At 37.6% G+C, this 72,089-nt stretch overlaps 1 protein-coding gene and 1 long non-coding RNA gene across 2 annotated transcripts; one reads left to right on the top strand and one right to left on the bottom strand.

The window, feature by feature from the left end:
- The first annotated feature begins 30,484 nt into the window (after nt 1-30,484).
- Nucleotides 30,485-35,912, top strand: LOC129875167 (uncharacterized). Its single transcript, XR_008763083.1, has 3 exons — nt 30,485-30,890; nt 35,298-35,445; nt 35,589-35,912. It is a non-coding gene; the product is annotated as an uncharacterized LOC129875167 (long non-coding RNA).
- Nucleotides 35,913-36,087: 175 nt separating this feature from the next.
- LOC129873503 (probable metal-nicotianamine transporter YSL7) lies at nt 36,088-38,597 on the bottom strand. Its single transcript, XM_055948613.1, has 3 exons — nt 37,904-38,597; nt 37,708-37,805; nt 36,088-37,628 (listed from the first exon to the last, which is right to left on the bottom strand). Exons 1-3 carry the CDS (start codon nt 38,402-38,404, stop codon nt 36,260-36,262), a joined length of 1,968 nt encoding a protein of 655 aa, XP_055804588.1. The 5' UTR covers nt 38,405-38,597; the 3' UTR covers nt 36,088-36,259.
- Between the last annotated feature and the right edge of the window lie 33,492 nt (nt 38,598-72,089).

Here is a 72,089-nt window from a genome sequence, read left to right as displayed (position 1 = left end):
AGGTGTATATATGTATATTACGATGCCTACGAAATCATATTTTCAGTTCTACACTTGGAAAACTAAGAGAAGCTTAAAGAGAAAATGCTAGGGAACAGACCCATTTTTGAATTAAACTGTTGTTAGTAATACAAGTATAACTCCTTGTGTAAGGCTTCGTTTCAAGTGATTCAAGATGTTTTGGAAATATATTTCATAGGTCTATAACTTTAATTGAGACTCTAAAACCTAGTTTTTCTTTTCTCTACTCGAAAAAGGGTGGTGAAGCATGGGGGAGCTGTTGCCCAGGTTTCTCTTTAGAAATTCTACAAGGACTACTGTTGGTATTTTGGGCATATCGTTTTGTACAAAATTGTTGTAGGGTTAATTCGAAATTGTATGCAATCCTAAGACACATGTATATACCTTTCATTAGGACACAAATCCTATTTCCCTTAATTACCCCTTCGAAACTAACCGACAATACAAGACAGTAGGCTGTCCAAAATTCGTGTTTTGATAATTTTGGTGAGTTTGACGAGTTTAGGGTAAGGTAAGGTTTCTCCTCTTAATTTGGAGTTTATGGTATTGTTAAGAAGTTCATTATATGTGGTTAAAGTAGCTGGAAATTCGAAAACATCATAGAGATGCTTGACGTTCGAAATAAACTAAATTGCAATCGCTATAGTTGAATTATCGTCGAAGTAAAGTGTTGTGCTTGTTGTGTACTACTGCAGGTGTGGGGGGGTTTGTTGCAGGGCCTAAATGGGTTCTAAAAGGGGTGTGGGTGCTTCTTGTAACATCCACATGACCCCTCGTTTCGTATAAATAAAGGCTTTGCGAAATAAAGACTAGAAACCCTATTTTGGTGTCATAATTTTTAGCAAGTTGTTTGGAGCTTGTGTTGCGTGATGTCGCAAGGTTTTATATGTATATGCTGCAGGGTGTTTTTGTTGGTTGGCTGTAGTGATTTGGGATGTAATTGGAAATTCGGATAGGGCACTTTATAGGGGAGGTGCTGCCCAATTTTCGTTAATGCCTTAACTAATTAAAGAACTAGTTGAGGAGACGAACAAGGAAATAGGTTCCATGAATACTAAGGTGCAACCTAAGATGCTGGAAAGTTAAGAGTGGTTGATATTCGTATTACTTTCACGTTTAATAGGTTCAAAGGACGACGAGGCGAATGGGATAAAGAGTAAATCATAAGAGGTATGTAAAGTTATTCCTTCTTTTGGCATGTTTTGGTATAAATATGTAAAGCCTATTTGTTCTTTCTTTTGGGCATGTGTTAGATCTAAGTGACAAGTGATATGTGTATGAAGATTGGGGTAACTCTATTCATGAGCTCTGAACATGGTTCATGATTCATAATTCGTGTTCACAGATGAATGTTAAGACTCTTAAAGTATTTAAGCTTCCATTCCTCAAGTATTCTATATACTGAGAAGTAGTGTATGTAAAGTTATTCTTCCTCTCTTTTGGCATAACTTAGATGTAAGTATTTTGTATATGAAGTTTGAAGTTATTCCACTCTTAAAACTCTGAGGGTGAGTTAAGACTCTTGTTCACTTCCTACTGATTAGAACTCCTATAACAAATTGAGTCATTACTTTTCAAGTCTCCCATGTGATGGGAAGTGGTGCATGTAAAGCTTGTCTTTTCCTACATCTAGAAAGACTAGACTAAAGGTTCTATATGACATGGATTTGGATATAGCCCCATTTATAGATTCTGGATGTAACTCATTACTTGTACCCATTTTTGAATGACAAGGGCCTTGAAGTAGTTGAACTATGACCCTTGAGCTTCCTATAGGTTGAATAGTGTTGGGATGTGTAAGCTCCTATACCTAGGGGCTCTTGAACATGATTTATGATGATATCTAAGGGATGTTTTATATGTTACAGAGTTTTGCGTGCACGAATATGCATTATGATATATATATATGGATCAGGCCGTCGTACCTCGGCATTATCATATGACATATGGATCGGGCCGTCGTTCCTCGGTAGATGCTTGCTGTATACATGAATCGGGTTTTACATTCCATAGTGCTAACAATGTGCATATGCCTATCATGATAGATGATGTGTTTGTAACACCAAGTCCCCGAGCGGGCCGGATACGGTACATGATAATGGTATACATAACTTTATTTTATGAGACGCAGGTACAGTACCCTATTAAATGCTATACTTGGTTTCTTGCATCTCTGTTTCAGTTGTTATCTCAGTTATGTATGATTATATACTCAGTATATGTATCGTACTGACCCTCCTTTCTCTGGGAGGCTACGTTTCATGCCCGCAGGTATAGATGTTCATTTCAGAGATCCGCCAGCTTAGGATTTCTGCTCAGCTATGTTGGAAGTGTTCTACTATTTCGGAGCCTAGCTTTTGGGTACTGGTCCTGTGATGTATATATTTGTTTATGCAGGGGTACGGCGGGGGCCCTGTCCTACCATATGTTGTCATTCCTATTCTTAGAGGCCTGTAGACATATGTGCGTGGGTTGTTTAGGATTTTATTTCGGTTATGCATATGCGATATGTTGTAAAAGCTATTATGTTGTGAAAGCCTTGTCAGCTGGCTTTCCCTTTCATGACATGATGCAAATGAAAGAGGCTGCACGTGTATGAATATTTTATCACCCACTGGGTTCATATGTTTGGTTCCTATATCTAGAAGGCTATATGAACATGAAAACGTTTTGACCTATTGAGGTTTTTGTGAGAAGTATCACGTTATACGTAGTTCAATTTGACTATAGTCGATAGATAGGTGCATGGGGGTCCAGGTCGGACCCTAGTCGCGGCCTATGGGGTTGGGTCGTGACACTACCAAACTACTAGAATCGCCCGCTGCGAAATTCCCCTGGATAGCCAACTGACTTAGCTCTCTTAGGCTAACTTCTGCCAAACCCTCTGTTAGGCTGACGCCTTCTATGTCACTCTTCTACCCCTTGGGCATATGCTTGTACCCGGGCGATATCTATACCTGGCTGAGAAGCCATGGCCATACATCTATCAGCCAAATAAAAATCCAAGCCCATAACGTATCGATGCACCCTATCTGCTATATCAACTACAACTGTAGGGGCATGCCTTGTCAATGAGTCAAACTCGAGGCTATAGTCTCGAACACTCCTTCCACTCTGCTTCAACTGCAAGAATCTATCCACCCTGGATCGTCTCATTTATGGAGGTAGGAAGTTACTGAGAAAGGCTTCTATAAATTTATCCCATTCTGCTATAGGAGCACCCTCGCCCCTCGATAACTCCCAAGACTCGTGCCAGTTAGAGGTTATGTCATGTAGCCGATAGGAGGCCAATTCAACTGACTCAGTCTCCGAAGCCCTAATGATTTGTAGTGTATGCTGCATTTGTCGAATGAATTCCTGTGGATCCTTGGTAGTCCTTGATCTATAAAACTCTAGAGGGTTACAAGCTAGGAAGTCACGGACCCTCAAGCTATCTTGTCTATTGGCATCATCTGGGCCACGCCTCCGGGCCTATCCGACTATTAGCCCAATCAATAGCTACACGGCATCTCTCATAGCTCTATCCTCTGCCCCTTGCTACGGGACGGGAGGCTCCTATACTGGAGGTTCAGGATCTGCAACTGCTGCTGCCCCAAGCTCCTCTGGAGGTGGCGGCGTAGTAGAGCTGACTAGACTGGGCACGGGCCCTAGTAACCCTCGGGGTCTGACTAGTTTCCCCCGTGCTGACTTTCCCCTCTGGGCCATGGTCGCTTTCCTTGGAGGCATTACTGTAAACATATAGATTGGTTAGTAGAGAGTCATCCTAAAAATATAGCTCTATCGCACGATCTAAGATAAGAAGAAGATAATATCCTAAATGTCCTATAGCCTCCTATTTATAGATGTGGTGTACAACACACCGATAAAAAAACCTCTACCAGACACGGTTTGTGGACACTCCAAGAAAAGAACTGCACTTATACCACTTCTATCACGACCCAACCCTGTAGGCCGTGATGGGTGCCTGAACTGGACACCCCTGTCTACCCTGGTCAACTATACATAGTCTGTCCCCTGGTTATACTCACAATACATCAATAGATAAGAAAACATATAAGCCAACAAGGCTATTGTAACATATGGAGTTATTCCGTGATACACATATACGCGAGCCGACAAGGTCGCCACAACACCGGGAATGCCCTAAATTATAAGTCATATCAGCACAGCTGTACACTCACGCATATGCAACTCATATACAGTTCATATACAGTTCATATACAACTCATATACAACTTATATACACCCACACTTACATACGTACAACCCACATCCGTATCCACAGACCTCTAAGAGTAAGAAAACAGTAACATACGGCGAGACAGGGCCTCCACCGTACCCATGAACAAAACTAATATATACATCAGAACTTAGTATCCAAAATTTAGCTCCAACACAATGGAGCGCTCGTAGACCACTGAGTGGGACTCCTACGCTAGCAGATCCTCAATCTGTGTACCTATACCTGCAGGCATGAAACGCAACCCCCCGAAGATAAGGGGTCATTATGACATATGTACTGAGTATGTAAACTGTAATATAACAAAACCGGAAGTATATCCAAAACAGAGGAGCAAGAGAATAATTTATCAAATCAGAAACATGTACCTGTACTCTGTGAATCATAAAAACATGCATGCTCAAATTTTCAATATAGCCGGCCCCGTCAGGGGTCCAGTAAATCATATATGTAGTATCAGTATCAGGCCCCATGCCATCATCACCTTATTACAACACATCATCAAAGTATCAGTATCAGGCCCCATGCCATCGTCACCTTATTACAACACATCCTCATCATATATATACATACGGATGCTGGCCCTCTAGCGAGAGACTCGGTGGACAATGCAGATAATTGCACGAATCTGATAACCGGCCCGGGACTCAGAGAAAAAGTGTTACAGTATACACGAGTGGAGTAGTGAGAAACAAAACACATTTTAAATCATTATCTGAGACTCAACTATATAAGAGGACTAAGTTATTATCTAAGAATTTGAGTAACAGTATAGTCATTCTCGCTGCCCTCTAAATGCCATTAGGGGCTACATTAATTACATCTCAAGGTTCCTAGACATATACCAAAGTAAGACTATTTATTTAAGAATTCCAGAGTATTTGTCTCCGAATAGTGTTATGACTAGGAGTCTGTATATTCATTAAGTCCTCAGTGTATAAAAGATTCAAGGAAATTAGCTTAACTATCATACAAGCTTTAACATTCAGAACTGAATAAGGAGCATTCAAGAATGGAATTACTTTAGACGTTATGTTACTGTTTACTTAGCTTTACGACATGCTAAAAGAAAAGAAGGGATAGGCTTCACATACCTCTTATGGACTTCCCTTAATCGTGTTTACGTCGTCGTCCTCGAAACCTATTTAACACGGAAGTAAGGCAAATATTAACAACCCTTAGACTTTTCAGCAACTTAGGCTACCCACTAATATTCATAGCATTCATCCCCTCGCTTGCCTTCTCATCTAGTTTCTTAACTAGTTAAGGTGTTAACGAAAATCGGACAGCACCTCCCCTATAATGTTCCCTATCCAAATTCCCAACCATGTCCTTAACACCTGCAGCCAACCAACAATACAACCTGCAGCCCATACATATGCACATTATGACAACATTACACAATATAAACCCCCCAACGATTCACTCGAAACTATGAGACCAAAACTAAAGTTTTTAATCTTTCTTTCGCGAATTCTTTAATTGTACAGTGAAGGGTCGTGTGGCTGCAACTAGCAGCCCCCCCCCATGCCCTTATTAACATACATTCCAGTACCACAATACCTCACCACACGACCAGCAGTCACACACCACAAGTGCAACACTGCAATAACTGAGTCATTGCCTTTAAGTCTTCTATGTGATGAAAACTAGTACATGTAAAGACTATCTCTTCTTTCCTTTGGAATGGCTTAATTTTAAGTGAAATGATAAATGATATAGATTTGGAGAAAATTCCAATTATGAGCTCTGAGTATAATTCGTGACTTGTAGTCACTTCTGACCATTAAAAGCCTGAAAGTAGTCAAATTATTATTCTCGAGCCTGCTATATAATGAATTGTAAGTGGAGATACAAGCTCCTTTTCTTGAAGGCTCTGAAATGATCAATGTCTCTGATTGCATAACTGTGTCTCTGATTGCATAACTGTGTCTCTGATTGCATAACCGTGTCTCTGATTGCATAAACCATGTTTCTAATTGCATAAGCTATGTAGCATTGTCTTGATGCATGTCTGTGAATCCTGATGCCCCAATTGATGTAACCCCTAATGACATCTAAAGGGCACTTCGGATGAGTACCTTCCTGGTCTTCAGGTGATGGTTCACTTGAGTGTTTCATTGAGTCTCAGAGGATGACTTAGTTGCATATAGTTTCTCATTACTCTACTCGTGCATGCTGTAACCCTTCTTTCTTTGCATCCCACGATGGGCCGAAATTATGTCGGGCACAACTTTACTACTTCTTTCACCGCGTCCCAGGCCGGATGTGTATAGTTCCACACATGAGGAGACGATGTCATACGTGAGGTGTTATATGTTATGATGATATAATTATTCACCGAGTCCCTCCTTAGAGGGCTGGGTACAGTCTGTATATTATAATGGTATGCTATAGACGTACACCACTCTATTAACCGAGTCCCTCACTAAAGGGGCCGGATACTTTATGTAGGCTGCATATGAGATTAGAGTGATACATTTGCGACCCCAAGCCCCGTAGTGAACTGGATGTAATGCGATGACATACATGATAAGATTATATCGTATATGATGATATGATACCGTATACAATGATATGATACCGTATATGATGATATAATACCATATACGATGATATGATACCGTACACGATGATATGATGAAATAAAATATATGATGATACGATGACATGTGAATATGAGAAAATGCTTATGACACCGAGTTCACTAGAGGGCCGGGCACAGCATATGATGAGTGTATGATTTACGTGGCCTAAGGTGCAGGTACAGTAATTCATTAAGTTGTTATACTTTTCCCCTGCATCCTTATTTTAGTTATGGCCTCAATTACGATGTGTTATGCTTTACATACTCAGTACATATATCGTACTGATCCCCCTTTTCTCGGGGGGGCGGCGTTTCATGCCCGCAGGTACAGATGTTTATTCTAGAGATCCGTCAGCTTAGGATTTCCTCTTAGCTATATCAGAAGTGCTTCATTGTTCTGGAGCCTAATTTTTTATACTGGTCACTTAATGTATATATTTGTACATTCAAGGGTACGGCGGGGGTCCTGTCTCGCCATATGTTGCTGTTACTATTCCTAGAGGTCTATAGATATATGGATGTGGGTTGTTTGTGAGTTCGTTTCTATTGTGCCTAAACGGCATGTTGTGAATGTTGTTTTGTTATAGCAGCCTTACCGGCTTGCATGCCCTTATGTGTTATGAGATAAGTGAAGGAGGTCATACGTACACTAAAATTTTTTAACTCATTGGGGTTTTGTGTGAGTAGTATCACCTTGTTCATGGTTCAATTTGACTACAACTGATAGGTGGATATACGGGGGTCCAGGTCGGACCCCAGTCGCGGCCTACGGGGTTGGGTCGTGACACTAGGCATGGCCAACACCCAAAACCTTTGTTGGTCCTGAGATAACCCTTTACACTGGTTTACTACTCTAAGCGAAAGATTGAACACTTTTGCGGAATATTTAAAAGGAAAGTAAACATCAAAATGTACTAAGAACTTAAATCACTTCAACATACTTTATGCAAGAGTCTGAAAACCAAAATGAATAATAATAATTCTATTTAGAAAATCAAAAGATCAAGACTCAACTAACTTGTCTATGAATCCTCTATTGAATGAAGATAGGTGTTGGAAAAAGACCCATGGCTACCTGAATACTATATTAAAACAGTCTACAAAATACTGATAAAGTGAATGAACTGGAGCCCTCCAAAGGCAGGGAGATCTCACCAAAATATTGATAAGAGGAGATCCTAGTAGTGTGCCTATTGTCGATCATGAACACATGTATCTGCATCATTTAAAAATGAAGCGCTGAATGGCTTCAATACATGGAATGTACGATTTGTAAAATAATGAAATGAAACAACAACCTAACTTAATAAACTAAACTTTAACCAACTTAGAAGTAAATCATGCATGCGTATTGAAAGACAATCAAGCTTTACAAATAAACATACGCAATAATGTAAATTAAAAATAATATAGTTTACTTTTCTTGAGTTTTTTCTAACCGATAACCATAACTATAATCCTTCTTGTGATATAATGTATTTTCTATGTCTCCAGAGTCATCCAAACTATGTCAAGGTAACAGATCAAATATCTAAGCCCTTACCAAGGGCTTTTGTCATCACCCAATTTCTTAGGTCATGATGGCACCCACTACGACCCACAAGTAAGCAAGCCAACCTATATCCCGAAACTGCGAGTAATGGAATTTCAAGGTAGAAGACTAGCAATACAATCTAAAATAGTAAATACATAATAGGAGCATACAGGAATGGACAGAAGAAACTAAATAAATACAAACAAAAAGATCCCCCCCCCCAGAACGTGGAAGACACATGTACAGAGCTACTAGTAAAAAGAGTACAAGTTCCAAAAGTGGACCACGGAAACAGAGTTGTCTCAAAAAGCAAAAGACAGTCAAAATGTATATACGGAGGGAGACAGGTAAATTCAGGACGCAATATGCTCACCCTCACCTCCGATCACGACCGCAACTGGATCTAACCAATGTCGGCAGCTAGTACTCAAGCCTGCATCACGAAAACATATGCAGAGTGTAGTATGGGTACCAAAAGAATAGGTACCCAGTAGGCATCATAGGCCGACTAAGCAAAACTAAACTAAAATGCGAGAAGATAACCACAATGATAGGTGAGGAAAGAAGTAAATGTAGGTATGTACATGAGCGTACTCAACAAACAAAGAAAAAGAATCTAGCTAAATTAGTCGGGATCTCATAAATCCAACGGGTACGCTTGTGCACAAGTATAAGGTAACAACCTAAATGGACCCCTATAAACCAGATAGGATCAAAGAAAAGTTGAAGTAAAATAGACGGAGCCAAGAGGATTCAAATAATATCACTATTTTCCAAACTTGAATTGAACCATTCCCAAACTCTAATACCTCAACCCAAAGCTGAGAGTAGATGGTGAAATTCAATCGAAGATTCATTAGGGAATCAGGAATTGAACCACGTGTAAGCTGGACCACGGACTTCAACCGAGTAACTGTAGCTAATGAGTAGACACGAGTAAGCTAGACCACGAACCTTACCCGGGTAACTATAGCAAAGGGTTGAACACAGGAAGCTAGACCATGGACTTTAATAGGGTAACTGTAGTTGAGGAGCTGAACACAAGTAAGTTGGAACATGAATTTTAATCAGGTAACTGTAGTTGAGGAACCAAACATAAGTAAGCTAGACCATAAGCTTGAATCAGGTATCTGTAGCTAAGGGTTTTAATTGAATTAGATTCAGCAAAAAAACAAGCATCACAAGGAGTAACCCTAAACCAAGTGTCATCAATGCAACACTCCAACCCAAACCAGATTTAACCCAAATCATTGAGTTGACTTTCAAAAATCAAGAACTAAGCGATACAGGACCGATGGGAAAATAGGGAAATATGGAGGTAAGGTAACAAGTTATGTTACTGCTTATCTAAGGCTCACACTATTAGACTCAAGTCTGTTATAACAGTCTACAGGGAGCTAACCATCTAAAATAACATCAGAGAAACTCTAAGGCCCAACAGCACCAAAATCACACAAGTCTAAGAGAATCACTACTCTAAGCCTAGACTAAGGCCCAACATGCTTCCAAATATATAATCATAGACAAATCATACAACATAAGGTGGGATGGAAAGATAAGAGCAGGAATCATGTTTACACGGTCAAATAATTTCCCAAAATAGTGCCTAAGATAGAAATTCTAGGAATTTAGCATGTTTGACACTCAATTGCCTAAGCATGCTCAGTCTCATGAAAGGAAAACCGTAGCCTACTTGTAGGCCGACCGTGCGTGCTCTAACTCATGAAACCAAACCTTTTCCCTAGCGAGTTACCTCTGAATGCTATCACGCTATCAACAATAGAATCACAACATTAATATAGTCATTATGACACTAAAATTATCAAATTTAGGGACGGGCGAATTTCAAAGTCAAAAATAAGGAATTGGGGGGCCTACTCCAGAACTCACCGAAATAACTCCGAGAATAGGCTCCAACTACTACCCCCAGCTCATGTTCCAAAAAGGAACACAATTCACACACCAAACAGGACCCAAACCTACGATGCATTCATGAACAACTACAAGCTTAAGAACATTAGAAATGCAAGAGAAAGGAGAAATTACCTCAAAGAAAGCCTCAACTCATAATTCTGAACACACCACTGGATTCCCCTAGAAAATCTCACAAGTTACCCTTTTGAATCACCCAAATCGCCCAAGAATTGTAGGAGAAAAAAAATTTTGAAATTTGATATCAAATCTGAAAAATGGGTCTAAAGAACGACCCTCAGGTTTCAAAAAAGCGACCACCTGGCGATCGCTTAAGCGACACTCACCTAAAAGGCGGGCATCACTTTAGCGACACCTGGTGGCTTAAGGGAACCTCGCCCAAAAGGTCTGGTCACTTTAATGAGATCTCGGCCATTTAAGAGGCCTTCACTTTAGCGATCAAGGGTCGCTTAAGAGATGGCACCAGACACAGCTGGTGCAAGAAAGAGCTTAACATGCCAAATCCTCCAAAGAGGTGCTCGGGATTTATCCAGAACCCCGTACGCAAATAAGATATGCTAACCTACCAAATTTGATGTTCCAAAATTAATAGCGCATTTAAAATTCCCATATGAGGTCATTTTAATGAAAAGTGGGTCCTATATCTAAGTGCCATTTTGAGACTATTTCGACAATGAGCCTCGGAATTAGACCGGAAGCCTTGGGAAGCAAATGAAGGGTCGTTCTAGAAAACTAAAATTCTTGAGCTAATCGCGCTGTTAGAATTTACATTTGAGTGCATTTTTCTAGAATGTTGAACAAAGCCAACTATAGGCCATATTTAAAAGGCAAAAGTGTCGAATGGTCCTAAACTCCTACTGATTGCCTCGGTACTCATGTCGACCATAGTAATAGCCTAATTTGGCGATTTTAGAGTTGATGGAACCGTCAGAATTCCATTTTGAGGTCATTTTCCTACAATTATGACTGAAGTCAACTTTTCAAGTTATAAAAGCTCTAAAATAGGGAAACGGGCCTAAAACCCAGACAAACCACTAGGCGACCGAGCAGTCACTCCCAGCAAGTCATAAATTACTTGGGGTCTTTATAGGAATGCCTATACAACGAAATAAATGCTTAAATTCTAAAATGACCCAGAGGGTCATTATAACATCCACTACTAAAAGAACTTTCATTCTTGAAAGTAAGAGTCAAAAGGTACCTTAAGGATAATATAAGTCACGGAACTGTGCTCGCAACTCATGCTCAATCTCCCGAGTAGCCGCCTTGACTAGATGATGCCTCCAATAGGTAAGATCATGGTGGCATGTTTGGAGATCTCATGGAATCACGCATCATTCTCTAACATGGTCATGGAGCCTTGCTCCAACTATGAAAACTAATCTCAGAGCTTATGTCTGATGCTCCTGGAAAATAAATTGGGCCAAGAAGGCCTCTAAAAACTCAGCCCAGGTTACCACTGGGGACCCAACTAGCCTAGTCTCAAAATACGTCCTCCACCACTACCGAGTAGAAATGTCTAGCTGATAAGTAGTGAAGTCGGCTCCCCTCAACTTCACTAGACTCAAGGTCTACAGTCGCTCTCGGCATATGAATAGAAACTCAAAGGCATTCTCACCCACAGCCTCAAAAAACCTTGATGGTGATAGTGTAACGAACACCCCGAGCATCTTCTTCTCTCGAAGTGGAATGATGCCCTCCGAATGATTCGAATGAGTGGCGGGTGTCGATGGCTACTGAACAACTGGTGCCTCTGGTGTAGGCTAGTCTTGTGGCACGAATGATGGGAGTTGGGGCCTGTTGCATGCCCTCAATGGAAGAAAAGATCTGGGCGAACATCACATATAAGTCCAGAGCTATGACTACCACGGGTGGTGGCTGGGCGGGTCCAGGGCCTGCCCACCAACTGATGATGTACTGGAGCTACTGGTGGATCCACCACCAAATCCAAAGTCTGCTCTCGGTCCCAGGATGGTGTTGCATCCCTAGCATGACCCCAAGGTCATCCTCTACCTTCATTGTGAGTGGGAGCCATCTTATAAAAGATTGGAACAAGTGAGATTTCCAAAAAACAACAAGACACATATTGCACGACAACGATACAAAATAGACACATTCTTAAAGACATCTTATAGACTCCCGAAGATAATTCAAGGATGTGTCCGCATGGATTTGTAGGATTCTACAAGATGTTAGGTCTATACAAGTGAAACGCGTAAGTTGGGGCACTGATACCAACTATCATGACCCAATTTCTTAGGTCATGATGGCACCAACTACTACCCACAAGTAGTACAGCTAGCCCATATCCCAAAACTGTGAGTAATGGGATGTCAGGGTAGAAGACTAGCAATACAATCTAAAATAGTAAATAAAATAATAGGATTATACAACAACAAGTAGAATCAGCTAAATATATACAAACAAAAAGATCCCCTAGAACCTGGAAGACACATGTACAGAGCTACTAGTAAAAAGAGTACAAGTTCCAAAAGTAGACCATAGAAATAGAGTTGTCTCATAAATCAAAAGACAGTCAAAAATGTATTTATAAAGGGAGAGGGGTAAATTCAGGAGGCAACGTGCTTACCCTCACCTCTGATCACGACCACAGCTAGCTCCAATCAATGTCGGTAGCTAGTACTCGGGCCTATATCACAAAAATAGATGTAGAGTATAGTATGAGTACCAAAACAACAGGTACTTAGTAGGCATCATAGGCCAACTAAGTAAGATAAGCAAAAGTAAACTGAAATGCGAGAAAATAACCATAATCACAAGCAAGGCAAAAACTAAATGTAGGTATGTACACGAGCTTACTCAACACACAAAGAGAAAGAATCTAGCTAAATCTGATGAGACGCTCGTTCATAAGTATAAGGTAACAACCTGAATGGACCCCCATAAGCCCGATAAGATTAACGAAAATCTGAAGTAAAATGGATGGAGCCAAAAAGGTTCCAATAAATCACCATTTCCCAAACTAGAATCGAACCATTCCCAAACTCTAATATCTAAACCCAAAGCTGAGAGTAGATGGAGATATTGAACCAAGATTCATCAGGGAATCAGGAACACAAGGGTTAAACACGAGAAGCTAGACCATGAACTTCAACCGGGTAACTATAACTAAGGATCCAAACACAAGTAAGCTAGACCATGGAATTTAATCGGGTAACTGTAGCCGAGGAACCGGACATAAGTAAGCTAGACCACAAGCTTGAACCGGGTATGTATAGCTAAGGGTTTGAACCAAATTAGAATCAACGACCAAACAAGCATCACAGGGAGTACCCCCAAACCAAATGTCATCAATGCACCACTCCATCTCGAACCAAGACTTAACTTGAATTATTGAGAAGACTTCCAAAAATAATCAAGAATCAAGTGATACAGGACCGATGGGAGCATAGGGAAATAGAGAGGTAAGGTCAAAAGTTTTGTTACTACCTAGCTAAGGCTTGTTCTATCAAACTCAACTCTTCTATATTAGTCTATACAGGGAGCTAACCGTCCAAAACAACGTTGGAGAAACTCTAAGGCCCAACAGGACCAAAATCATGGAAGTCTAAGGCAATCACTAGTCTAAGCCTACACTAACGCCCAACATACTTCCAAACATAAAATCATGGGCAAATCATACAACATAAGGAGGGAAAAAATGATAAGAGCAAGAATCATGTTTACACAATCCAACAATTTCCCAAAATAGTGCCTAGAATATAAATTCTAGAAATTTAGCATTCTTCACACTCAATCCCTCTAAACTTAAATAAATCAATATACAATTTCCTAAACATACTCAATCTCATAAGGGAAAAACCGTAACCTACCTGTAGGCCGACCGCACGCGCTCTAATTCATGAAATTAAACCTTTTCCATTTTGAGCGGCCTCCAAATGTTGCCACATTATATAGAATAGAATCATAATGTTAATACAGTCGTTAGGACACTAAAATTATCGAATTTATAGATGGCTAATTTTGAAGTCAAAAATTGGGAATTATGGGACCCACTCCATAACTCACAAAATTGACTCCAAAAAAAGGCTCCAACTACTACCCCCTACTCATATTACAAAAAGGAACACAATTTACAAAACAAATCGGCCTCAAACCCAACATGCGTTCATGATCAACTACAAGCTCAAGAATGCTAGAAATGCAAGAAAAGGACAAATTACCTCAAAGGAAGCCTCAAGTACTAATTATGAACACACCACTGAGTTCTCCTCGAAAATCTATACAAGTTAGCCTTTTAAATTGCCCAAGAATTGAAGGAGAAAATAAAGTTTGAAATTTGATATCAAATTTGAAAATTGGGTCTTACGAATGACCCTCAGGTGTCGCAAAAATGACCACCTAACAATCACTTAAGAGACACCCACCTAAAAAGCTAGGATTGCTTTAGCGATAAGGTTGTCGCTTAAGCGACACACGCACAAAAGGGATGATTACATTAGCGAACTCATGGAACTTAAGCGGTACTCACTTTAGTGACCAGGGGTCAATTATGCGATGACACAAGACACAGTTGGTGCAAGAAAGAGCTTAGCATGCCAAATCCTCTGAAAGGGTGCTCGGGATTCATTTGAAAGCCCATGCATGCAAATGTGTTATGGTACCCCACCAAATTTGATATTCTAGACTCAATAGGGAATTAAAATTCCCATATAAGGTCATTTTAACGAAAAGGTTATCCCACACCCAAGTGCCATTTTGAGCTTATTTCCACAATGGGCCTCGAAATTAGACCGAAAGTCTCAAAAAGCGAATGAAGGGTTTTTCTAGACCAAACTCAATATTTTGAAGCTAACCGCGCGGTCAGAATTGTTATCTGAGTGTGATTTCCAAGAATGTTGATCAAAGTCAACTATAAGCCAAATTTCAAAGGTAAAAGTGTCAAATGAGCCCATACTCCTACAGATTACCTCGATACTTATCCCAATCATGCTATTAGCCTAATTTGTCCATTTTAGAGCTGATAAAATTGTTAGAATTTTATTCAATGAGTTTTTTCCTAAAGTTATGACCGAAGTCAACTTTTCAAGTTATAAAAGCTTCAAAATAGGGAAATGCGCCTAAAGTTCAGACGAATGACCAGGCACCAAGCACTCAGTTCCAGCAAGTCATAAACAACTGAGGGTCACTATAAAAATGCTCTAAACGACAGAATAAATACTTAAATTCAAAAATGCCTTGGAGAGTCATTACAGGTTTATGAGGATTTGTTCGAATCAACGGTACAATCCTACGCTACATTTTTAGTTCAGATTATGATGTTTGAGTAATCTAAATCTTTATCTAATTTGGTGCTCAATACTACTTCCAAAATGACGTAATAATGCTTAATAACTGTATGAAAAATACTATTTTAGGAAAAAGGGTTCCTTTTTAGGGGAAACTGATGTCTCTATCTTAAATTACTACTCAAAATACTTCTTTATAAATATACTTAACTTGATTTTAAAACATACTGAAAAATCTTTCTCAAAAACTGTCACAGCCCCGACCTGCCATGAATGACACCTACACTAACTCTCTGGTGGGAGAACCATTTACAACAGCCTAACAATTAGCAAATGTAGTAGATAAATAAGATAAGGATGCAAAAACAAACCTAATTAAATATATAAGCCCGAGTCCCCATAAACTCAGGAAAGTATAGTCACCAACTTAAACATGCGAAAATTATCCTAAGAACTAAAAACTCATTCGAACCAAACCTCTAAATAACTAACAAGTCTAGAAAGGGAGTACAATTCCCATAAGAAGTCATTAAAGAATTTAACCAGTGTTTGAAAATCTAAGTCTCAAAAGAAATACTAGAAATAATAGAGAGTCTACAACAGCCTGAAAGAATTAGCTCACTCTTGAACTTTAACAACTTGTCACTCTTCTAAACAAGGTCTCTCCACAGCCGACTAAATATGTCATGTACTCAACAAAGACAAAGCAAGTGTAGTATCAATATACAAATCAATAGTGTATTGGTAAGATCATACGATTAGCTAGTAAGCAAGTCATGGATAAGTAAACCCAAATTAATAAGCACATATGTATAGAATAACTTAACCATTTTCATCTCAAACAATACTTAGCAAGATCAAAGTTCACCAACCTTAATACCATGAACTTCATGTAAGGTTCCTCTCATGGGACCTGCAAACACTAAATTTATGTCAGAATATGACACTTGATCAAATATTTATGTCAAAATGTGACACCCAATTCGAATGTATATCTGAACATGACACCCAATCAAATTGTATGTCAGAATATGACACTCGATCGAAAAATACAAAGCAGCCATAATTACATTCAGTAGTCAATATTATGCCACCAAGAATAGGTTCATCACAAATCAGGCTAGTAAGTGATCATTTCAGATAATTTCTAACATGCTTCCCTATTCATATAAAGTTATGCATACCATGAAGTAACTTAGCAAGTACATAAAACCCATATAGGAAACAAAACCATCACCTACCTCGAATTCAAGCTTCAACCACTCTAAGATGCAAGAACTTTCCCTTTCTGGGTTCGTTCTACTTGTTCTTAGTCTAAAACAAGTCACATATACATAAAATATCAATATAATGGCCTAATTCACATGAATTATAACACACTTCCCCTCCTAGTCTAAAACCCATGATCCTAACCCTACCCTAAGACTATTTTCCACTATTAGTTTCAGTTCAAAACCCTCCCCCAATGATTATCACCTATAGTTTCTAGGTTCTATGAATCAAATTATGAAATAAGGGATGATTTACTTACTTTAGACATAAAATAAAGTGGAAATCAACACGAATTTTCCCTAGGTTGTTTTTGGTCTCTTAAGAACCAAGTGGGAGTCAAAATAACCATTCTAGAGTTTTTCCCTATCTTTAAGTCGCGACTGCGCCGCTATAGCAGGATATTCCATCTCTGGCGGCCCCATTATAGCGAGATAAATCCCGCTCTGGCATGTTGTACAAAAAATAGAGAGTTTGGAACATGAGCTCCGAACTCCCATTTCACAACGCATCCCCTTCCCACAACATCTTAAATTTTACCTTTCAGTACTAGTTCAATTTTGGGAGTTTTACTCACCTAAATGCAATTCGGTAAAGCCGTAAATGCTCTGTATTATCTTTTCTATAAGCTAACTAACTTAAATTACCGATTCGATCCATCACCTATCATAGATGTAATGACTCTCAAGGTCATTTTTGAATTTAAGCATTTATTCCATTGTTTAGAGCATTCCTATAGCGATGCCAAGTTATTTATGGCTTGCTAGAACTGACAGTTCAGTCAACTTATCATTTGTTCAGGTTTGAGGCCCATTTCCCTATTTTAGAGCTTTTATAACTTGAAACATTGACTTCGGTCATAACTTTAGGAAAACGACCTTAGAATGAAATTCTAAAGGGTCCATCAGTTCCGGAATGGCCAAATTAGGCTAGTAGCATGGTCAACACGAGTACTGAGGCAATTAATACAGGTTTAGAACCATTTGGCTCATTTGAAATTTGGCCTATAGTTGACTTGGGTGAACATTCTTGGAAAATGAGCTCGGATGAAAATTCTGACAGAGCGGTTAGCTTCAAAATGTCAAGTTTGGTCAAGAATGACCTTTCATTCGCTTTTAGCGATTCTGGTCTAATACCGAGGCCTGTTATGGAAATAGGCTCAAAATGGCACTTGGATGTGGGACCTACTTTTCATTAAAATGACCTTGAATAGGAATTTTGAATGCGCCATTGAGTCCGGAATATCAAATTTGGTGGGGTAGTATATCTTATTTATTAACATGGGGTTCTAAATAAATCTCGAGCACCCCATCAGAGGATTTGTCATGCTAAGATCTTTCTTACACCAACTATGTTTGGTGCCATCGCTTAAGCGACCCCTGGTCGCTAATGCGGCCAGCCCTCTTGGGCGGGTGTCGCTTAAGCGACGGCTTTATCACTAAAGTGACTGGTCACTTAAGCAACCAAACTTCACTGAAGCAATGCCCACCTTTTAGGTGGGTGTCGCTTAAGCGATCATCGGGTGGTTTCTTTTGCGACACCTGAGGGTCATTCATAAGACCCCATTTCCAGATTTTAAATCAACTTCAAACCTTATTTTCTCCTTCAATTCCTTGTTGATTTGGTCGATTTAAAAGGCTAACTTGTGTAGATTGTTTAGGGAAACCTAGTGGTATATTAAGAATTAGGAGTTGAGGCTTCCTTTGAGATAATTTCCCCTCTTTCCTACATTTTTAGTGTTCTTGGGCTTGGTAGTTGATCACTTGTGAATGTTAGGTTTGGGGATACTTTGATGTGTAAATTGTGTTCCTTGTAATAACATGAGCTGGGGTAGTAGTTGGAGCCTATTCTTAGAGTCAATTCTATGAATTATAAAGTGGGTCTCACAATTCTCAATTTTTGACTCTAAAATTGGCACATCTTCGAATTCGATAATTTTAGTGTCATGACGACCGTATTAATGTTGTGATTCTATTGTGATAGCCTAGAAGCATTCAGAGGCCGTTCGGAAGGAAAAACCTTCGGTTTCATGAGTTAGAGCATGCACAGTCAGCCTATAGGTATGCTACGATTTTCCCATCGTGAGATTGAGCATGTTTATCCAATTGTATATTAAATTGTATACGTTGGAAGGGTTGGGGTGTCGAGCATGCTAAATTTCTATAATTCATGTCCTAGGCGCTATTTTAGGAAATTATTGGACTATTTAAGCATGATTCCTACTATTGGTGTTCATCCACGCCCTGTGTTGTATATTTTTTCTATGGTCATATGTTTGAAAGCATGTTGGGCCTTTGTCTAGGCTTAGATGAGCTATTGCCTTAAACTTGTGTTTTTTTTTCATTGGGCTTAGAATTTCTCCGACGTCATTTCGGACAGTTAGCTTACTGTAGACTGATATAGCAGACTTGAGTCTGATAGTCTGAGCCTTATCTAGATAGTAGCACAGATTGTGACCTTACCTCCATATAGCCCTATCCTCCTAACGGTCTAGTATTGATTGGTTCTTGATTTTGGGAGATTTCGTAATGATTCTAGTTGTATATGGTTTGGATGGGAATGATATACTAATGGCACTCGGTTTGGAGATGCTCCCCATGATGCTCGATTGGTCACTGATTCTTATTTGGTTTGAACCCTTAGCTACAGATACCCATTTCAAGCCCGTGGACAGTTTACTTATATTCGGTTCCTTGGCTACAATTACCCGATTGAAGTCCGTGGTTTAGCTTACTTGTGTTTAGGTTACTTAGCTATAGTTACACGGTTGAAGTCTGAGATCTAGCTTACCTGTGTTTGACCCCTTGGCTACAGTTACCCGGTTGCAGTCTATGGTCTAGCTTACTCATGTCGACTCAATAGCTATAGTTACCCGATTGAAGTCTGTTGTCCAGCTTACATATGGTTCAATTCCTGATTCCCTGATGAATCTTCGCTTTAAGTCTTCATCTGCTCTCAGGTTTGGTTGGAGGTATTAGAGTTTGCGAATAGTTCTATTCAAGTCCAGGAAATGGTGATATTATTATAATCTTTTTGTCATCGTTTATTTTACTTCAGTTTTTGTTTTTTCCTGTCGAACTTATGGGGGTCCATTCGGGTTGTTACCTTATACGTGTGCATGAGTGCACCCATCGGGTTTATGGAAGCTCGACAGATTTAGGTAGATTATTTTTCTTTGTTTGTTAAGTACGCTCGTGTATATATGTCATGACCTAACCCCGTAAGCTGCGACTGGTGTCCAAGCTGGACACTCTCGTACACCCCTGCTAACTATAAGTAAACCACGCATAATTTAGAACTTAAGTAAATAGAAGGTTATCCCATAACCTATCTCCCAAAAAGTCACAACTTATCAATAGGTAACATAGTACATGAGCCGATGAGGTTTTCATGGCACGTGGGGTTGTCCTGTTATAGACATATACACGAGCCGACAAGATCGATACTATGAATAGGAACGTCCCAAAACATAAGTTATATGGACACAATCGAATACATATACACACAATCCACACATATGTCTACAAACCTCTAAGAGTGTCAGCGGTATCATATGGCAGGAGAGGTCCCCCGCCGTACCCCTGAATAAATGAATATATACATTAAAAGATCAGTATAAAAAGCTGGACTATGGTACAATGAAGCACTTCCAAATTCGCTGAGTGGAAATCTTAAGCTGGCAGATCCCCAAAACATGTGTCTATACCTGCGGGCATGAAATGCTTCCCCTCCCCCCCCCCAAAAAAAGGGGGTCATCACAGAATACGTACTGATTATATAAAGCATAAAATACCACAAGGAGATTACAGATGAAATAGGGATGCAGGAGACAAGTATAACAATTAACAAATCACTGTACCTGCATCTTAAGAAATGAAGTCATGTATATCATCATATGCATATATATACCTTACCCGGCCCTTAGTGAGGGACTCGGTGAATAAAGTAGTGTACACTTATACCGTACCCAGCCCATTATGGGGCTCGGTGCCATAACTATGTCAGTGCATCATTATGTCATCATATACATATATCATACCATACTTTGCCCTCTAAAGAGGGACTCGGTGAAGATATAGTGAAGTTGTGCACGATAACATACCTGGCCTGGAACTCAGTGAAAGATATATTAATAGTATGCACGAGTAGAGTATTACAAACAATGGTATACAATCAAATTGTCATCTGAGAATCAATAGAATAACCAAAGTAAACCATCACTTGAAGATCAGGGTAGTAAACACTCAAGTACCCTCTGAATGCCACTATGGACCATAGCTAGTGGAGCCTCAGGAATCATAGACATGTATCCACATAATGCTAAAAAACTTATGAAATCAAACACATTTGTCATCGTAGAGCCTCTAGGTATAGGAGTTTATACATCCAATTACTATTCAGCATATAGAAGGCTTGAGGGTAGTAGCTCAACTACTTTAAGAGTTTTAACAGGAAGCTTCCGGACCATCTTTTCCAGCCAGATAGCGAGCGATCACTCAGCAATGAACACTAACTGAAAGCGGCACAACCTAGAGAGATGTCCATATCTTTTTGATGAATGTGGTATCGAGGTTCGGATCGAAATTTCTCTGTGGCCGTGAAGTTATGGATCGTATTTCCACGAATTTTTGAGCTCGGAAAATCACTCTTCCACTTTGAAGCATGACTCTTTCTATTTCTGTGCTGGCATTTGAGTTCTCTCCCTTCCTCTTTCAATCGAAACACTCGATGCAGATAGCTCCGGAATTACGCTTTTTCTCCCGCCTCAGCTTCGTGGATGGAAGGAGGGCGATTTTAAAGAGGACTCCCCATTCATTAGATAGAGAAGATCACCAAGATTTCGTGATCCGCTGCCGATTTTATTCCAATTCCAAGAGCTCAGATCAAATCGGTACTCAAATTGGATCAGTGATTGATTTCTAGGTTTCGTCGTAGAACGGGGTTGTAGGATAGCAATACAAGCGTCGTGCAGCTAGGCGAGATCGCCAGCAAGGTCCCCATCATAAATAAGAAATAGCCTTTTTTTGGGTGGTCAGGGCAAGTAGGACTTGTATGATTTTCTAAGCTCTTAGTATTCTGAGAACTACATCCGGGTTTGGGAACACAATCAGTCCATACAAGGACCTACTGAGTCATCCACCCTTGCATCTATTTGATGCATCCATCACATGGCCGTCGTGTAACTCCTCGAGAATCATGTCATTCGCCTGTCATGTGTTGCCACCAGAGTCATAAATACTCGAAGTAAGCTCCTGAGGTCACAAATAAATCTAAGGGACCTTTCTTATTCTTTATTTTGATATGTTTTTGTCAGATAGAGTCAAAATCTATCCTAGAAGTGAATAAGGATCATGAATCATGTTTAGAACTTATGAATGGAATTACCCCAAAGCTCATATCATTCATCACTTACGTCTAAGACATGCCAAAAGAAAGAAGGGATAAGCTTTACATACCTGTTATAGATCAACCGTAACCAAGCTTGTTTTGTTACCCCTTCAACCTATTTAGCACAAAAGTAACACTATTATTAATAAACTACCACTTTCTAGCTTATGAATCTACAACCAATTACCTATAGGAATCAGTTTCTCATTCACACTTCTTGATTAGTATATTGATTAGCTAAGAAGTTAACGGAAATCGGGCAACATTTCCCTATATAACTCGCCAATTCGGACTTCCAATTAACCTGCGATTAGAACAGCCACACCAACAACAACAACCACCATCCATATACAATAAAACTACCTCAATATCATTCAATACAAGTTCCAAACAGCCTACCCAAAACCACAACATCAAAATACGGTTTTCGATCTTTACTTCATAAGATCACAACCACACAAAAATAAGCATAACGTGGCTATGAACAGAAGAACTTATACTCATCCATGACTATGTTTCCATCCCTTCAACATACACAAATTACCTTCAAATTCAATACCACAATAATGACAACACTAATCAAACTTTAATCCAACTAGAAGAACTTCAATTCTGTCCATTTACAACGTCAACAATAACCATGTAATATTCCTACCTCTAACCCTACCTAATACAAAGTAATATTTCCATTACAACATCATTAACTCTAATTTGAAAAGAAGAAATCTTACCTTAGCAACTTGGCTTCTCAACTCGGCAGAAAGTTGATGTCTTCGCATTGGACCTTTTGGCTGCCCCAATGATTAATTTATATTGTTAATAACCTTTATTTGATCGAACAATACCTTAGATAATTAATTTATGGATCAAGATTTGAGGCCTCACCTTGCTGCAGCTATAGCCATGACACTCTCTTTCTTTATCTCTAGGGTTGTTAAGGTTGAAGATGAGAAAATGAAACCCTTAGTCATTAGTTTAGACATATATACACCACCTTTGATAGTGACACCCGTCAACCCCTAAGGGTGACACATGTCCAACTCCTATGCATCCACTTCATCCATGTACCCACCCAGCTACTGCCATGTGTCTTGGTGGGGTCCACCTTAGTAGGTGCACCACCTACTCATACCAAGTAGGTGCATCACCTACTCATACCAAGTAGGTGCATCACCTACTCATTCCAAGTAGGTGCATCACCTACTTACTCTTTTTTGTAGGTTTGTAAGCTAGTCTTACCTTAAGAACCTATGTGATCCTTGCTACTTAAGCTTGACATGTACTCAAGTAGCTTAAATTATGTAAGATATCCAAGTCGGTAGCTTACACAAGTAGGTCGATTACCATGATTCATTATTTGGCCTCCAACTCCTTTCAAATCCCTTTAAACCTATTTCCAACCATCACTACTCACACAGAACTTCATGGATAACATGGATCACATGGAAACTTTGTAGAGAAACTAAAAAAAATGTTCCGATGTACAAAAGTGTGGGGTATAACAACATACCAAAATTTACTTCTTGCCATGTCTTTGGTTGTGATCATTTACTAGCACTTCAGTTTACTTTTGCTTATCTTTCTCAGTCGGCCTATGATGCCTATTGGATACCTATTTTTTTGGTACTCACTCTGTATCTGTTTCGTGATACATGTCCAATTACTAGCTACTGGCATTTATTTGAGCTAGCTGGGTCATGATCAGAGGCGAGGGTGAGCACATTGCGTCCTGGATTTACCCGTCTACTTCTATTTATACATTTTGCTTGTGTTTTGCTTTTTGAGAAATCTCTATTTTTCTGTGGTCCACTTTTGAGACTTGTACTCTTTTACTAGTAGCTCTGTACATATTTAGTTATTTCCGCCTGTTCATGTATGCTCCTATAATTTCTTTACTATTTTAGATTATATTGCTAGTATTCTACCTTGACATCCTATTACTTGCAGTTCTAGGATATGGGTTGGCTTGACTCAGAATTCATTCAAGTCTGACCTAGTATAAATTTTTCTGAAGTTACTACCCAAAGTTTTCTGGCCATATTCCTTCCTCATTGTCCTATTTATAAGTATGGGGATAGGTTGTCATTATAGATATAAATTTACCCATCACTTATCCCCGAGTGACAAACTAGGGAAAATAGGGCTAGAATAGATATAGAGTAGTACCTATTTCGATGAACAGTTGAGGATACTTGTCTCGCATGTCTTTCTCGGTCTCCCAAGTAGCTGCTAATATGTACGTCATTGGCCCTACACAGTTAAGAATTTCAAAATGGACAATATAGTGAGGACTGAGTTTTCCCTTTTTACCAAACCTCATCAAGTGCTGAATCTTGGGCTTTGCCCATCAACACTTTTTCTCTAATTTCATTAAAATTTACATCTTCAAACTGTTTGGCCTTAATCTCCTCTATCAAACTAGGCCCTAGATCAACACTAGCCATTTCCCTAGCCAGGGGCCCCTTGTAGGCTCCCAAACAGGCTAGACTACCCATGATAATCGATTTAGGGCATAATGCATCTGCTACCATATTAACCTTACCAGGATGATACTGGATGGTGATATCATAGTATTTGAGTAACTCCATTTACCTTCGTTGTCTCAAATTCAAGTCTTTTTGGGTGAACACATGCTGCAAGTTGCGATGATTACTAAACACTATAATGCCTCTAGATTATCAATGCAAACACTACCACTGCCAACTCCAAGTCATGAGTCCGATAGATTCTCTATGTACCTTTAACTGTCGTGAAGCATAGGCTATGTTCTTATCCTGCATCAACACAACACCCAAACCTGAATGAGAAGCATCATAATAAATAATAAAGTCTTTACCTTTGACTGACAGAGTCAAAATAGGTGTTGTGGTTAGAAGCGTCTTAAGCTTTTGGAAGCTTTCTTCGAATTTGTCCATCCACTCGAATGGCACTTCCTTTTTAGTCAATCTGGTCATATGATTAGTGATAGAGGCAAAGTTCTTCAAGAACCAACAGTAATAACTAGCCAGTCCCATAAAACTCCTAACCTTGGTCACAGAACTAGGCCGAGCCCAGTTCTCAACTACCTCAATCTTTTCTGGGTCTACCATTACCCCTTTCTTTAAAATAACATGGCCTAAAATGGCAACTGAAGGCAATCAGAATTCCCACTTAGATGGTTTTACATACAACTTTTGTTTTCCAAAAACACCTAGGACAATACGTAGAGGGTCTGCATGTACCTGTTCATTCTTCAAATACACCAAAATATCATCTGTAAACAGGATCAAAAATGAATCTGGAACGTCTGGACCACCCCATTCATCAAACTCATGAAGGTTGCAGGTGCATTGGTCATCCCAAAAGACATTACCAAAAATTCATAGTTCCCATACCTGGTTCTTAAAGCTGTTTTGGGCATATCCTCAAGCCTAATCTTCAATTAATGGTACCCAGACCTGAGATCAATCTTTGAGAAGACTGATGCACCTTGCAACTGATCAAAAAGGTCATCAATACATGGTAAGGGATATTTATTTCTATGGTAACCTTATTCAGTTGTCGATAGTCAATGCACATTTTTATACTACCATCATTTTTCTTAACAAACAACATTGGAGCACCCTAAGAAGAAGCACTGGGATGGATGAATCCCTTATCAAGGAGTTCTTGAATTTGAGCCTTATGCTTTCTCAACTCCACTGGAGCCATATGGTAGGGATGAATAGAAATTAGATGAGTGCCCAGCTCTAAGTCAATACAGAAGTTTGTCTCTATCAGGAGGCACACCAGGAAAGTCTGAAGGAAAACATTTCTAGAAATTGACACACTACTGAAATAGACTCAATAGAGGAAGACTCTACATTAACGTTCCGAATATGGGCTAGATAGGCCAAACAACCCTGCCCCACTATTTTTTTAGCTTGGAGAAAAGATATGACCTTGGCTAGCTTAGGCTTATACACTCTTTCCCATTCTAACATTTCCCTCTCTAGGATCTCTAAAGCCACAATTTTTGCATTATAATTAAGTACAGTAAAATAGGGGGACAACCAAGTCATAAATTGGTCATATCTAAAATCACTAAGTCAATCCAAGTCTAGAATTCCATAAACATCTCAGAACAAGCACGATAAACATGGGGTCACTATGACTAACTCTCCAATAGGAGTAGAAATCTGAATAGGGGCATCAAGTATATCACATAGTGCATCACAGCCCAAGTCATATTTCATGGACACATAAGAATAATTAAACCTCGGATCAAATAAAATAATAGTCATCTGATCACAAACAAGAATAGCATATGTGATCACTGCGTCAGACGCCTCTACCATGGTCTTGCTCGAAATGCATAGAACTGAGCCTGGTCATCCTGATGGGCCATCTTCATGCCTACTTGTGCTGCTCCTCAACCTGTACCACCATTACCTTGAACCCCATGGCCTCTCTATTTTTTACCTCGCCCACCCTATGGATGTCCTCTCCCATTGCCTGCCTTGGCTGTGAGTACTACTGCTCTAGCCTGCTGGGGTGCTAAAATTGTTCCATGGGGTGAGGACATTCTCTCCTTATGTGCCTCGGTTCTCCATAATTGAAATAGTCACGATCAAAAGATGAATTACTACCTGAGAATGATGCTCCTTGACCCTCATCAGACCCTGGACCTGAGTTGCAAACTGGAATTTGACCCCGACTCCTGACCTAGGACTTGATTTCGACTTTCAGCCTAAGACCCGACTCTAACTATAAATTCAGGACCTGACTTCCGAATCAGGTTCCGATCACGTGATCCAACTTTCGAACCAACAATCGATTAAGAACCCACTTCAATACTTGATCTGGGATCCGACATCGACTCTAGATTTGAAACCTGACTGAGATACTCGACACAAAACCCCACTCTAACACCTGACTCGAGACTCAACCCACCCAAAATCTTACCAAGATTTCAAACTCGGGATTCGATGCTCAAATTGAGATTCGACCTCGATCCGACCTGAGGTCCAGGAGTTGGGTCTCAAATTATCTTGAATTTAGGGGGAAAAAGTTAATGACAGGATGTTGTATCTCATTGAATTGTCGATCTAACATTTTTCCCTTTATTCAAAGACTCTATAATAAATCGAATTATCATTTACTATTTTTCTACAATAGACAAAATTGTCATTTACTTTTTTTAAAAATAATTATTATTTAATTATTATGCAAATATGTAGGACTTTGAAATTAATTAAAGTTATAACTATTAAATATTTACTCCTTAAGGATATAAAAGTCATTCAATATTTAATGAATATTTTGGTCGATCAATATTATACAACGTGTAGAAATTTCCTACTCACTTTATGTTTGTGCGTTGCACAAATATCCCATGTAAGAAAAAATCAATAATAGTCACTCAAAAATTTCTACTTGATTTTTATTTGACCAACTTCTAAAATCTATTTATTTTGAAAAGTATTTTTGCAAAAGTACTTTTGTTGAGGGACTGTGTTGGACTAATCAGGTTGGGAAATACGTCATCTCTCGCTATAAAAGTTATACCTTGTGCTTGACTAATGTTCTAAAGTACATTTTCGAAAAAGCTAATGTTTCTAGCTTTTGCAAAAATAGTTTCTACTACCACTTGAAAATAATTTTTTCCCCTAAAATTTTGGCCAAACAATTGAATTTTTTAAAATAAGTACTTTTGAAAAGAAAAGAAAACACTTTTGACGTCTCAAAAATTTGGCCGAATAAGATAATTACTTGAATAAATATTTAGTCAACCAATGTTACTAAATGTGTAGAAATTTTCTATGTATGTGCATTAATCAATAACCTTAAATATTCAATTTAAATATTTTATATAAATAACCTTAATTCTTAGAAAACTTTAAGAGACATAAAATTCAATATTCATACACAATAGTAGAAAAATGAATTGCCAAATTAAATTAAGCAAACGATGAAAGATTAAATCAATAAATTAGAACAAAAACAAAGTTATTAAATCAATAAATAGAACAAAAACAAAGTAATTAGAAAAAGGGACTCACGGTAATAGAAGTCATAAATATGATAAACAAAAAATAGAATTATTTTAAGCAAAACAATGAAGGACTCAAAATCCAATTTAAAAAAGAGCAATGGTATTTAGATTTGTGCTAGGATACAATTTAAATGTGATTACTACGGCAATTTTAAGCAAAAAGGATTTTTTAACTTTTCAGAAACTATATTAGAATAAAGACAGTCTTTTAATGAAAAGTAAAAAAAATTAAATAACATTTTGAATAATCTTTAGGCTCCTAGTTTACTTGAAATAGATTCAGTGTTAAGCTCATAGTATTAGTAGGATAATAAGTATCTTGTAATTAACTTAGTCCTAATAGAAAAATGTTTGGTTTAACCTAGTACAAAATTACATCTATACCCATTAGTAGTTTTTTAGATGGAAGAAATTTTAACTTAAAAGGGCAAATAAGTAAATCAACTTTTAGTAGATGTTTTGGTCAATCAATATTTATATTCGTGCCTTTATAATAATATAGATAATTCACTTTTAATACATAGTACAATTGCTATAAATGTTAAATATTTTCTAATATGATAATCTAGGTAATAAATAAAAAAATATGTTTAAAAGAAATAAAAATTTTATAAAAAGAACTCAAAAAAGGTAATTATCCCAATGAAAACTTTGGCTAGAAGTGCCAATTTTTGTAGGCCTAAAATTTGCTAAAATTTTTGGGTTAATAGGATGGGACAATGATAATTCTATGTATGACTTGTACCTACATGATAAAGGGACATATAGTCCAATGATGGGCCATATAAATTTCTGGTAGCCACGCCATGTTATTTTTCCTTTAAAAAAAAAAAATTGGGCTAATAAATAGTCTAAATTAACCCATTAGAAATATTGTCAAAAAATTTAATCAAATCTTTTTCTTGTAAGATTCATAAATTTCTATCGTTTATAACGTAGTTACGAAACATAGCTATAATTTGTGTATTAATGAAACATAGCTATAGTTTTTATCAGGCAGAATAGTTGTATCAAATGAATATCAAGTGAGCATCAACTGTATTAGCTAAAAATGCATGAAAAAATTGTATCATAGCGTATTGTAGTATGTACTTGCTACAAAACACAAAATGTAACTATATTTTGTAAATTTTTTTAAGTAATTATGTATCATAAATGCCTCTTGATGATGGATAAAAGCCACAACTACGAAAACAAGGCCTATCACTGCTAAATTAAGAGTTCAAATAGATGTTTCAAAGCCATTGATTCAATCCGTGAGAGTGGAAATAAGAAATCAGTTTGGGAAGGAGGAGAGTTTGAGCAGAAAATTGAATATGAAACACTGCCTATCTATTGATCGAACTCCCAAGTCCAAAATCACTCTACATGGAACTTGTTACTGAGACTGATTGGGAAATTTATCAATTAGCTAATTTCGGTTTCGAATTGAAGGAAATTGGACCGGGTCATCCACGTGGGTCAACCCGAATCTATATTAATAAATAATTAATATATAATACTATATATTTATTTATTAATTAAAAAAAAAAGAGACAACTATTTGAAAAGTTGTGTCCCTTTAGAATTATAAAAGGATTTCAAATCAGAAAAGAAACAGACACTTTTTTCTCCAATTCCTCCGAAGTTTCTGTGAAGATTTTTGTGAAGATTTCTTATTAGAATAGCAAACAAACTACAAACTTGTATGACAAGTACGCAATTATAGACTGTGGCTTTATATGGTGCAGTTCGTATTAATATGTGATTACACTTTCTGACTAGTCAAACAAATTCAATGATACTACAAACTATGTGTTTGAATTAGATTCTTCATGAATTGTTAGGAAACTTTAAAATTGAAGTAGCTCTTAATATATAAGGAAAACTCCCCTCAAGGAGCTGATGAGTGATACTTTATCTAACTATTACAAAAAGTGATGAGATGTTGTGAAATTAATTTGATGATTGACACAGACTGTTGGAAGAACTAGGTCCATTATCACATTGTTTGTGGTATCAAGAAGATATTGATGATCAGGTCCAGAAGGCGGCAAATAGTTACTGTACATGAACTCCTAGCATTTTTTACCCACTGTCTGTTAATAGTTGCAATTTCACTCTTTCAGGTTTAAATTATCCTATGATTCTCGATTTGGAAAAATAGAATCGTACTTTGAAGAGTAGTTTATCTCTGATTATAAAAACTTTTGCGTATTGTTGAGTTTATTTGATTTGCTAATACTGTTAATTTTCACACTATGCAATCATTAATTACAGGAAACTCTTTCCAGAGAAGAAGAAAAGAAGAGAGAATTTTATTGATCTATAAAAGCTTACTCAACATTGTTACACTGCTTCTATATTATAGAACACTAGAGAATTGTGCTCTCAACTAATATGATTACAAATCATAACAGAAAGAGGATGTACAGCTGTGACAACTCATTTTATATAGCTGGTGACAACTCAATTTGCACAGCTAGTGACAGCTCATTTTGTAACAACCTTCATCTCATCACCACATTCTCTGACTGTATCTGACAATACTCCCTCTCAAGCAGGAATGTGGAAAGCATTAAGTACTCCCAACTTTGAGACAAGAAACTGATGTTGTGCAGATCCTAGTCCCTTTGTGAACACATCTGCCAACAGAGAAGTTGTGCTAATAAACTCAGGTTTGATGAGACCATCTTTGAGTTTCTCTCTAATAAAATGGCAATTGATCTCAATATGCTTAGTCCTTTCATGATAGATGGTATTAGAAGTAATTTGGATGGATGCCATGTTGTCATATTAAAGAGGAACTGGTGTGGTCACATTAATCCCTAATTAAGTGAGCAATCCAGTGATTCAAATAGTCTCAGCTACTGCAGCAGTCATGCTTCTATAATCAGCTTCTGCAGAGCTTCTACTTACAGTGTGTTACTTCTTTGATTTCCAAGAAATTAGATTTTCCCCTAACTTCACTACATATCCTATCACACACCTTCTTGTGTTTGGGCATGCAGCCCAATCTGAATCACAATACACAATCAATTGTGGCTTGGATCCTGCTGGAAAAAAAGACCAAGTCCTGGGCTTCCTTTTACATATCTTAGTACCCTTAAGGCAGCTTCTTGGTGCGACTATTTTGGAAATTGCATAAACTAAGAACTTGTACAGAAAAATAAAGATCAGGTCTAGTAATGGTTAAGTAAATCAACTTCCCAATCAGTCGTTGGTAACCTGTAACATCCTGTGGTTTTGGATCATCAGTATGTCCTGTTTGCACATCAAACTCAATTGTGGTCAACTTTTTATTTGACTCTAAAGGTGTAGCTGCAGGTTTAGCACCATTGATTCCTATTTTTGATAGGAGCTCAAGTGAATACTTCCTTTGGTTGAGGATGATACCCTTTCTTGACAACATGACCTTTATACCAAGGAAATACTTCAAATCACCAAGGTCCTTGATCTTGAAGTTTTTATGTAGTGTGGATTTCACCTCATCAATCAGGTGTGCATCATTTCCTGTGAGCATTAAATCATCCACATATACAAGGATGATTACCAGGGCATCTCCATTTATTTTGGTAAATAATGAGTGATCATAAGCACTTTGAATGTATCTACTATCAGTCAAGGAATCAATTAGTTTTATGTTCCATCTAAAGGCATGTTTAAGTCCATATAATGACTTAAGTAACCTGCAAACCTTCTTTTTCTCTCCTTGCTTGTGAAAACCTTGTGGCATATCCATGCATACTTTTTGATGTAAATCACCTTGAAAGAAGGCATTACTAATATCCATTTTGAAGAGTAGCCAGTTGGCAGTTCTCACTGTGACCATTTTGGCCACAGGTGAGAAAGTATCATGATAATCTAGCCCTTCCTTCTGTGTATATCCCTTTGTCACCAACCTAGCCTTGTATATATCTACATCTCCACCTGCAGTATATTTTATCTTGTACACCCATTTTGACCCTATAGCTTTCTTTCCTGTTAAAATATCTACTACTTCCATGTGTTGTTATCCTCTAGTGAAGTGATTTCTTATTGCATTGCTTCGGACCATCTCTTGTCCTTGGAAGCTTCATGGAACTTCTGTGATTCCACAGATGCTATGAAGGAAGCTACATATGACACATATGAAGGTGAAAGGGCATTATATGATAGCTAATTGGCAATAGGATAAAGAGAGTATCTTGTAAACTTCTTGTTCTTGTTAGTAGTTCCATAGTCTTCCATCCAGAGTGGTTGTTTGAGTATCCTGCTAGTTCTTCTTGTAGACTCTGATTCAACAGTATCATTTGGTGCAACTAAAGTGGATTGTGGTGCAACTAAAAGGTCTAAGTATGTAAGTACAAGAGTAAGTGGAGGAGTTAGAGGTAAAGCTGTGTCTACCTCAACTGGAAGCTCTGTAGGGTTCATAATAGGTGGAGTAGGGATGCAGGACTCAGATCTAGAGGGGCTAAATCATTGTGAGTGGAGTCACTAGAATATCACAAAAGATATTATTAGCATCTTTTGTTGTACCTTTTAAGAGGAAAATATTTTCCTAGAAAGCCACATCCCTACTGACTAGGAAAGTACCCGAGTCCATGTCAAACAATTTGTAACCCTTTTGTGTCTCCAAATATCCTAGAAAGATAGTTTTCCTAGCTCTAGGATCAAACTTCCCTCCTCCAGGCAACATAGTAGCAAAACACATGCATCCAAATACTCTAAGATGATCTAAGGTAGCAGGTTACCATACAGCAGTTCATATGGTGATTTCCCAAGAAGAACTTTGGAAGGCAACTTGTTTATCAAATACACTGTTGTCTAAACACAATCACCCCAAAACCTATGTGGTATACCATTCTGAAACTTGATAGCTCTAACTACCTCAAGTATGTGTCTATGTTTTCTCTCCACAATACCATTTTGTTGTGGTGTGTATAGAAAACTACTCCGATGAACAATGCCAAGAGAATAAAATAACTCAGTACATTGAGAATTGAAAAACTCCTTCCCTTTATCTGATCTCAGAACTTTGACACAAACATCTAAATGATTCTTTATTCTACACAAGAAATCTTTCAAGACTACAATGACTTCACATTTAGACTGAAGTAAGCAAGTCCAGGTATATCTACTGAAGTCATCTACTATGGTGAAAAAAGTATAGCTTTCTATCATAAGTAGGTACCTTAAAGGTTCCCCATACATCTACATGCACTAATTGAAAAATACCATCTATTTTTGCAGAACTATTAGGAAATTTGAGTCTACTTTGCTTGGCTAGTGGACAAACTGTGCAGCACTCTTGTGAGACTTCATTTATTTTTCCTTCCAGAGAGGGTATGTATTGCATCACTAAGGTTGAAGGATGCCCTAGTCTCAGGTGCCATAGAGTGAAATTCCTTGCTTCCGTTAATGAAACTGCTGCAGTTATTGGTTCCTCCTGCTGCAGCCAATATAAACCATCAGGCTCTCTACCAATTCCCATCACCTTGCCATTGTAGAGTCCCTAAAACAATCAAAACTCAAGGTAAAAATTTACTGAACAGTTAAGTTCCTTAGACAACTTTGAAACCGACAATAAGCTAAACTTGAAATCAGGTACATATAGAACATTTTTGAGTGTTTGACTCTTGAGTATGATAGCATCTCTTGTATGTGGTATGGTAGATCATCCAATAGTTGGCACCTGCACTCCACTTGTCTTTTGATTGTCAAGTGTCTTAAGATTGTTTAGGAGTTTTTTAAGGGGTGTGATATGATGTGAAGCTCCAAAATCAATTATCCACTTACTTGCCATAAAAGTGGACAGCAAAGTAGTTATACCTGCCACGTTTGAATGGTAGTCTCCAATGCTGTTACTTGCACTTGCTGATCCTGAACTTGAGCCTCCCAAGTTGACATGATAATCACCTGTGAATATTTCCAGAACTAGGTTCTTCATAGAAGGTTTGATTAGCATATTATCTAGAGTCATGCCCCTGCATCTTCTTCTTTCTCTTAATATCATGAGGATATCCTACAATTTTGAAGCAAGTTTCCTTTGACTGTCCTCTACAACCACAGTGATCACTAGTGATCCCAAACTTCTTAGGTTTGAACTCTTTTCCTCTTCCTGCTAACAGGCTCAGATAGTCTCTATTGAAATCAATTGTTCCTAGATTCCTTTCGCTTTCTTCCTGAATCACTACTGCGTATGCTTGATTGACAGTAAGTACAAGATTTCGAAGTAAAATTTCACTCCTAACATGGCTAAAACTCTTATTCAAGCCCATGAGAAGCTGAAGTAAATGTTGATGACAGATGATTCACATACTCCTTTGAGATTTCACAGTCACAAATAGGAGCAGGTGTAATAAGATCCAGCTCATTCCATGCATCTTTCAACTTGAATAGTAGTTAGTAACATAATCCATACCTTGTATTTGAGTAGTTATGTCCTTGTAGAGCTGGTAAATTCTCATGAAGTTTGACTTGTGAAACCTCTCACAAATTTATCCCAGAATTTTTTACACTAGAAGCTAATATAATGCTCGAGATCAGCTCTGATGAGACTGTGCTACTGATCCACGATAGTACAATGGCATTGCATCGATCCCACTACTTTGCAAGTTCTCCTTTGTACAAATTTCTCGCTCACGTACCATCAATGAATACCAGTTTGTTCCTTCCTAGTAATTCTAGCTTCATTGATCTGCTCCACAGAGAATAATTCTCTGGTCCAGTCAATTTCATCCCAATCAACACAATTCCTGATCCATCTGATGATTGCAGGTGCAGCGGATGTGTGTAGTCAATTTGTGTGGTATCAATCTGTGGTTGATTGTCTCCCATGGCAGATCCTTTCCAAGAATCTAGCTATGGCATCTGCTCTTAGATTCGATTCCTACAAACTCAATCTACTGAATCGCTGCTCTAATACCATGTTAATTTTCACACTATGCAATCATTGATTACAGAGAAACCATTTCCAGAGAAGAAGAAACGAAGAGAGAATTTTATTGATCTATAAAAGCTTACTCAACATTGTTACACTGCTTCTATATTATAGAACACTAGAGAATTGTGCTCTCAACTAATATGATTACAAATCATAACAGAAAGAGGTTGTACAGCTGTAACAACTCGTTTTATATAGCTGGTGACAACTCAATTTGCACAACTGGTGATAACTCATTTTGTAACAACCTTCATCTCATCACCACATTTTCTGACGGTATCTTCCAATAAATACAAACCTCAAATGATGTATGAATAATTCTCTCTTCTTAATAAGTAAAATTTACTTTGACTAACATTAGTCAGTTCACTAATCTTCAGTCTCAGACTCTCAGTCTCTTGTTAATGAGAAATGCTAACTAAACAGAGATTTAATTTTTCTCTATTTGTAGGAATATCAATCAACAAGCAATTCAATGATTGAATCAAGCACTTTGGTTTCTCCCCCAATAAAATCTTCCTGGATAGACTGTGACAAGACAAACATTTTAGATCCTTACAGTCTGGTAGTTAAAGACTTTGGCTCTTAAGAGTTAAAAGTAAATAGATTGTCTGGAATACTTCACAATGATCTAGTTTTATTCAACTTTTTCTATTACTTGTTATCTTATTTTTAGCATCTTATTTTTCTCTATATCATACAGGGAGATAGTTCTCCATATCTTTTTCGTCATTCTAATGTTCAAGCTTTTCTAAGAAAACTATGTAAGGATCTGCTAAATTGCTATTGTTAATTAGTTTTAAAAAATTAATTAGAAGTTTTTACATATCTCAAAATTGAAAACAACATTATTATAATTGGAAAACAAAGCAGGACTAATATCTTCATTACATAAAGAAAATAGAAACTACAGAATACCACCAACGAAATTTAAAATAGGTCTAGAAATTCAAAAACAACAAGAATATATATATAGAAACACAACTTGTCATAAAGCTAGTAGTAAATAATAAAATACACATACCTTAAGCTAAAATAACCCATTTTTGACTGTTAAAGACAATCAAAAGACTAAAACTTAAAGAGGAAGGGATAAAAGTACTCTGTACAATGATTATGTGACTAAACTTTCATGCAAATGGGAGCTTTCACACCAGCTAGAGCAAGGACGGATGCTGGAATTCCCCACAAGGACTCACCACATATTAGACCAGAAGCCACTGCTGGTCCAAAATCTTTTGCTTTCTGCTTATCATACATTTGCCAAGTGAATAGGATCAATGACCCTAGACACATGTCAATGGCAAAGTAACCTCCAAGGTAAAATGGTATGGCCATGCACATTGGACTCGGAATGAATCGATAAATTCCATACTTGGTCTCATAGTTCTTCAACAACTGAGTCATTAGGTTGATTAGTATAGCAGCCAAAAAGAATGAAATAGCGAGCCTGAGGCAATGCTTGGGGAGACTTCCAAAACCTTCGACGCCAAGTAAGGCGATTCCACGATACATGAGACCATATGGTGCGGGGTATGAACCTTCTGGATCACCCAATTTATAGGCACTATTGAAAATCCAGAATACAAGAGGGGTTATGAGACAACCCATGGCAGTTCCAATGAGTTGGCTAAAGAACATGGAACACGGGGATGTAAGGGTTAAGTAACCAGTCTTGAAATCTCCCATCAAGCCAGAAGCTGTATCTAATATGCTCATCATCAAACCACATGAAGCAAGTCCAGCAATGACTCCACCATTCTCCAAACCAACCCAATAACTAAACGTAAGAATTGCAATTTTACCATAATTTGATGCGAGGGACCAATCAGTGAGGCCAGCTCCATAAGAATTACAAAAGGCCAAAATTGGAGAAATTAAATAGGCAACCAAAACGTGATACCATTTGAGCGAGTTAAAGATGATGGGTACAACAAGGATAGATATGAGTGCAATACTAGCATATCCCCCAACGGCTGCCCAGTTGGAGATCTGGTCTTTCAAGAAGTACTCGTTTCGTATCTTCTTGTCATGATCGTCGTCTTCTTCTTCACCTGAATAATCTATCTGAGGACTCCTCTTTGTGAAGCTTGAGATTGTGACAACCAACATGTAGGCAAAATGAAAAAGACCATCTCCAAGCATCATGGCAATTGCGATAAATACCTTGTATCCTTGGATACCATGAAGACTTGTTGCGGATAATTGAGCAGAGTACCAGTCGCCTTTCTTTGCTTCAATCATTGGCCACATGATAGCCCATGAGACTATGGCACCAATTAGCAATGATATGTTGACCATGTAGGGGCAAAGCATACCAACTCCAACATATGTTGACGAGAAATCAAAATAGAACTTTTTGGCATAGGCTTGAGAACCAAATGTATGCAAGCTACCAAATCCACAGCCTTCATCACGTGCAACTATCCACTGAACAGCCCCAAATATAAAGCTGAAACCAAACGATTGGAACAACGAACTAACTTGTTTCCTACATTAAATCAAATCAAATCAAACCATATAGAAGCATATTTTGATGAACTCAGTTGAAACTTTTGCAATAAACTTACTTGGCAAGCTTGGCTCCTTTAGGAGTGTGGAAACAATTGATAAGGTATGCAGTTGCAGTTCCACTTGGATATGTCAACTTGTACTTCATTATCATCATCTGAAAACATACACACACACATACATACATACATTAATTATGAAAGAATGAATGAAAGAAAGAATTTTAGAGAGTTAATTAAGTATGTATATGTATACCTTTCTAAGTGCGACAATTGAGAAGAGACCGGCAAAGCTAACAACAAAAAGATAAGGAAGCATCCAACTAATAGCAAGTTTCTTAGTATTATTTGGTGTATTTCCTGCATCTGCCTGAGATGCTATGTATGGACTCATTCCCAACATATAACTTGCTGTCCCGCTGCTAAAAGCAATGCCAGAAGAAGCAACTACACACGTTTGTATGACGGTATTCTCCTGCCTAGTAAATGGCTGTTTCAACATGCCAAACTCGTCAATAACAGCAGTCCATGTTCTAATCCCAGCGAACCCAAGGAGACCGGCAGCCACATTGAGAGAAGGAATAACACCAGTTGTGAGATTGAGTTTACAAACAATGAAATTGAAAACAACGCTGAGGATCAATCCAGTGACCATTGCCCTCAATGTAATTTGCTTCTGCCATGGGGGAATACATTCGTCCTTGAATGCTTTCTCTGTTGATTCTTGAGCATCTTCCTGATCTTCACTTTTCACCATTATATTCTTTGGGTTCAAGATCCCAAACCCAAAGCAATGCCTAATATATTAATGAATGAATGAATTAACAAACAAATAGAAAGTGAGTTTCGTGGGTTTGTAGGTGCATATGTTGATTTATATTAGTGGTAGAGGGAAGAGACAATCACGGAAGAATGAGAAGTGGGATGTATACTCTTCCTAAAATTCAGCTCATCCGTTTCCTATAATTACAATACCGTTTCCTATATTTAACATAAACATCTTCTACTACTTTTTATCTTATTAGTTACTAATTATATTCGTTACTTTTTTTTTCCACCTTCGGAGCTCATGAAGTCCCAACTAAACTCAATCGCGCACTGCAAGGTCCATTCGAGGTAGTGTTGCTCCCAACAGAAATGTTTTCATTTTCAGGACTCGTATCCGAATGAAACATTTCATCACTGTACCACAAACCCATATTGGTATATTCATTACTCAATCACTATAAATACATGTAAATCCTCTCTTTCTAAATTTTGTTTCAATGTAATTATGAGCTGCAAAAAATTGTATTTTTAGTATATCGTAGCATAATATTGATTGTCATAAAAAAACAATTTTCCATAAGATAATTAAATTTAGTTGAGATTAATACGGTAACCAATTTTAGAATTTAGATCAATTTTCCAACTACAGTTATGAATAGGACAGTGATTGAAATTTAATAAATTACTAAATTCAAAAAAAAAAGCCTTCCTAATTAGGAAATGTTTTGATTTGGATTTGGACAGATTTTGAAAAGTACATACTCATCTTAATTTTCCTAATTGAATCAGTTTATCTTACTCCCTCCTATCACTTTTATTTGTCATATTTGGAGTAGACATTTCTATTAAAAAAATAATATTGACATGACTATTTTACAATACTATCCCTATTAATAATGTTTAATATTAGATTTTGAAAAATATGAAGTAATGGCTCGTTACTTCATCAACTAATTACGTTTTGCCAACTAATGACTTACTACAGTAGAATCTTTAAATTAATATTCATCTATTTATCTATCTATCTATCTATATATAGATATATATTTACAATATGGTTAAGTCAAGTGGCAAACTAATGAAAAGCCACTAGCAGTGGCGGACCCAGGATTTTAAATAAGGGGGTTCAAAATCTAAATAACTAGACACACGAGCTAGTCGAAGGGGGTTCGACATCTACTTTATATACATAAAAAATTATTTTAACCATGTATAAATAGTACAATTTTCCGCCGAAGGGGGTTCGGATGAACCCCCTAGGCATAAGGTGGATCCGCCACTGGCCACTAGGCAATCTTAAGACACAATTAATAAATATTGTAATAAAAAAAATTAATTGAAAGTATAGCTGCAGCAGCAATAGTAGTAGTAGAATTAATAATAATAATAATAATATATATAAAACAAAGGAGAGTAGTGTTTGCAATGTGGTTAAGGCAAGTGACAAGCTAATAAAAAGCCACTTGACAATTTTAAGACAAAGTTAATAAATATTTTAATAAAAAAAATTAATTGAATAAGTAGGCACTGAAAACAAATAAGGGAACAGTGGCCACCTCTTCCCTCAAAGGAGGTGACCCCTCACACTAATGGAACAGTACAACCAGAGTTTGGCTGTAGGAGTAAGCCTCTCACAGGACCTAGCGTGAATCCAGTGGAGATTCGAGAGCAGGGGAATATCACGCGAGAAACTGCACAAAGGAAGCTAGATATGAACACTGAGCAAGGTAAAAAGTGGGTGAATTTCTTTGATATTAACAGTAATAGGGAACAACAATTACAAATGGCAGAGCAGGTGACAAGGGAGGAAGTGATAGCAACACTCACAAATATAAGTGATATGAAAGCTCCTGGTCATATTGGTTTCAATGCCTATTTTTTTAAGAAGGCATGGTCAGTAATAAGTGATGATATTATAAATGCAGCTCTAAAGCTTTTTGAAACAGGGAACATGCACCCACCCATAAACTGTATAGCAGTGACACTCATCCCAAAAATTTCTAATCCCATAAAGATAAGGGAATACAGGCCTATATCTTGCTGCACTACAATATATAAGTCATTTTTAAAGTGATCACAAATATACTGCAAAAGGTGATGAACTCCATAGTAGATCCTAACCACTCAACATTTGTATCAGGTAGAGCAATAAATGATAATATTATTTTGGCCTATGAGCTAGTAAAAGGGTTGGTAGGAAGGGTATTTCTACTAGGTGTATGATAAAGGTGGATATGAAAAAAGCCTATGATTCACTTGAATGAAATTTCTTGGAACAAATCCTGTGTGAGATGAAGTTCCCAACAAGAGTGATCAACTGGATAATACAGTGTGTCACAATTGTTAATTATTAATTTTTGGTCAATGGAAAAAGTACAAGACTATTCAAAGCTTAGAGAGGGTGTTTCGATCCAAAAATCGAGGTCATGATGACACACATTCCAAATTCCACCCCGATGTATAAGCCCAAAAAAAATATACGAGACTCCCAAATGGTAGTCGGGCCACAATAAAACACAATAAATGGACAATAATGAAATTATCTCAAAACCTGATGTCATAAATATAAAGAGCATCTAATACAAAGTTCGAGTCTAAAGATACAACATAAGTCTCTGAATGATACAAAAGACTGAGAAAAAAGATCGACAAAGACTGAGAAATAAATACAGACTGGTGACGATCCGAATCTCCGGATCTCACCACTAAGTTGAGAATACACAATCCACTAGAATATCAGCTGTCACATGAGGTACCCTGACTAGTATCTGCATCAAAAAGGGACATAGAATTAGGGACGAGTACAATCCACATGTACTCAGTAGGTTTTATCCGACTGAGTATAAAGAATTAATCAAAACTATGAAATAAACTAAGAAACACTTCCACTTGCATATAGAAAAGTCTCACTCCGGCTTCGATGCCGCCAATTTATATAGAATGACGCGAATAAATTAATCCCATAATAATAACTCATAATCACAATTAACCAGATAATTCAAGAAGTACGCATATGAATGCAATGCAATGCAATATGATGATACAATGATGTGGTGGTACAGTGGAATCAAAACTGTCACACAGCCTATCGTATACACCCGTCGAGCTGTGCTACAAGGCAGGATCCATGGGGCTCTCGCAAACCATATACCTCAATCACAATATATCATCATCTTTGCCACCTCTTCGTGGTCAAGGGATCATAATGTATCCACTAACGTGCCGTAAAACTACCTTGGTCAGGGACTCAAGATACAAAGGCTTAAAGGTGTATCATTTTCTTTTTCAAAAAGAATTTTCATATTTCTCAACTTCCCATGTTTTATGACATGATGAATAAGGATAAATGCATCAAAACATGTATGAAATTGAAGTAATATTCAACTCACATGTATTACAAGGTTTAAAGTTCTCAAAACTTAACCTAGATATGATATTCACCCTCAATAAATAGTAATGAAAAGGAAATACTTCAATTTAAATATTTACCCCTTTCTCAATAATATTTCAATATTCAGGCATGCTCAAAAACCCCAAATCAACCCCTCAGACGGGTATCACAAGTCAAATATCATACTCAAGCCTCTCTCACAGGCATATCATCAATCACATGCTCTCAAAACAAATAAAATAATAAATAATCCCCCCATACAGGCTATGTAATAAAAATAAACCCCACACGACAACACATTAATAAATAAGCCCTTACATGGGCATCACAATATATATAACATTCTCAACTCATACTACAACCTCATTTCAAAGTTTATAACATATGAATGAATAATTGCCCCATTTCAGTTTCAAAGAAGGATAGTCAAACCTACATCAATTGCCGAAACCGCACCCAAATACCTCCACCTGACAAGCAACTCTCGAATTCAACACCCAAAATGACAACTCACTATCAACAATGAAACATACACATCACAAGGAGTCCAATGACACCCATTTTGATAGATTTTGGAACCGGAGGTAAAATGGTCTAAAAATTAATTATTTTTGAAAAGGGTCAAATCTGGAAATTTATTGGATAATCACATTCTATTGGTAATAAAAAACTCATAGTTGAAAAACCCATAAAAATAAAGCTCAAAATGAGTTAGAAATCACTATTTTCCTTAAATTCGGATTAGGGAAGAAACAATGATTTTTGGGGTTTGAAACTAAGATTTAGGAGTTAAAATCATCAAATACTTCATAAAAAAGGAAGGTTTTAGGTTAAAAATCACTTACCCAACACTTTGGCTTGAAAATCTCTTCTCAAATTGCCTCAAGGAGTTCAAGAACTCAAATAAATGATGAAAAATATTAAAATGGAAAGAAAGGGGCATTTTCTGCTCAAAAAGTTACTGTTCACACGTGTTACTGTTCACACGTATTGACCACGCATTGACCACGGTCAACTTACATCACCACCCTTCAAAACATGTTTTTGACCCTCAAAACTCATTCGAAACTCTATAAATATGAACCAATAGTGCAAATTAATCAGAAAACACATTTCAGAGCCAATGGAACAAGCAGAATCACCATCTGACACTCAAAACTTGATTTGTTGACCAAAGTCAAACTTAGCTCATTAAAATCAAAATTTTCAACTCAAGGCCTCAAATCCATGTATTAACCCCAAATATGATTCCGACAACTCTCCTAGAATAATTTCCACATACTAGAGCTGATTGAACTGATGAAATCTCATTTTGAGACCCGCACTCCGGTTGGTACCGAAAATTACTTTTTAACACTTAAAGCTTATGAAAACTCAAAAACTCACACAATTGACAACCTATTAAGATTTTAATAAAACCAACAATACAAACTGATCAAATAACACTCGAGGCCACTAAAGAGAGGGGTAAAATGTTAATTTTGCACAATTTTTTGAAAATGTCCCCTCAAGGTCATTACAATATCCACCACGAAAATGGATTTCATCCTCAAACAGAAGATAAAATAAAGTACCTGGGGTCTCAAAAAACTGAGGGTACTAAGCCTAAATATCAGACTCTAACTCCCAAGTCGCCTCCTCAGCAGGCCGATGCTACCACTGCACCTTGACCAAAGCAAACTCCTTGGTCTTGAGTCTACGAAGATGCCTATATAGGATAGCTTTTGGCTCCTCCTCATAAGTCAAATCCGAACCAACTCTACCGAATCATAAGAAATCACATGAGACTCATCCAGTATATACTTATAAAGAATGGAAATATAAAACATCAGATGAACAACTGACAATTTAGGGGGCAAGGAAAACTCATACGCCACCCCACCTACTCTCCTCAGGATTTCAAATGGGCCAACAAACCTTAGGCTAAGCTTGCCCTCTTTCCCGAACCTCATCACACCCTTCATGGGGTATATTTAAAGCCACACACAATCACCCACCATGAACTCTAAGGGACGAACCCTCCTTTTAGCATAACTCTTCTGATGACTATGAGTTGTCAATAGTCGACCCTGAATCAAACATACCCACTCCACAACATCCCTGAGTAAGTGAATATCCAATGTATCAACTGCAATAAAATCAAACCACCCAATGGGTGAGCGGCACCTACGACCATATAATGCCTCAAATGATGACATGTGAATGCTAGAGTGGTAACTATTATTATAGGCAAACTGCACTAAGGGAAAGTATTGGTCCCATGAGGCACCAAAATCAATCACATAGGCCCTAAACATATCCTCCAACATTTTAATAGTCCGCTTGGACTAACCATCGGTTTGGGGATGAAATGCTGAACTCATCTCTACCTGCATACCCAAACCATGCTGCAATGCCTCCCAAAAGTGAGAGGTGAACACAAAACCCCGATCCGACATAATAGATATAGGAACCCCATGTATCCTAACAATCTCATGAAGATAGATACTAGCTAATGGATCCACATTGTAGCTAGTCTTCACCATAAGAAAATGGGCTGGTTTGGTCAATCGATCCACAATCACCCAAATAGAGTCATACTTATCCAATGCCATGGGTAATCCAGACACAAAGTCCATAGTGATACGCTCCTATTTCCACTCGAGAATGGGCATCCTTTGCATAGGAACACCGGGTTTTTGATGCTCATACTTCACTTATTGGCAATTTAGACACTTAGTCAAAAAATCAACAATGTCTCTCTTCATGCCACACCACAATAGTGTTGTTTAAAGTCATGAAATATCTTTTCCACTCCCAGGTGAATAGAATATTTGGAATAATGAGCCTCTTCCAATATCATACGTACCTATTCACCAATCTTAGATACACAAATGTGACCACTAATCCTCAAAACTCCTCCCAGATCAAGAGAGGCTGATTTTGCTTCACCAATCAACACTTTGTATTGAATGGCCTTCAACTTGTCATCTTTAAACTGGTGTGTATGAATCTTGTCCATCAAAGTAGACCTAGCCTCCATAAAGGCCAAAATATCATGATGTGTAGAAAAATTAAGTTGGACTAACTGTCTAGCCAATGACTGAACCTCGAATGCCAAAGGCCTCTCATCAGTCTTAAGTAAGGCCAAACTACCCATACTACATGCTTTGTGACTCAGGCATCCGCTACCACATTAGCTTTGCCTAGGTGATAAAGAATGGTGATATCATAGTCTTTCAATAACTCTAACTACCTACGCTGCGACATGTTTAGATTCGGCTAAGAAAATATATACTTAAGGCTACAGTGGTCAGTATAAACCTCACAATCCACTCCATAGAGATAGTGCCTTCACAACTTTAGAACAAACTTCATCGCCGTCAACTCTAAGTCGTGGGTAGGATAGTTTTTCTTATGTACCTTCAACTGTCGACAAGCATAAGCTATAACTCTACCTTTTTGCATCAATACACCACCCAAGCCAACTCCCAAAGCATCAAAAAACACAAAAAAGGCCATGCCCTCCTCGGGTACGGCTAGAGTAGGTGCTGAAGTTAATAATTTCTTGAGCTTTTGAAATCTCGCCTCACACTCACCAGTCCACTAAAATGCTACAGTGTTTTGAGTTAGCCTAGTCAATAGGGCTGCAATAGAAGATAATCCCTAACCAAATCAATGATAATAGCCTATCGGCACAATAAAACTCCAAATATCAGTAATCAAAGTAGGCCTAACCCAATCACGAACCACTGCAACTTTAGTCGGATCAACCATAATACAGTCCTTGGTCACTATATAACCTAAGAATGTCACATACTCAAGCCAAAACTTACATTTAGAGAATTTTGCATACGACTTCTCCTCTCTCAATTTCTAAAGGACTGTCCTCAAGTGCCTAACATGATCCATCTCATTCTTGGAATAAACCAAGATGTCATCAATAAAGACGATCATAAATGAGTCCAAATAAGGTCAAAATAACTGATTTATCAACTCTATAAAAGAAGTCGGGCATTAGTCAACCCGAAGGACATAACCACAAACTCATAATGCCCATAACGAGTTTTGAATACAGTCTTTAGGATATCAGATTCTCAAACTCTCAACTGATGGTAACCTGACCTCAAATCAATCTTTGAGAACACCGATGCACCCTGAAGCTAGTCAAATAAATCACCAATATGAGGAGAGGATACTTGTTCTTGATGGTGACTTTGTTCAACTGTCGATAGTCAATACACATCCTCAGAGTACCATCTTTCTTCTTCACAAATAAAATTAGTACACCCCACGATGATAAACTAGGTCTAATAAACCCCTTATTAAATAAATCTTCCAATTGTTCTTTCAACTCTTTCAATTCTGTAAGAGCCATCCGATAAGGAGAAATAGAGATGTGTTTAGTGTCGGCTCCAAATCAATCACAAAATCAATACCATGGTCAGGAGGAACTCCCATCAAGTCTGTAGGAAATACATCCATAAACTCTCTCACCATCTTCGTAGTCTCTACAGAAGATGACTCCGTAGTGAGATCACGTAAATGAGCCAAATAAGACAAACAACCCTTATCCATCAAGTGATGAGCATGGATATAAGATATCACCCCCTTAGGATACTAACTCGGATTACCTTTCCACACCAAGGTAGGTAAACCGGATAAGCTAAGGTCATGATCTTTGCATAACAATCTAATATATCATGATAAAGAGATAACCAATCCATACCCATTATCACATAAAAATCAAGCATGTCTAATAAAATCAAGTTTGCAGGGTCTCTCTACCTAAAAATATCACCAAACATCCCCTGTATACCCGATCTACCACTAAAGATTCACCTACCAGAGTAGAAATAGTAATAGGCATAGCAAGGGACTTACTCACATAATCAATACTCGCATTGAAATAAGTCAACAGATAAGAATAGATAGACCTTGGGTCAAATAATACTTAAACAAAACTATGGTAAACTAGAACATACCTATAATAGATACATCAGAGGCCTCTGCCTTATATCTACCCAATATAGCATAGCATAACTGATGGTCACCCTTAGACTGCGAACCACTACGAGCACCACCTCATGTTCCACCCTTAGAACCACGGGTGCCATCTTTAGTATTTTGTGAAGAACCTCAAACAACTAGAGCATTTGTAGAACAAACAACTGGTGCTCCGGGCCATCCAGTAGAAGGAGCACATTTGGGGCCATCTTGGGCCTTATGCCAAAACTCATCACATACATAACAACCTCGAGCACCTGATGGGGGGATAACTAGGAGTGCCAATATGACTTTCGGAGCCCAAAGAACCTTGAATAGTTAGTTAGACTGATCTTCCCTGATAACCATGGGTTCTTGAACTCGAATATTCTCTGCCCTTAGAGGAATGACCCCTAAATTGACCTTGCCAATGAAACCTCTTGGCCCCACCCTATCTAGCACATCGAATACTCTCTATCATCCTGGCATGATCAATAATACTCTAAAATATACCCTAGATAGTACAAGAAAGGCTATAGCCTCCTGGAGATAATCGGCGAATCCCTTCACCAGCTTGCGAATCTACTCGAACTAGGTGGGAATACTCGACATAGCATAATGAGATAACTCATAGAAGTAAGCCTCGTACTTAGATATAGAGAGGGATCCCTGCTCTATTCTATCAAACTCATCCCTACATTGATCACGGAGGCTATAAGGCACAAATCTATTAAGTAATACCTCAGTAAACTGTTCCCAACTCATCATAGGAGAACTAATAGGTCTACGAGAAATAATAGACCTACAACACTCCTTGTCCACTCCCGCAAACTGATATGAAGTGTAAGCTACTCCATGTGCCTCTAAAATGCCTAGGTTGAACAACCTGTCTTGGAACTTAGTCACAAAGTCATAGGCTTTTTCACTGGCTGTACTATCAAACCTTGGAGGCTCCAATCAAACAAACCTCTCGAAGCTCTTCTGCTCAGCTACCGACATGGTAGTACTAGAAAAAACTGGCAGAGCTACAAATATTAGAGGTGCAATAAAAGAAACTAAAAAAGAACCCGTAGTCTGAAATCCTATACTAGGCCCCTGAACTGGCGGTGTAACACCAACTATGAGATGAGAACCTATAGTACCTGGAAGAATACTAGGGGTAGGAGCACCATCTAGTCTAGCCAATAATCGAACCAGTAGCTCCTGAAGTATCGGAGCACTATCGGGAACCACAGGAGGATGGGATGGCCTCTTCTCTTTAGTCTTCTACTCTTAGTCATCCTCATGCTCATACCGGGCTCAGGTGATAGCTATCTAGCTTATCCATAAGTAGGTACTGATCCCCTCACTTGTATTTATCCCGTGGCTCCACTACGTCCTCTACCTTACCCGCGTACGAGGGCTCGGGCAGCAGCTGCAGCCTCACCCTCAGTAACTGTGGCTCTAATCCTCACCATCTGCACAAAAGGAATAGATTAGAGATATACAACACTTGATATAAATAAATCGCACAAAAGGAGTAAAAAGAAGGAAATCCTCCTATTAAGTATCTTGTCTCCTCTAGAAGATAAGCATGAACGTCTATATACCAATATGGAAGACTCTACTAGACACCCTGCTCTTTAACTTATGAGACCGGTAAACCTAGTGCGCTAATACCAATTTGTCATGACCCAAAAATTGAGGTCATGCTGGCACACATCCCAAATTCTATCCTAATATATAAGCCCAAAAAAATCATACGAGACTCCCAAAGGGAAGTCGGGCCACAATTAAACACAATAAATGGACAACAATGAGATTATTCCAAAATCTGGTGTCATAAGTATAAAGAACATCTAATAAAAGGTTCGAGTATTAAGATACAACATAAGTCTCTAAATGATACAAAAGACTGAGAAATAAATATAGACCGATGATGATCCAAATCTTGGGACCTCACTACTAATTTGAGAATACATAATTATCTAAAATATCAACTGCCACATGAGGTACCCTGACTAGTATCTGTATCAAAAAAGGACACAAAAGTAGGGGAGAGTATAATCCACATGTACCTAGTAGGTTTTATCCAACTGAGTATAAAGAATTAATCAAACCTATGAAATAAACTAAGGAACACTTCCACCTGCATACGGAAAAGTTCAATCTGGCATTGATGCCGCCAATTTAAATAGAATAGCGTGAATAAATTAATTCTATAATAATAACTCATAATCACAATTAACCAAATAATTCAAGAAGTACACATATGAATGTAGTGCAATGCAATATGATAATGCAATGATGTGGTGGTATAGTGGAATCAAAACTGTCACACAGCCTATCGTATACACCCGTCGAGCTGTGCTACAAGGCAGGACATGGGGCTCTCGCAGATTATATACTTCAATCATAATATATCATCATTCTTGCCACTATAGTCAAGGGATCACAATGTATCCACTAACCTGCCGTAAAACTGCATTGGTCAGGGACTCAAGATACAAAGGCTTAAAGGTGTTTCATTTTCTTTCTCAAAAAGAATTTTCATATTTCTCAACTTCCCATGTTTCATAACATATTGAATAAGGATGAATGTATCAAAACATGTATGGCATGGAAGTAATATTCAACTCACATGTAGTACAAGGTTCAAAGTTCTCAAAACTTAACCTAGACATGATATTCACCCTCAATAAATAGTAATAGAAAGGAAATACTTCAATTTAAATATTCACCCCTTTCTAAACAATATTTCAATACTCAGGCATGCTTAAAACCCAAACTTAACTGCTCAGGCGGGCATCACTAGTCAAATAATATACTCAAGCCTCTCTCATAGGCAAATCATGAATCACATGCTCTCAAAGCAAATAAAATAACAAATAAGGCACCTTCTGGAACTAGAAGAAGGAATGTAGGAGCTAGTCACCCACACGGGCTATCTAATATAAATAAATCCTTACATGGAAACAAGTTAATAAATAGGCCCTCACACTAGCATCATAATAGATATAAAATTCTCAAATCATACTACAACCCCATCTCAAAGTTTATAACATATGAATGACAATTACCCCATCTTAGTCTCAAAGAAGGATAGCCAAACCTACCTCAATTGCCAAAACCGCATCCGAATATCTCCGCTGGACAAGCAACTCTTGAATTCAACACCCGTAATGACAACTCATTACCAACAATGAAACATAGACATCACAAGGAGTCCAATTAGACCCATATTTATAGGTTTTAGAATTGGGGTAAAATGGTCCAAAAATTAATTATTTTTTAGAAGGGTCAAATCTGGAAATTTATTAGACAATCACATTCTACTGATAATAAGAAACTAATGGTTGAAAAACCCATAAAAATAGAGTTCAGAATGAGTTAGAAATTACTATTTTCCTTAAATTTGGATTAGGGAAGAAATAATAATTTTTGGGGTTTGAAACTAAGATTTACGTGTTAAAATCATCAAATACTTAATGAAAAATGATGGTTTTAGGTCAAAAATCACTTACCCAACACTTTGCCTCGAAAATATCTTCTCAAATCACCTCAAGAAGTTCAAGAACTCAAACAAATGGTGAAAAATATTGAAATGGGAAAAAATGGGCATTTTTGCCCAAAAGGTTACTGTTCACTTGTGTTGACCGCGTATTGATCGCGGTCAACTTACACCACCACCCTTCAAAATATATTTTTGACCCTCAAAACTCATTCAAAACTCTATAAATATGAACCAATAGTGCCAAGTGATCAGAAAACATGTTTCAGAGCCAATGGAACTAGCAGAATCCCCATCCGATACTCGAAACTTGATTTGTTGACCAAATTTAAATTTAACTCATTTAAATTAAATATTTCAACTCAATACCTCAAATCTATGTATTAAGCGATTCTGACAACTCTCCCAAACCGATTTTCACATTCTGGAGCTGATGAAATAGATGGAACCCCATTTTGAGACCCGTAGCTCTAATTGGTACTGAAAATCACTTTTTAGGACTTAAAGCTTATGAAAAACTCAAAAACTCACACAATTCACAACCTATTAAGATTTTAACAGTAGAAAAAATACAAACCGATCAAATAACACTCAAGGGCAATAAAGATAGGGGTAAAATAATAATTTTACATAAATTTTTGAAAATGACCCTCAAGGTCATTAAAGAGGGGTTAGGAAATGGGATCCATTATCACCATTTCTCTTTGTGTTGGCATGGATTATCTCACAAGAATATTGAAATGCTTACATACAAATCCTGTATTCCATTACCATCCTAGGTGCAAGAAGAAAATAATTATCCGACTGATTTTGCTGATGATTTGAAGTAGATATGAAATCAGTAAACATATTACACAGGTGTTTTGTGGTATTCTCAAATACATCAGGTCCAGTGGCTAATTTGGACAAAAATAGTGTATACTTTGGAGGGGTAAAACAAGATGTTCAAGACCAAATTTTACAAACCCTGCAGTTTGTAAGATGAGAAATGCCATTTAGATACTTGGGGGTACCCTGGAGTACCAAAATAATGTATATAGTGCAATGCAAGCCCCTTATTAATAAAATGATCAATATAATTACTAGCTGGACTACTAAGTTTTTTTTCTTATGCTGGAAGAGCTCAATAAGTTCAACATATTCTATTCTCCATCCAGACTTTTTGGGCGCAAATATTTGCCTTACCAAAAAAGATACTACATGTTGTGGAGAGTATATGTAGGAGGTTTATGTGGATAGGAAGAGTGGAGGCATCAAAGAAAGCACTCATTGATTAGGAGAAGTTATGTTGTCCCAAGACTAATAAGGGGCTTAATTTCCTTACTGTGTTCATCTGGAATAACGTTGCAATAGGAAAACATCTGTGGAACTTATGCAAAAAGAAGGACAAACTATGGGTAGAATGGATACTGTAACATCCCTCAAAATACTCACAAGTGCCTTAAAAATATCGTGGGAATAAGCCACTCAAGTAATGCATTATCCTTAATCTTTTTAGAAAATTTGAGTTCGGAATATCGATCAGGGCGTCAAAACCTGTAGGTAAATAGTCTCGGTTGATTTTTAGGACCCGTAGATTGAAAGGTAGATTTCTCAAGTAACTGTGCAAACCAGTATGGTCTGCGACAAGTCCGTGTCGCGGACTTTCTTGCCTCCGCATCGCGGACCTGGCTATGTATTTTTGGCCGAATTTAGTTTTTAGTAGGGCACTTTAGAATTTTTCCTAAATTATTAGCTAATGAACCTATATGTTTTTAGGACCTAATTCAACTCTATAAATTAACCTAAACCCCTAATTCTATTCTTTCTTCTATAATTCATCTACTCAAATATTTTCTCTCTCTACAAAAGACTCTCAAGGACTCCATTTAAGGCTTCAAGTAAATTCACTCAAGTCTCTATCAAAACTCACAAGTTCTTTTAAATTATTTGGTGTTCTCACTTAAGGTATGTGGGTATTGATTCATAGATTCTTTCATCCATGAAGCCCAATCAATTTTTTAAGGTTTTCTATTAAATTAAAGTTTGGTATTTTATGGATTTATGATCTCTATTCCTATTACATGAATTTTAATTCAAAGTATGATCATGAGTCTATTTTGATATAAATTGATGGTAAGTTTTTCCATGAATTCTCCTATTTTGATCTCTAGGGTTCATGATGAAAATTATACTTCCTAATGATATTATCTATATGAATTATGTAAGGAATGATATAAAGTTTATGATCATGCATGTTTTAAGTCAATTACATAATTTTCAAAGTCAATTGACTATGCAATTGAGTTCTACTCTAAATTCAAGGTATGAATTTCATGCAAGTTATGAAGTAAGGTGACTTAGGGCCCTATGTGGTGACCTAAGGCCCTATGATAAGAATTATGCAAATATGGTTGTAATGATAAAAGGAAAATTCTCACATTACAGTACGTTATGATAATGAGCTACTCCATGATTTCAAACCTATGATAATGACTATGATATATGAAATTATGATTTCTATACTATGTATGTATTCCGTGGGATTTGACTTAGCACCGAATATGGACTTTAGGAGGGGGCTCTAAGTACGGGGTCTTTATACAAAGTCTCTTATCTCATATCTATGTGCCACTATAGGATTACCTTCATGGTCTAGCTAGTGGATCCACATATAGCATATGCATGATCCGATAGTAGGGTAGAGTCTACCTTGAGTAGATTCCCCTTTTTCTTCATTGTATGGAGAGACAACGGGATTCCATGTTATAGCTCACATGCTCTTATTGTCGGTTATGGTTCCTATCCCACATATGTATGATCTCTTAAGTATGCGATGATTTTAAATTATACTTTTTAAATGTTTTGGTCAATATGATTTTCTAATGTCTTTACTTACCTCATCTTACCATGTGATTTTCTTGAGCAGTGTATTCCATGATTTACGTTGCATGTCACGCCCACATACTTAGTATATTCCAACGTACTAATGCATAATTTTTTCCTACATTGTCTCATAATGTAGGGGTCGAGGTTGAAGATCACACTCATCTACACGGCTAGTTAAGCTTTCCTATTCAGCGGTTGTGGTCAGTCCTCATTTATCGGAAACTAGTTATTGAGTTAGTTATTGTTTTCAAAGACTTTTGCTACGTTTTATATTAAGGGTGAGATAGGGACATGTCTTATCACCCTCCCATATTCATGAATAGAGGCATCTAGTTGGATAAATATTTTGAGTCTATGTTGTCATGTATCGCTCTTAAATTTTTATTCATGATTTAGACTCTCTTATGATATTTATTCTTTTATTATACCTTGTATATGCTTATGATATGTACAAGAGGCTTGGTTGGAGCCCTTCGAGGTTCAATCGTTGTGTTACAACTAGGACCTAGGTCGGGTCATGACAAACTAGGTATTAGAGCACAAGGTTCTTTTTTTCAAGTGTCCTAGGGTGTCCAACATGCCGTGTCAAGTAGATTCTTATTCATGGGTGTGAAGTGCGCCACACTTATGAGTAGTAGGCTATGAGGCATTTTAGTAATTCTCACTTCTTTCATAATTCATGTCGTGCTATAGGGTTTACCGTAAGACTTCTTTTTCCTTAATGGTCTTTCTATGTGATTTTTAGAAAGATGGCTCCAAGAAGACCACCATTTCCAAGGGGAGATAATATTAATGAATCCAATCTCCCTCGGTTCCTCAATACAATGGTCCTCTATCGGACCAAGTGACTAATGCGGAGTTTCGAACTACCATTACTATGCTAGCTCAAGTGGTAACCAACCAAGGTGTTATGACTCCTCCTAATGTTCCTAATCTGGCCTCAAGAGTAAGGGACTTTGCATGAATTAATCCTCCATAATTTCATGGCTCAAAAGTTGATGAGGATCCTCAAGAGTTCATTAATGAGGTCTATAAGATAGTGAGTATTATGGGGATGACTTTGAAAGAAAAAGCGGAGTTGGCGGCTTACCAACTTAAGGGTGTTTCTCAAATATAGTACACGCAATGGAACTTTGAGGGGGTGGATAAAGGTCCTATTGAATGAGAATCTTTCAAACTTGCTTTCCTTTATCACTTTATCCCTCTTGAGTTAAGGGAGGCTAAAGTATTGGAGTTTATAAATATTTGACAAGGCAATATGGCGATGAGGGACTATGCCCTCAAGTTTACTAAGCTATCCAAGTAAGCTCCTTTAATGGTTACAGATCGACATGCCTGAATGAGTAAATTCATATTGGGGGTATCCGACTTGGTTGCTAAGGAATGTTGCACCGCTTGCTTGTTAAGGAGATGGACATATCTCGGCTAATGACTTTTGCCGAACAAATTGAAGAAGAAAAGCTCAAGGAAATGAGGATGAGAGATTCTAAGAGGGTCCGGTATGAAGATGGGTTCTCTAATGCTAGGATCATTAGTAGTAGTGGACGCTCTCATCAAGGCCAAAGCTTGGGAAAGAAGTTTGCTATGAATAAGGTACCATACCCTAAATCTCAAGAAGAAGGAGCCGTAATTTCTAGTAACCCTTCTTTTCCTAAGTGTGCAAAGTATGGAAAACATCATAGAGAAAAGTTCTTGATGGGAACGGGTGCTTGCTATAGATGTGGAAAGATGGGTCATAAGCTATACGAGTGCCTTCTTATTGTCAACAAGGGTGGAGAAGGACTTTCTTTAGGAGGCCAAGTTCAATAAGGAGATGAAGCTCAACCTAAGGTGGCCAACACAAAAACCAATTATATGCTCTTCATGCTAGAAAAAAAGTTGATGAGGCTCCCGATGTGGTCACGGGTATGTTACGAGTCTTTAACTTTGATGTTTATGCATTGCTTGATTCGAGTGCCAACTTGTCTTTTGTTACTCCTTACATTGCTATAAGATTTGATATGTGCCCCGAGGAGTTAATAGAACCCTTTTTAGTTTATACTCCCATCGGTGATTCAATATTAGCCAAGAGAGCTTATAGAAATTATTCCGTATGGGTCTTGCACAGAGTTATTCCATGTTACCTTGTTAAACTTGATATGACTTATTTTGACATCATTCTTGGTATGGATTAGTTACATGTTGCTTATGCATCCATATGTTTTAGGACTCGTGTGGTTAAGTTACACTTTCCTAATGAGCCTATTCTTGAATGGAAGGGAAATGATTCAATGGTTAAGGGTCGATTCATCTTATGCATTAAGTCCCGAAAAATGATTTCCAAAGGGTGCATTTATCATATTGTGTGAGTTAGGGACATCGATTCCAAAACTCCTGCTCTTGAGCCGGTCCCTATAGTTAATAAGTTTTTCGATGTGTTTTCTGATGATTTACCTAGTATTTTCCCAAAAGGGAAATTGACTTTGGCATAGATCTCTTTCCCGATATCCAACCTATTTCTATTTCTCCTTACCGTATGGCTCCGGTGGAACTTAAGGAGTTGAAGGAACAATTGAAGGATTTTTTGGATAAAGATTTTATAAGACCAAGTATTTCACCATGGGGTGCTCCCGTGTTATTTGTTAGGAAGAAATATGGGTCACTCTGAATGTGTATAGACTACCGGCCATTGAATAAGGTCACCATAAAGAACAAATATCCAATTTCAAGGATAGATGACTTGTTTGATCAATTACAAGGAGCAAGCTACTTTTCTAAGTTTGACCTCCATTTCAGTTATCATCAATTGAGGGTAAAAGAGTGTGATATTCCCAAAATGGCTTTTCGGATGAGGTATGATCATTTTGATTGTAATAATATCATTTGGTTTGACTAATGCTTCATGAATTTGATGAATCTTATCTTTAAACCATATTTAGACATATTTATAGTGGTGTTCATTGATGATATCTTGATTTATTCTCGAAATGAGGAAGATCATATGGGCCACTTGAGGATTGTGTTGCAAATATTGAGAGAAAAGCAATTATTTGCTAAATTTAGTAAGTGCGAATTTTGTCTAAGGGAGGTTGCATTTCTTGGCCATGTGGTTTTCAGTGATGGGATTAAAGTAGATCCAAAGAAAATGAAGGCAGTTAAGAATTGACCTAGACCATTATCTCCTTCGGACATTAGAAGCTTTTTGGACTTAGACGGATACTACAAAAGGTTTGTTGAAGGGTTCTCATCTATTGCTTTGCCTTTAACTAAGTTGACACAAAAGAAGGCAAAATTCCAATGGTCGGAAGAATGTGAGAAAAGTTTTCAACTATTGAAGGATCGTCTTACATCGGCTCCTATTTTGACATTGCCCGAAGGTTCAGATGGGTTTGTTGTTTATTGTAATGCTTCACGTGTTGTTTTTGATTTTGTCTTGATGCAATATGGTAAGGTTATAACTTTTGCCTCTAGACACCTTAAGGTGCATGAAAGGAACTATCCAACCCATGATCTTGAACTTGCGGCGGTTGTATTTGTGTTGAAAATTTGGCGCCATTATCTTTATGGGGTGCATGTTGATGTGTTTAGTCAACGATACTTGAACCTTAGGCAAATGAGGTGGTTGAACTCCTAAAAGACTTTGACATGAGCGTGTTGTACCATCTGGATAAGGCAAATATTGTAGCCAATGCCCTTAGTCGGTTATCTATGGGTATTATTGCATATGTTGAGGAAGATAAAAGGAAATTGGTTAAAGAGGTCCATAGATTGGCACATTTAGGTATGCATTTGGTTAATTCCAATGATGCAGATGTTCTTATACATAATGGTTCAAAATTGTCTCTTGCGGAAGACGTTAAGGCCAAATAAGACAATGATTTAATTTTGATCGAATTGAAGAAGTTATTTGCCAAAAAATCCGTTGAGGCTTTCTCCATAGGAGAAGATGGAATACTATGTTACCAAGGTAATTTGTGTGTTCCAAATATTGATGGATTAAGCGAGTTGATATTAAATGAGGCCCATAGTTCTCGGTATTCAATTCATCCGGGATCCACCAAGATGTATCGTGACTTGAGGGAAGTGTATTGGTGGAATGGCATAAAGAAGGACATAGCAGAGTTTGTGGTTAAGTGTCCAAATTTTCAACAAGTGAAAGTTGAGCATCAAAGGCCGGGAGGTTTAGCTCAAGAAATCAAAATTCCTACATGGAAGTGGAAAAATATGAATATGGACTTTGTCACGGATTTGCCTCGTACTAGAAGACAACATGATTCTATTTGGGTCATTGTGGACTGAATGGCCAAATCGGCATATTTTCTACCGGTCAAGACTTCTTATGGTGCCAAAGACTATGCTAACTTGTACATTTGTAAACTTGTGAAACTTCATGGTGTTCCTTTGTCGATTATATCGGATAGAGGTACTCAATTTAGTTCACATTTTTGGAAGTCATTTCAGAAAGGTCTTGGTACTAAAGTCAAGCTAAGTACCGCTTTCCATCCTCAAACCAATGGACAAGCCGAAAGAACAATTCAAACCTTGGAGTATATGTTAAGAGCATGTGTGATTGATCTTACAGGAAGTTGGGTTGAACATTTTCCATTGATTGAGTTTGCCTACAGTAATAGTTATCACTCTAGCATGCAAATGGCTCCTTTTGAAGCCTTATACGGGAGAAGATGTAGGTCTCCGGTAGGGTGGTTTGAAGTAGGTGAGATGGCATTAATTGGTCCAGATTTGGTAATTTATGCAATGGAGAAACTAAGGCTCATAAGAGAAAGATTGAAAATGGCTCAAAGTCATCAAAAGTCCTATTCAGACACTAGGAAGAGAGAGCTTGAATTTGATGTGGATGATATGGTGTATTTGAAGATTTCACCTATGAAAGAGGTAATGCAGTTTGGTAAGAAAGGGAAGTTGAGCCCTATATGAGGACCCTATAGGATATTGAAGTGCATTGGCAAAGTAGCATATGAGTTAGACTTGCCACTTGAGCTGGCTTTGGTTTATTTGGTATTTCATGTGTCAATATTGAGGAAGTTTGTAGGTGATCCAAATTCTATTGTACCAATGGAGAATGTAAGTATTGAAGATAATTTAACTTATGAGGATGTCCCGATAGAGATTTTAGACCGGTAAGTGAAGAGGTTAATAAATAAAGACGTTGCATTCGTTAAAGTGTTATGGAGAAATCAACAAGTAGAGAGTGCTATATGGGTAATGGAATTAGACATGATGAAGCGTTATCCGTATCTGTTTCCTTTCACTCGATCCTAAAGGTACTAATTTGTTCATGATGAAATCGATTAAACTCCTACGTTTCAGTTCCATATGTCATTCATATATGCGTGCATGATTAATGAAAATGATTTTCTCAAATACTATGTTTTTTGTTAAGTATGAAGTTTACATGTTCTATGCATTTTTCGAAGTGTCCTCATAATCATGTTGGGTTGTTAGTCCTTTTTCCATGTCCTTCCCATATTAGTTGTATCTCATTCGAGGACGAATGTTCCCAAGAGGGAGATATTGTAACATCCCTCAAAATGCTCACAATTGTCTTAAAATGCCTTGGAAATAGACCGCTCAAGTAATGCATAATTCTTAATCTTTTTGGAAAATCTGAGTTTGGAATATCGATCAGGGGGTCAAAACCAGTAGGAGAGTAGTCTCGGTAGATTTTTAGGACCCGTAGATCGAAAGATAGATTTCTCAAGGAACTGCCCAAGCTAGTAAGGTCCGTGACAAGTCCGCATCGCGGACTTGCTTGCCTCCGCGTTGCAGACCTGTTTGTGTGTTTTTGGCCGAATTTAATTTTTAATAATGTCACTTTAGACTTTTTTCTAAATTGTTAGCTAACCTAGACATTTTTAGGACATAATTCAACTTTATAAATTAACCTAAACCCCTAATTTTATTCATTCTTCTACAATTCACCTACTCAAATATTTCTCTCTATACAAAAGACTTTCAAGGACTCCATTGAAGACTTCAAGTAAATTCACTCAATCTCTCCATCAAAACTCTCAAGTTCTTCCAAATTATTTGGTGTTCTCACTTAAGATATGTGGGTATTATCATTTTTATATATTGTAAATTAAATTTAAATACATTTGATTCAAATATTAAATTAAAAGAAAAAAATCAAAATACTAATAGTCACGACTCTTAAAATGTTGATGAAACTTTTTTCCTTTCATTAAAAGATTCTGCTTTTACACAAAACTGTCTTTTCACCATTTTTATTTTAATTATTATTAATATATATATGGAAAATTTTTATTTTTGTACAATTAAATTCATAGACCTAAATTATACACATCACGACCCCGACTTGCCGTGATTAGCTCCCACTCTAACCATCCGGTGGGAGAACTATTCTTACAGTCCAACTAACAACAATCACAAGATGTAAACAACTTTAAAGATATAGAAGAAGATTTAAATCAATAAGAACTACTGAGTTCGCATAAACTCATAAAATAATCTAGTCATTAATTAACATACGGAAAAATATCTTAGGAACTGAAAGTCACCGTACCAAAATACTAAAACTAAACAAGTCTAGAACGGAAGTGCAACTCCCCCTAGAAAACCAATAACGAATAAACCATTGTTTGAATGTCTAAGTCCCAAAAAAGGACTAAAAATAAAGATAGAGTCCACGGTAGCCTGAAACAGTAGCTCACCCTTGAACCTGAACACAACTACTCCTCTAGGCGAGGTCTCTTCGCAGTCAACTGAATATGCCATGTACTCAACAAATGATAGAGCAAGTATAGTATCAGTACACAAAATAAATGGTGTACTGATATGATCACGTGGTTAGCTAGTAAGCGGATCATAGACGAGTAAAATCAACATAACAAGCACATATATACAAAATAACTTTACCAGTGTCATCTCAAATACTATTAGTCAAGGTCACAGTTCAACTACCTCAAGTTATATAACTTCACATAAGGGTCCTCTCATAGGACCTACAAACACTCAACTTGTGTCGGAATGTGACACCCAATCCAAGGTTTGTGTCAAAACTTGACACTCGATCCAAATATATATCAAAAAGTGACACACAATCCAATTTATGTGTCGGAATATGAAACATGATCCCGATAATACAAAACAACCACAATTACATTTAGTATTCAAAATTTTGTACCAAGAACATGTTCATCATACAACAGGCCAGTACATGATCAATTCACATAAAATGTAGCATGTTTTCCAATTCAGATACACATATGCATATCATTAAGCAATTTAACAAGTACATGAAAAACAAACGGAAAACAAAACCATCACCTACCTTGAATTTTAGCTTCAACAACCTTAAAATGCTAGAGCTTTCCCTTTTCGAGTTTGTTCCGCTTATTCTTGGTCTAAAAATAGTAAATATATATAAAGGATAAACAAGTGGCCTAACTATGGTGGAAAATAATACATTTATCATCCTAGGACAAATCCATGATCTCGATCCCCTCCTAGGGCCTCTTTTACCCATATGCCAAAACCCTTCCACAATGATCACCCATCCTAGTTTATGTGTATTAAGAATCGAAGGATGAGTTCAGAGAGTAAAATTCTTACCTTAAGTATGTAAATCCATGAAAAATTGATTAAAATTGCCCAAGATCGCCTCCTGTCATTTTAGGAATGGTTTTTGCATAATGAAACCTTTTATGCGGTTTTTCCTATCTAAATCTAGGACCGTCCCTCTCTAGTGGGACCATCCTGCTCTGGCAACCCTGCTCTGGCAGGAATACTCCTTCTTTAGTGTGATATGCAGAAATAGTTTGAGCTCCAATGCCCCATTTCACAACACACCCCCTTTTAAAGATGTATTAAATTATACCCTTTATGCCAAGTACAGTTTCGGGAGTTTTATTCGCCAGAATGAAATTCCGCAAAGTCATAAATGTTCTGCATCATATTGACTATAATTTTAACCAATTAAATTAGATATTTGATCCTCCACCATTCACAAAGTCATCCTAGACATCACCTGACTCATAATTCTTCCAAGTCTGGCAGGCTAATTTTTTTTGAAGTTACTATCCGAAGTTTTCTATCCCAAAATCCTTCCCCATTGACCTTTCTATAACGATGGGGACAGGTCCTTACAATACAGGAAGATGGTTAATTAAATTTGTATGTAGTTAAGGTGGCGAACTAATGCTCTAAAATTATGCTGGCAGCGTAAACCTAAATTGGTATGCATACCATTTGCATTGTCTCTTAGCCTACTTTTCTTACTATTATGTCATTAAAATATGCATGTATTATATATTATTATGCAATTTTGAATACCTATTATAGTTTTTTATGGTATAAACAACCAACAATTATGTTTCTTAGCTATTATAATGTGTAGAGGCTATTAATTTTGTTTCTTTCGGTTATTGTTGCAAGTTTACACTCTAATTTTTAGTTTAGGCCCTAATTTTTTCTGTTTCTCAATATAATGAATAAATTTACACAATATATGCAATTACAATTAGTTAGAATATTCTTCAGTGGTTTGCGTACAATGTAAACTGAAATAAATTAAAACTTGATTATTAAAAAATTGCTTATTTAAATTATGTACAACGGAAAAAAATGAGCAAACAAATTAGTTTAGAATTCAACACCTATCACTTTACATTTAGATTTCTTCTGCCAATTAATGTTACTTATATTGTTTCTCTTGAATTTTACTTTGTTTTTACTTCGAGTTCATATAGTGTTGATGATTGCGAAGGAATATACTTGTGATTTTAAGTAATTTTTTTATATTTTTCGTTTATTTTTGAATTGTAGAATAATACACGATAGTTATTCAGTTATTCTTGATAAGCAATTGCAAATTCAAGGGTTGTCGAATTTTACATTGTTTAACATGAAGTCTCGATAGTATTAATGATTCCAGAGCTAAATTTTCTTGTGATTTAAGGTAAACTTTTTATATCTTTAGTTTATTTTGAAGTTATAGAATAATAAACGATAGTGTATTCTTGACCGATAATGCCAAATTCAAAGATTTTTCAAAGCTATACAGTTCATTCATATTTAATTATGACATTTTGGGATATAATATATCACTAGGAATATCTATATATAAATAGATTATAGTTTGATAAACAATCGATGAAGTAATTGGTGCTTCGGCAAATCTTCACATTTTTATCGATAAATAAAGGTGAACAAAAACAAAGTTATCAAACTTTACATTTTCCATTTAAAACTTTTAAAAAATTCTTAGAATTAGAAAAAAAGAGTACTAAAGAAGTTAATCTTCTATATTATATTAAAAACATGAAGGTTTTTAATAATTGTAATGACCCTTTAGGTCATTTTTGAAATAAAATATTAATTTCCTCATTTAGAGAATTCTTGTAGCGATCCCAAGTCATTTAATACTTGCCCGCACTGACTGTTCGGCCGCCTGGTTATTCGTTTGGGTTTTAGGCCCATTTCCCTATTTTGGAGCTTTTATAATTTGAAAAGTTGACTTTAGTCTTAACTTATAGTAAACGACCTCAGAATGGAATTCTAACCATTCCATCAGCTTTAAAATGGCCAAATTAGGCTAGTAGCAACGTTAACACAAATATCGAGGCTATCGGTACGAGTTTGGGGCCATTTAATTCTTTTGACTTTGAAATTTGGTCAATGGTTTACTTTGGTAAATATTCTTGGAAAACGCGCTCGAATGAAAATCCTGACAACACGAGTGGTTTTAGAATGTCGAGTTTGGTCTAGAATGACCCTTTGTTTGCGTTTTGAGGCTTTCGATGTAATCTCAAGGCCCGTTGCAGAATTTGGCTCAAAATGACACTTGGGTGTGGGACACTTTTCATTAAAACAACCTCGTATGAAAATTTTAAATGTTCCATTGAGTCTGTAACATCAAATTTGGTGGGGTAGCATATCTCGCTTGCGCGCATGGGATTCCGAATGAATACGGAGCACCCTGCCGGAGAATTGGCATTGTACCAACAGGGATTTGGTGCCGTTGCTAAAGAGACTCCTGATTGCTAAAGAGAGTGCCACTATAATGACCAGGCACTTGGGGCTGGGGGTCGCTTAAGCGACCTGGTGTCACTAAAGCAATGCCCGCCTCTTTGAAGTGATCGCTTAAGCAAACACGGGGGGTTTACTAAAGCGATATCTGAGGCCTATTTTTGGTCCATTTTTCATTTTTGAACCCTAACTTTCAAGATCAATTTTTCTCTCTATTCTTGGGCAATTAAAAAGATAGTTGCATGAATTTTCGAGGAGTATCTATTGGTGTGTTCATAATTAGGAGTAAAGGCTTCTTTTGATGTAAATTTCCCTGTTTCCCTGCATTTTTAGTGAGTTTGTGCTAAGTTGAGAATTTTGGTACATGTTGGTATGGTAGTTATTTGGTTGTATGAATTGTGTTCCAAAATAGGAACACAATCTAGGCTTAGCATATAGGACCTATTTTCGGAGTAAATTCTATAAGTTATGAAGTAGGTTCCACAATTCTCATTTTTTCTCCAAAATTAGCCCATCTCTGAATTTGATAAATTTAATGTCATAACAACCGTATTGACATTGTGATTCCATTGTGGGTAGCGTGGCAACGTTCAGAGTCTATTCGGAAAGGAAAAGCTCTGATTTCTTGAGTGGGATCATGCGGTCGTCTCATAGGTAGGCTACAGTTTTCCCCTCTTTAGACTGAGCATGTTTGGACATTTTAAAAATTATTTGTATGAGCTTGGAGGGGTTTGGGCATCGAGCATGCTAAATTCCTATATTTCATGCCTTAGGTGTTATTTTTTGAGGTATTTTCGGAATGTCAAAGCATGTTTCTTGTTATTATTGATCATCCATACCTTGTGGTGTGTGTTGTACCTTTGGTTATTGTCCTTGGAAACATGTTTCGCCTTAGTCTAGGCTTAGACTAGTGTTGCCTTAGACTTGCACTATTTTGGTGCCGTTGGGCCTTAGAACTTTTCCGACGTTGATTCTGACAACTTAACTCCCTATATACTGATATAGTAGACTTGAGTTTTATAGTCTAAGATTTACTAGGTAGTGACATAGCCTTGGAAACTCATCACCATAATGTCCTATTCTTCTATCGGTTTTACATTACTTGGTTCTTGATTTTGAAAGTCTATTCATCGATTTTTGTGGATGTAGTTCGGGGTGGAGTGATTTATTAATAGCACTCGGATTGGGGGTACTTCCCATGACTCTCGATTGGCTACAGATCCTAATTCCCACTGACTCACCTCTATTCGTGGTTCAATTCCCTAATTCACTCCATTAGGTGGGGTTCAAGTCCTTGCCTTGGGTATTATTGCCTAGATTCAAGTCCCTGGCCTTACTTAGCCGTGGTTCGAGTCTACCGCATTTATCATCCTTAGTTCAAATCCATCTCTACTCAATAGATTTGGTTTGAGTCCTTAGCTACCATTACCTCGCTCGAGTACATGGTCTCTTTTGCACCTGGTTCAAATCCACGATAATCTATTATTAGGGTTCAAGTCCTTATTCTCTTTTGCACGTGGTTTGAGTCCATGATTATCTACACCCAGGTTCAAGTCCTTGGTTATTCTCAAATCAAGGTTCAAGTCCTTAATTTTTTCAGCTTTGGGTTAAAGCTTCAGGATTACAAAATGGTTCAGTTCAAATCCGCAAAAAAATATGGCATTGTTAGAACTTCATCATATTCTCTTGTTTTACTTCAAATATCCTTTCTCCTGTCGGGCTTATGGGAGTCCGTTCATGTGGTTACTTTTAGACTTGTGAACGAGGTACCCATTGGGTTTATGGGAGCCCGGTGGATTTATCTAGTTTCTCTCTATTTATGTGTTAAGTACGCTCATGTACATAACTACCTTGATTTCTTATTCTATCTTTAGTTGTGATTACATTCTCTCATTTTTGTTTACTTTTGCTTATCTTGCCCACTCGACCTATGATGTCTACTGGGTACCTATTGTTTTGATACTCATACTACTCTCTGTATCTATTTTTGTGATGCAGGTCTGAGTACTAGCTATCGGCATTGATTCAGGCTAGATGTAGATTTGATCGGAGGCAAGGATGAGCACATAGCATTCTGGATTTACCCATCTCCTTCTGTACATATATTTTTCTTATCTTTTGATTTTTGATACAACCTCATTTCTATGGTCCACTTTTGGGACTTGTACTTATTTTTGTAGTAGCTCTGTATATGTGACTTCCAAATTCTGGGAGAGATATTTTGATTTGTATATATTTTTAGTTTTCTTCCGCCATTTATTAGTGTTCCTATTATTTTATTATTGCTTTTAGTTTGAATTGTTGGTCTTCTACCCTGATATCCCATTACTCATAGTTTTGGTATATGGGTCGGCTTGCCTATTGGTGGGTTATAGTTGGTGCCATCATGACTTGAGAAATCAAATCGTGATAAGTTGGTATCAGATCCCTAGGTTCACTGGTCTCATGTGTACAGAGCTAACTTCTAGTAAGGTCCTACAGATCGATGTGGAGATGTCTGTGACTTTTCTTCTAGAGGCTACACAATGTCTTTAGGAATTTGTCTCTTTTGTATCACTATCGTGCATGGTGTGTCTTATTAATTTCTGGAAATCTCACTTGCTCCACTCTTTTACACATGGCTCGTACGCATGGTAGGTCCCTAACTAGGGGTTGAGGCTGACCTCGAGGTCATTCTAGGGCTATAGCTCCAGCCCTAAGCTGAGAGTAGACTCCAGAGCTGAAGATTTAGCCACTAGTAGCTCTAGTACATCATCCATCGGTGGGGCTGGGACCAGCCCAACCATCGCCCAAGCCAGCTACAGCTCTGGACCTACAGGTAATGCTCACCCATATATTAGCTGCGATTGGAGGTATATAGAAGGCGCTAGTTCTAGCTGCTCCAGCACCATAGGGCCAGCCTGCGCCAGAGGCACCAATTTTCTAGCTTGAGGATTTGAAGGGTGTCAAGCCACTTCTGGAGCAGAAGATGCTTGGGTTATTCCTTAGACTATCACCACCGAGGTTTTCTTGGGTTGTGGGTGAGGATGCCTATGAGTTTCTACTTTCTTTCCTTGAGCAACTGAATACATTGGGTTTAGAGGAGTCGAGAGGAGCAGAATTGTAACATCCCCTAAAAACGTTGTATACGATGTTTCAATTCTCGCCTAAAAATGATACATCCTCTGTATTTTAGGCATAACTTTTTATAAGATTGTCCAAATTGGGTGATTTAAATTTTTGAGTAACCACAAGATCATTACCTACAACTTTTGTAGATCATAATTTAAGTTTTTGAGGTTAAGTAGGTCAAATAAATTAATTATTGTAAGACAGTGTGCTGTGACGAAATGGAGTATTTGTAGAAGAAAATTCATATCTCACTATAGGATGCTCCAAATTGGTTGATTATTGAACTAAATGAAACTAGACTTCTATATCTACAATTCTTATGAAGACACCAAATTCTAATAAGGAATTTATCTTGTTCAAAAATAGCTTCGAAAAGGAGTATTCTGTCAAAGATAACTCATTTCACCTACCATGGAAAGATCTAGTTACATTTGACATCACTCATGACATAAATTGTCCCCCAATTAACATCATCCATGACATCATAATTTTCCATTAAATTTTTAGATTTTTCTCTATAATTATTTTATTTATTGTTAGGTCCCTGTTTCCCACCTATAAATACCTACCTTATTTTTTCATTTTATTCATCAAGTTTTCTCAAGCAAGTCTTCTCTCTATACACTTCTTTGCACATTCTCAAATATAGTTTTAGTTCTTAGTAGTGAATAAATACTATTCCGGTGATTCATATACTCCGGATAGTACACAAAATGTTCCGGCGAGGAGAAAAGTTAGGACTCAAGAGTGTTCATTAAGTCTTTTGGTTCCGACTAAAGCTTTGGATTCCAGGTATGTAAGGCTTCAATGAGAGTATTCCTTCCACTCTCATGCCTAAAGTATTTTAATTATATGATAAATTACATTTATTTTCTTTAAGCTTTACTCTAAGTTATGTGGGTGTTTATCCATGGGTTCTTCCACCCATGTAGTCCAAAAACTCTTTCAATTATGTCTCTTGATTTCAAGTAATATTTTCTTATGGTAATTCTTATTTTTACTTAATAGTATGAATCATGGTTAAACTAATAATTATTGGTCTATTTTGATGCAACATAATTTTATATGTATGAATTGATGGTTTGCAAGTAATTCCTCTATTTATCTATTTAAAGGTTCTTCAAATTCATGGTGGGTTGTTTAAAACATGATTTTTAATTAATGGATTTCAAAGTATTTATGTATATTTATTTACATACATGTTTGCAAGATGAAGTGATTTGAACCCACCTAGTTTTACTATGTTTTCAATAAAGTTTGACTTGAAAGCCTTGACTCCAAATGAATGTTTATGAAAGCAATATCTATGATCAAAAAGGAGTCTTATAAAATGAAAGAATGATGAAATAATATGAATGATGGATTCTTTATGCAATAAGGACAATTCTTGCATATTTGAATTATCAAATGTTTTAATGAGCTATTCTACTGAATATGATGTTTGAATTCTCAAGCTATATGCTATGACTATTTTGAAGTATTAAACTATTCCGTGGGATTGACTTAGCACCGAATGGGTCATTGAGGTGGGATTCGGTAAGGGAATCCTAGTAGCAACCCCTTGTCTCATTAACTATGTGCCAACATAGGAGCCCTTGTAGACTTAGGCTAATGGATCCATGAAAGCCCTTAAAGTTAAAGCTAAAGAAATGAATGAAGTTGATAGAGTTCTACCCGGCAAGTAGTCTCCCCGGCCAACGTAGGGGGTTATGTTGGATTCTATTTAATAGCTCGCATGGTCTTAAATATTGGTTATGTTATTTTCCCACAAAATGAATGTTTTAAAGGATATCTATATGATTTATTATGCATGCATTACATTATGTTCCATATTACATAAATGTTATAATGTTTCCTCAATGTTCATGCATCTTTACATACTTAGTACATTCAAAGTACTAATGCATACTCTTTTGCCTACATGATATTACCATGTAGGGACCAATGCTCCTCCTCGTTCTCCTCCACGTGGCTAGTTGAGATTTCATTGAAGATTACTTTTGGTGAGTTCCCATGTTCCGAGAATAATACTACTTTATCTTTCTAGCTTATGATATGTTAAGATATTTTACTATGACATTTCTTCTATTATTATTGAGGGTGAGCTAGGGACTTGTCTTAGCTCCGTTAAATCTAATAGTTAGAGGTATTGTTGGACATATGTAAGTTGAAGATTTACTATTGTGATTTCTGCTTGTTTATTTATCATCATTACCTATAAAAGGCTAAAAGAATGCTAAGAGGCTTGTTTGAGGTACTTTTGGGTTCCTCATTCGCCATATCACGTCAAGGCCCTAGGCTTGGGTCGTGAAAAGAATTCACTACTTATTAGCTAGACTGTCCTACCCGGTAGTGGTGGCATTTATATCCATTTGGGTCTCTATGGTATTGTAGGCTGAGTTTTTAGAAGCCTTTTTGGCCCAATTTATCCCCAAGAGCATTAGAGATCAACTTTGAGATCAGTTTTCATTGTTGGAGCAGGGCTCTATGACCATATCAGAGTATGAGGCCCGATTCCACAATCTCTTCAGGCATGCTACCATAATCTTACCTACTGATGAGGAGAGAGTTTGGTGCTTCACCAAAGGGTTGAGACTCTAGTTACTAATTGAGACTTATTCCTTAATATCAGGGGCTACTCATTTTTAGATGTGGTGGACCATGCCCACATGTTTGAGCAACTCTATCACGAGGCCCAAGGGGGTAGCAGGAAGAGTGCTAGGCAGGAGAATAGCTAGAGTGGGCACTACTTTAGGCGCAGGGAGCCATATAACCAATCCCACTAGAGATTCCAGCAGGGAAGTCCAGTCATCTATTTCAGGCCACACTACATACCTTAGAGGTGATTAGCACTGTCAGGATGGCTCTAGTGCCGACTCAAGTCAAGGCCGAGAGGGTTTTAAAATGGGTTCTTCTAGCTGAAGTGGATGATCTCTAGGTCCGAGCCGATAGTCATAGGGGTTTGTTAATTGTAGGGGGTAATATCATTAGTCCCGCAAGTGCCCTTGCCATAGGCTTACCACACTAGCTCTATAGATAGCTAGACCTGCGGTTGTAGTAGCACCTCTAGTTAGAGGCAAAGGCCAGGGCCAGGATCATAGGTGTAGTCATTAGGGTGCATGAAGAAAGTCCCTGGGTAGGCAGGACAATGGGGCCAAGTTAATGCATGGGGTAGAAGAGCCCAGACCTACTTTTATGTAGCTCCAACTTGAGTAGAGGCTGAGGCCTCAGACAATGTGATCACAAGTATAGTTCTATTAGGTTATCAGCCTACATCCACTTTATTTGATCTAGGCTCTACCTATTCTTATATATCTGTATATTATGCCTCTCGATTGAGTATGAGCACAAAGCCCTTAGATGATCCATTGCATGTTTCGACCCCGATAGGTGATTCTTTTATAGTGGATTAGTTTTTTAATCTTATGTGGTGACTATCCAGGGTCGAGACACTAGGGCTGACCTTATTTTGCTTGATATAGTGGATTTTGATTTGATTCTAGGCATGGATCGGTTATCTCTTCATAGTGCGATTTTAGATTTCTATGCCAAGAATATTACATTAGACATGCCCTGTATCCTGCTGATAGTGTGGTAGGTCTCTTGTAGTCACACACTAATTAGAGTGATTTCTTTTATTTGGGCTTAGAGATTAGTAGCTAGCGAGTGTTTGGCATTTTTGGCTTGTATTAGAGATGTTAGTAGAGAGAGACTATGGTTGATTCAGTGCCTATTGTCTGAGAGTTTGCATATGTGTTTCCTGCTGACCTGCGTAGTCTTTCTCCAAATCATGACATTGACTTCGCCATTGATTTAGATTTGGGTACTCATCCTATTTCCATTCCACCATACCATATGGCCCCCGTAGAGCTCAATGAGCTTAGTGTTCATCTTTAGGATCTCTTGGGTCAGGGATTTATTTTGCCTAGCATATTGCCTTATGGTGCTCCATTACTATTTTTTTAAGAAGAAGGACGATGCTATGTGGATGTGCATTGATTGCAAGCAGTTGAACAAGGAGACAGTGAAGAACTGTTACCCTATGCCTAGGATTGATGATCTATTGGACCAAATTTAGGGTGTCATGGTATTTTCTAAGATTGATTTTAGATTTGGCTACCACCAATTGAGGATTAGGGCAGCGGACATCCCTAAGACCACATTTAGAACTAGTTATGACCGGTATGAGTTTCTAGTTATGCTTTTTGGGTTGACTAATGCCTCTGTCGTGTTCATAGACTTGATGATCAGGTCGTACTTGGACTCATTCTTCATAGTTTTTATTGATGATATTTTTGTATACTCGCGGAGCCGAGATGAGCATCAACAATATTTGAGGGTAGTGCTCCAGACTTTGAGAGATCACTGGCTTTATGCTAAGTTCTCAAAGTGTGAGTTTTGTCTTGATTTCGTAGATTCTTGGGGAACATGGTGTCCAAGGTTTACATTATAGTAGATATGGAGAAGATTGATGTTATTTGTGGTTGGGCCAGGCCCACCTCTGTGACTAGATTCCTAGCTTCCTTGAATTAGCAGGGTCTACTAGCACTTTGTTGGATGGTTTTTTACTATAGTGGCACCTCTAATTTAGTTGACCTGCCCAGATGTTCCATTTGTGTGGTTACAAGAGTGTGAGAGGAGCTTTCTGAGGCTCAAGGAGTTTCTTATCACTGCTCTTATATTAATTCTTCCAATTAAGAATGAGGGATTCATAATTTATTGTGACGCATCTGGCATTGGTTTAGGTTGTGTACTGATGCAGCAGGGTCGGGTTATTGCTTATGCGTGGAGGTAGGTTAAGCTACATGATCGCAACTACCTACTCATGACTTGGAGTTGGCGGTGGTAGTTTTTGCACTTAAGATTTTAAGACACTACCAGTATGGAGTTTGATGCGAGATCTACACTGATCATAGGAGTCTTCAATATATTATGTCTCATAAGGATCTTAATTTGAGGCAGCGCCAATAGATTGAGCTCCTGAACGACTACGACCTCTCCATTCTCTACCATCCGGGCAAGGCGAATGTAGTAGCAGACACCTTCAGTCAGAAGGTAGTGGAGTATGGGTAGTCTAGCCTTTCTTTCTATTTTGGAGCGACCTTTAGCTTTGGACATCTAGTCCTTAGCTAACCAGATGATTGAACTTGATCTCTTTGATTCATGGTGCGTGCTAGCCTATGTTGGAGTTCAGTCTACTATGTTGGATTGGATTCACAGTCATCTATTTAAGGATGAGGATTTGGTTGCAGTTTGAGATTTGGTTTTTGAAGGTGACCTCAGCTTGGCTACTTTGGATTTAGATGGGGTATTGAGGGTTGGGATCGTCTCAGTGTTCTGAAAGTTGGGGGATTGATTCAGTTGATGCTTAGCGAGGCCCATGATTCTAATTATTCTATCCATCCAGGAACCACTAAGATGTATCGTGACTTGAGAAAGCTTTACTAGTGGAGTGTCATGAGGAGAGATATTGTCGATTATGTGTTGCATTGTTTGAGTTGTTGACCGGTTAAGGATGATCATTTGAGGTCTGGTGGAGAGATTTAGAGATTACCTATTCCTGAGTAGAAGTGGGAGCGTATCACCATGGACTTTATTGTGGTGTTGCCTTGCACTTCCAGTGGTATTGATAGTATTTGGGTCATTGTGGATAGATTGGCCAAGTCATCATACTTTCTTCCCATTCATACTTCCTACAGTGTTGAGAGGTTGGCTCGTATCTATATTTGGGAGGTGGTTCGTCTCCATGGTGTGTCTATTTCTATCATTTCAGACCAGGGCTCACAGTTCACCTCTAGATTTTAGAGGACTTTTCAGAAGGAGTTGAGTACCCACTTCGACCTTAGCACAACTTTTCACCAG

The sequence above is a fragment of the Solanum dulcamara genome, chromosome 11, assembly GCF_947179165.1.
Source record: "Solanum dulcamara chromosome 11, daSolDulc1.2, whole genome shotgun sequence".
NCBI classification, from domain to species: Eukaryota; Viridiplantae; Streptophyta; class Magnoliopsida; order Solanales; family Solanaceae; genus Solanum; species Solanum dulcamara.
Note: the sequence above shows the minus strand (reverse complement) of the source record. Positions and strands in the feature narration are given on the sequence as shown.

Coding starts and splice junctions, on each gene's coding strand:
- LOC129873503 (XM_055948613.1), bottom strand. CDS start 38,404: ATGGTGAAAAGTGAAGATCAGGAAGATGCTCAAGAATCAACAGAGAAA. Junction 37,806..37,903: donor CAATTGTCGCACTTAGAAAG/GTATACATATAC, acceptor GTATGTTTTCAG/ATGATGATAATGAAGTACAA. Junction 37,629..37,707: donor AAAGGAGCCAAGCTTGCCAA/GTAAGTTTATTG, acceptor GATTTAATGTAG/GAAACAAGTTAGTTCGTTGT.